The sequence below is a fragment of the Eurypyga helias genome, unplaced genomic scaffold (assembly GCF_000690775.1).
Source record: "Eurypyga helias isolate BGI_N326 unplaced genomic scaffold, ASM69077v1 scaffold36776, whole genome shotgun sequence".
Lineage (NCBI taxonomy): Eukaryota > Metazoa > Chordata > Aves > Eurypygiformes > Eurypygidae > Eurypyga > Eurypyga helias.
The window spans coordinates 1-72,089 of NW_010257890.1; the positions used below are offsets into that span (position 1 = coordinate 1).

The 72,089-nt window shown below is 41.9% G+C and overlaps 1 protein-coding gene across 1 annotated transcript; it reads right to left on the reverse strand.

The window, feature by feature from the left end:
- Positions 1–414: 414 nt before the first annotated feature.
- FBXO11 (F-box protein 11) lies at positions 415–38,399 on the reverse strand. Its single transcript, XM_010154188.1, has 22 exons — positions 38,277–38,399; positions 38,072–38,153; positions 31,347–31,491; positions 29,895–30,024; positions 28,736–28,819; positions 28,521–28,653; positions 23,488–23,594; positions 23,278–23,389; positions 18,104–18,210; positions 17,881–18,018; positions 9,418–9,635; positions 9,012–9,097; positions 8,836–8,930; positions 6,919–7,041; positions 6,723–6,808; positions 6,299–6,375; positions 6,056–6,199; positions 4,765–4,875; positions 3,528–3,635; positions 2,311–2,419; positions 1,873–1,971; positions 415–1,788 (listed from the first exon to the last, which is right to left on the reverse strand). Exons 1-22 carry the CDS (start codon positions 38,382–38,384, stop codon positions 1,659–1,661), a joined length of 2,532 nt encoding a protein of 843 aa, XP_010152490.1. The 5' UTR covers positions 38,385–38,399; the 3' UTR covers positions 415–1,658.
- Positions 38,400–72,089: the final 33,690 nt, after the last annotated feature.

Here is a 72,089-nt window from a genome sequence, read left to right on the forward strand (position 1 = left end):
GAAGGAGTTTGAGAAAGCGACCGTCGCCCTGAGAGTATTTAGGTAAGGCCGCGGCTCGCGGGTTGCACGTTGTGCCGCCTCCGTTCGGAGTCCGGGCCGTGGCTTTGCTCGTGGGCAGAGGGGGCAGTCTGACACAGGCGGGAGGGAGGGAAGGCCTCGGGCCCCACTAGGGGAGGGCGGTAGTTTAAGCCTCGGGCCAACGCATGGGGCAAGAGCTCGGGGCGGGCAGTGAGCCGAGCCAAATGGAAGGACGCCCAGAGGAGCCCAGTGCCGATGTCGCCGTTCCCCTTAGGTACCTGTGCCGGGTGGTGGACGGCGCCACCGACGACGCCCGTGCTGTCCAGAAACTTACCGCGATGATCGACCGTCTCTGAGGACGCAGGTGCTTTGTCAGAAAGGCGGTATCAGACAACGTTATGCTCTAATAAACTTTATTTTTTAAAAATGACCATTTTTCCATTGTCTTTCCTAGGAAATTAAACCCTTTAATTCTTACCTACCTTCTACATAATGGTTATTGAGTACTCCACAATATATTAAGTCTAGATGTTATGGTACATGCATACACTTTCAGGCTGTTGATTACCCACTGTCACCAATACACATAAATGGAAAAAAAGCTATGAAACTGTAGAGGGCTGTAGATATACTTGTCTCAGCTTCATCAGAGCAGGAAACTGCTGCGATTTCCAGCAGGTTACGTTAAGTAATGTCCAGACTGTTCAAAAAAAACTATGAACAGAGTAAAGTACAAGACTGTTTTGAGGAGACTTTCTACCGTGTACTTGAAAACCTGGTAACATCTCACTGACGAACTCGGGCGGGGGGTACTTTGTCTGATAGTGCATCCGAGGCTAGGAAGTCTCGTTAAAACACTCGCTTTCCGTTTCGCTTTCGGCCGGGTGGTTTGAGTACAGGCTATTGCTGGGGCCGGGGAAGGAGATTATTCTAACTTCAGAGGAGACCAGAAAAATTGCTGGATATAATTTAAGATTAGTGTTTTCTCTTTCATAGAAAGAACGTACATACTGGGACATGAGTACAGTTACAGCAAGTCTAGGTGTGCTAACAAAACAGGACACATTCAAGTACAATAAGAGTTGGGGTTTTTTTTTTTTGCTTGAAATTAGAAACAAACTACATGAGATTAAAGCATTAAAATCATATTTCTCAATCTGAATAAATGTTAAAAAATCAAAAGAAATGCAGAAGTGCTAGCTCACTTTTTTTTTTTGTCTTTACCATGTTACAAAAGCAATTGGTACCCATGTCCATAAAGGCAGCAACAAAGAATGCTGCTTGTCTACAGAATAGTACTACTGCAAATCGGACTGCGTTTCAATGCTACTCGTAAAAACACCAGCCTTCAGAAGTTGGTATCTGTACAAAATTGCAGTTTATTTGTCTTCACTTCTGTCCCTTCAGAGTCTCTGTTTACACAGTAATGCTAGAACGCCCAGTTCTGTTATCCTGAGTCAACATATTGCCACTTTCTTTTTTGGTAGGTTGAGCTCCATAGTGTCAACACCTCACACATCCGCTTTAGCACAGTCTCTTTCTGCAGAAATGGGCAAGTATAACTTCCTCCAAAAAAAAAAAAAAAAGGGGGTTTAACAGTTATGGTATTAGAATGGCAGGGCTTTATTTCTGAAAGAAACTCAGTTGTGCTGTAATGTATTGGATTCTATAGGCGGAGCAGAGTCATATAGTGTATCTGTGTCGTGCGTAGGCTCTCCCGCAAGCGTACAGGGGTTCGACAGCGTTCCAGCACCACAGTCACAGAAAAACCTAGGGGGAGAGAGAGAGAGAGCCCTTGAGCTTCCGCTCCCCTCGCGCTGTCGGAAGCGCTCGACAGGCTCCCCCGACACGTACCTATCGTGCCTGATGAACTCCACGTCGTGTCCTTGATGGCACTTCTTGATGCAGTTCACGCAGATGGCGTTGCGGTCTGTGGTGTTACAGGTGTGACACCTGCAGGGAAGTGGGGGGCGTTAGGCCGAGCGGAGACGGGGGGCATGGCCCTCGAAGGCCGTGCACGGGCCTGAGCAACTCGAGGGCCGTGCGCAAGCTGGGGCAGGCTGTTGGCCGCTCGTTCAGACAAGGCCGTCCTGTGCAACCCCTCGGGCTCAGGCGCACAGTGCCGGCACGTTCTCCTCAAGCCCACGGGAAATTCGAGGCACTGGGAACCGGCTGAACCAGAGGACACGTTCGTGTGTCAAGGGGCACGGGGCAGCCGTTTTCAGGGCCTCGCTAGAGGAGAGACGGCGCCAATTTGCAACCCTTGCTGTGGGGAGGGAAAGAACTGGTTACCTGTAGAAGTCGTGCATCGGGTAGCTGGTGTAGCTGGATATCTTGTACAGGCACTGGCCTCTGCTGACAGCTTTTTCTATGGCGTCTTGATTGTTCATGATCTTGTTATCTGGTGGGGGAAGGGAGAAAGCCAAGAACTAATCACACCTGACTCGGGGTGCTCGAGCAGACTGCCCCCCCCCACCCTCTTTAAGAGCCAAGCCCGCTAGAACAGCTGGCTCCATGCCTGCGCTTCAGCCTGGCGTTTCAGCGTACGGAAGCCTCGGTGCTGGTTACCGGGCAGAGGCCCAGCCGGTGCGGCGCATTGCCTGAAACACCCACCCGGCCTTCGTTCAAGTCCCTGCCACCAACGAAGGTTAGAGAAACCAGCCTGCCTGCCAGGCTCGGGCCTTCTGCTGGGGGGTCTGAAACCCCAATGCTCGTGCTCAAAAAGGTGGCTCCTGCCAGCACAAGGGAAGCGGGAACTAGCCGCCTCCAGCGTTGAGACGCTGTGCCCGAGGCATGGCGAATGCCATAATCCCCAATTCCTGCTCACCCCCTGCATCGCCTGCCAAGCCTCGGAGCGCACCTCAACCCCGTTCTGCCTGCGCCCCGCAGCACCGCAGCCCGCACACCCGGGAGCCGGTGACGTGGTGCAAGGAACGACAGGCTGGAAAGCGCTGCCGGGTGGGTGAAACCCCCGCAAACGGCAGCACCTGCTTCCCGCAGTAACCTCCCGGAGCTGCCTGGCCTTCCAACCAACCCTCTCCTCCCCGAGGATCGTGTCTCACACACACTTCCCACCACACGTGGGAATCATGTTCCCATACAGCAACTGCTGCCGTTTTCTGAAAAAAACTGATTTGGGACTGAATATTCCTGTTTTCTGATCCGCCAAGCCATGGTTCTTCACCGGGCACTTCAGGTAGGTGACAAGAGACTTTCCGCTGTGCTGACTCAGAACTGGAATTTGAGATGGGCCGAGGACCAGAAACCAGTTCAGAAATAGTTCTGAGACAGAGGAGCTAATGACAGAGTTTCCCACCATATCACGTTACCCTTGAAAGCGTCTGGCTGTCTAAGGAACCTCCCATCGCTCGGCTTAGTTACAACTCACCTTCAGGTGGTACCAAACCTGAGCCAAACCCGGAAAAAACCAGGTACGACAAACCCCCAAAGCAGCACCCAACCAAAACACGCGCAGAGGGAAGGAGCAGCCGAGAAGGGCGCGGGCTCACCTTTCATAGTGACATTGACACCGGACGCTAGAAATAAACCTCCGAAGCGGTTGTTGAAAATCTGATTGCCTTCTAATGTTGCGGTCGCGTGGTTGGTTATTTCAATGCCTTTGTTGGGTCGGGGAAAGAGAGAGAAGAGAGGGAAAGGTAAATCCCGAGTGATGGTGCGTTTGAACCCCCGTCATGAACTGCAGACTGGTAATTTTTTTTTTTTTTTTAAACCGTCATAAACTCGGGGGAAAAAGGAAAACGATGCTGCAATCTGCCACACAACCGGTCCCACTGCGGCTGTTGAGCCCTGTCAAGGAGCTGGAGCTGGCCTGCAGGCCTGCTGGTAGCAACAGGACACCGCGAGGTTATCTGGCAGCAGGACGGTGCTGCCATCAGGTGCTGCCAAGGGGGACACGATTTTTGGATGCTTAAAGCTGTCGTCTTCACGCACGTTTGAGAGTTCTTGTGCACATACCGTACCCTTTTTACAGTATCTTTCAAAAAAGAGAGTTCTCAAGTTGGGCACCTAAAATTCCTTTCTTTAAATCTCAGCTTTTATGAGTAACCCCGTGTCTTCCAAGTCACTCATCCAGGACTGCTCTTGACAGCAACCTATCCTTCCCCCCCACCCCTCCAACATCACCTTTAGAGGCTCTTCCCAGAACACCTGCTTCTTCTGAAAAGACAGACGGGAGACAGCTCAAGAAGGCAGTTTTGGTTGGAATGGAATGAAGGCAAAACGTACGGAACGGCGATCATTAAACAGTACATGGCACAAAAATCCCCATTAAACGTCCTTTCTCCCTCCGGGAGTCAGAAATGCTCACTTCAATAGTTTTACAAGTTGGTGGAGTGAGAAAAAGTTAAACTTGAGGTGCGACTCAAATCTCTCAACTGTGTATTTGCTCTGTTTCCTCGGTTTTAAGGCAGCGATCTAACACGCAAACCAGCATCCAGCACAGCAGCTATAAATCCGTCCCAGACAACTTCATCAATTACTTCTAGAATGGAAAAATGAAAAAGCATTTCACTGAAAAACGAGGGTGTTTTTCAGCATGCTACTAATTCCAGAGACTGCTGTAAAGATATCCTGGCTACAATTCCCAATGCTCAGGTGAATACACTGACGGACATCCCAACCTCTGTCAAAACGTCTCAATGCTGCGGGGTAAAGAAACTCCGTCAGCCTTGTGAAGAGCTGACGCGAAGCTCCAGCGCTTCGAAACTGGGTTTAAATGGCACAAACCTGCGGCAAATCCATCAAATATTCGGTTTTTCCTTAGCACGGGGTGGCTGTTGGTGCTGATCAGGACACCGGCTTGAGCGTTCCTGAAGATATCGTTCTCTTCCAGAAGACCTAGGGCAGACCAGCGCAGACGACACTTCAGCCCCTCGCCGACATCTCCTGACCGGTAACCATTCGTCCTGCTAAACCCGTCCCTTTGGGGAGCGCCCACCAACAGTACCCAAGCTGCCACAGAAGTTTAAAGTCATCCTCAGCGTAGAGTTGTGTGTTTTTTCAGCGCACAGCACAGGAACTGGGGCCGTAGGCACCGTCACAGAAAAGTCCACTCTACTCTTGGGGAAGCACTAAGGCTTTTCACTTCCCAAAATCTTCTTCCGTTTTTCCTAACTTCCTTTGGTTCCTGTCTCCTAAAACAAGCAGCCTGCCCAAGCAAAGCCTAACTGGCGTTTGCGACTGCAGGAGAGGATTCCTTTAACACGCTTAACCTCAAGCTCGTTTGCAGCAAGTGATTATCCACCAAACATGGGGAGGTGCTATGCCAGCAGGACACCAACAGCTGGGGGTTTGAGAGGAGGACCACTTCTAAATTTATGAGTACACAAGAGATTCAAAGAATCATGGAATCAGAATGGTTTGGGTTGGAAGGGCCCTTACCATCCAGTTCCAACCCCCCTGCCATGGGCAGGGACCCCTTCCACTAGACCAGGTTGCTCAAAGCCTCTTCCAGCCTGGCCTTGAACGCTTCCAGGGATGGGGCATCCACAGCTTCTCTGGGCAGCCTGTTCCAGTGCCTCACCACCCTCTCTGGGAAGAACTTCTTCCTGATATCCAATCTCAACCTCCCCACTTTCAGTTTAAACCCACCACCCCCTGTCCTGTCACTACAGATACACCTTCCTTCAGGGTCTGCCTGTTTTTCTCCCCCAAGTCTTTGCCACCGGCAGAGCCTGAACTGTTTGGGCGCAGGATTTCGGGTGCATGACTTGAATCCAACACTGCCTTTCAGTCAAGTGGCAAAGCCTACAAAGCAGATGGGATAAAAGGACTGTCCTAAGCAGCAATCTAACAGTCATCTTGGATGAGATTAATTACTCCTCTGCCTCCCATGGATTTCAGAATTACTGATGTAATTAAGGCTAAAAAGCATCAGTGTATGTTGGTTATTAACTATTTTATTAGTTCGGAAGACAAGAGCTGGGTTTCTAAAGAGCACTTTAAAAAGGACAGTGCTTCACCTGAAATTAAACTTACCCACAATATTCACTGTATGCCAGTAAGGGAAAAAACCTACCTCTTCCTCCGTTAAATATACAGATGCCTCCATCTCTTCCATCATGGATTTTATTTCTTCTTAGTGTAGGATTACTGTCTGTTTTAATCCATACGCCAGCCATTGCATTATCAAAGATTTCATTGTCTTCTATAAACCCAAGCCCTGAAATTGAAGGAAGGGTGGAAAGAAACAAAATCAAAAAGGATCAGAGATAACATTGCAGAACATAAACTGTGGATAAACGCGAGAAGGCAAACCCACCGGAATTGTAGACAAGAATACCACCGTTCTGACCACCCCAGATCTTGTTGCGTCTAATTTTAGGGTTGCTTCCAGTTCTAGAGAGAAATGTAAGCGAAGAAGGCGTTTAGAGCAGTTTACTGTCTCCCAAGGCCAAACGTCCAGCAGTGCCCCTGCAGAAGTGCCCAACAGACCTCACTGCTTGCAAATCTCACGGGGACACGGTTACTTCCAGACATGCAAACATACTTCAGCTTTACAGACTTCAAGGGACACACATTCTAGTCAACAGCCAGGCTGTACCAGTGAGAGCTTTCTTGCAAGTGGAAGCGGTATTCAGACATCACTGGGTTTCAAAACCAGTTATTTTTAGAAACAAAACAAGAAAGGAACGAGCACAAAACGAGCTGCGGCTGCTCCGACACAAAATCAGAACACATTTTACCTTATCTGAACCCCTGAGTACATGTGATTATAGATGTCGTTGTCTTCTAACACGCCGTGTCCATTGTCATAAAAATAAACCCCAACCTAACGCATCAAGAGTTACATTATTAGTTCCAGAGTAATAAAGTATAAAACCATAGAACTTTCTTCTTCATGTCCCCCTCCCCGGCCTTGCGACCGCAGCGAAAACTCACCTGCTTCCCACTGTGTATTCTGTTTCTCCTCAGGACTGGAGTGCTCCCTGTTGTCACCCAGACTCCAGCCAAAGTATTGCTGTAAACCTCGTTTTCCTCGATCACGCCTTGTCCTTTTTCATGCTAAATACAAGACAATTTAAGAGTTGAGAAACCCTGCTACCTGCTAACGCTGTTTTGTCTGGCTGCACCCATCCCTCCCCAACACCTTTTATGGTAGCAAAGTCATTCTTCTCTATCCCAGTACATATTTCCCCCACACCTCTTGGTTTGAAGTAAGAATACATCATGATCCTGAGTGTTTGCCGTGAAATGAAGACCACTCTGCAGGCAAATCATTGTATTTCGAGGCTCTGCAGTAGTTTTTGCAAACCTCTGCTTGGCGGAAGAGGTACCTCCCCGGTGCCAGGCAGTCGGATAAAGGCTGTAGCACCTGGCACGTCAACCTACACCCAGCCCTGTCCACCACACTGACCAAAAACTGGCACGGCCTCTTCAGGGAACTATTTACCCCATGTCTGCGCTTAAAAGTAAAGGGACAGCAGCCTTGGTCAGGGTAAGCTGTTCCGGTTCAGTTTACAGAGCGAACGGATGGAGCTGCACACTCGCAGCAGGAGTGGAGCATTTTTGGCAGCAAGATAGGCAAGCACTTCCCAAACCCCGGCACTGCTTGAGGGAGCCTGACAGCTCTTTCAGCTCCATTAGCAGAGCCCTTGTGCACGCTGGAGATTTGCTTTATTCCTCCCTTTTACAATGCACAGGCATACAGCAATTGCAATGTCTATCATCCTGAAGGCAAAAGAAACGATATTTATGGAGGTCAGTGGTAAACACATCACACGCCAAAAAAACAGAACAGATTCCCTTTTTTTTTTTTTTTTTTTTTAAATAATGATAACTACTGTGCAAACTGAGCCTGCAACAAGCTTTTATCCAAGAAATGGTCATCTATCCCATTTTAAATTTTTTACTCTGGAATAGAAATAATTTACTGACATTCTTAACAGCCTTCATCCTTTAAATATCAGCACCAGCTTGAGTCTACTGCAATTAACCTCGTTTATAATGTAAGAAATTCAGTCACTGTAGGTACAGTCTAATGTTTCACATAGCGCACCCTTTTCCAAGGTTTATGGAAAGAGCAAACAGGTCAGCATGCCTGTCCGCAGGCTGTGCTAGGTTCAGCCAGGAGAGAGTTAACTCTCTTTACCGTGGCTGCTGGGAAGCTGTTCCTGGATGCAGAGAGCAGCACTGATGAGTTCTCAGCTGACGCTGGGGAGTGCATGCACTGAATTCAAGGTCTTTCTTCGGATCCTGCAGCTGCATTCCCAGCTCTCGCTGTCTCGCTACAGGCAGGGCTGGGACACACAGTTCAGGCACCTGGCCCAAACTGACCAAGGGAGTGTTTCATTCCATAGTACGTCATGCTGGGGGCAGAGGCGAGGAGGGGGTCCGGTCGCCATTACTCTCTCCCTTACTCTCTCTTGTTCGCTCCCGTACACTTGCTAATCCTCACCCTGACTCCTGCGTTAGCTGGCTCGTTCGTGAGGGAGTTGGCGGGTTTGCTTAGTTTTCCCGGGCTGCTATCGCTGATGGGGTTTGCTTGAAGTCTGCTGTGGCAGCGCTCAGGCTGTGGCCCTCGGGTTCTCTGGGTCTGACTCTCACTACTCAGTATTTTGTTCTGCATTGGTCAGTGGGTGGTGAGGAATTGTATCATATTGTATCATATGTTTTATTTACTATTGTTTTAATTATTTATTAGTAATAGTACTTGTATATATTGATTTAGATTTAATTAGTAAATAGCTCTTATCTCAATTTTACGAGCTTCCTTATTTCTTTTTTTCTCCATTTGTGAAAGCGGCTTCGTGGTATTTTGCTAGCCAGAGTTAAACCACGACAGCAGGTCATACTTACTACGTAAATTCCACCGTGTTGACCATCATGAATCTTGTTGTGTCGAACTATGGGACAGCTGTTTGTTCGAATCTGGATTCCTGCTAATGCGTTACCTGTTAACAAAAACGTTATTTAATGCAACTTACATAGTCATTTTTCTCAGCGTTCAAGTTGTAAAAAGCAAACTGGCTTACCGTAAATGTCGTTTCCTTCAATAAGGCCTCTTCCGTCACCGAAGATATAAACACCACCTTGATTCCCATTAAAAATTGCGTTGCCCCTAAGAAACAAAAGTGGCCATATTACAACGCCATTATAACCCACTGTGCCATGCCGTACGGTGTTTGTAGCGCCTGGGACCGTGCAACGCTCAGGTGTAAAATACAGGATTCTTGCACTTCGGCTTTTTGAGAAACACACACCTCCGAGTACACACACAGACTGAGAATGCAGTTCAGCAGAACACCGGCAGCGATTTCATTCTTACATCTCCAGGAGTATTCACAGTTCATTACAAATAAATGAAATAAACCTGCACTTTCCCCATCCCCCTCCAATCTCCCCTTCTCAGCAGTAAAGTGACAATGAGGAAAATGGTACCTTATTGTTGGGTCGCTGTTTGAGGTAATCCAAACACCTGCAAAATTGTTTGCATAGATTTTGTTCTCTATGAATTGTCCTCTTCCTTTTTCATGAACATAGATCCCTCCAGTCTGGCCGTGATGGATTTCACACCGAACCACCGTAGGATTGGCATAGGCTTTCACTTCAAAACCCGCTATCCTGTTTCTGTGTATGTTGCAGCTTTCAAAATAACCCTTAGAGCACAAAACATGCAGTTTCCTGTAAAAGGTCTTTTTTTCAAACGCAGGCTATTCCGTTCCCTCCCTCCCCTCTAAATACAACCCTCATTTAAAAGGAAACAGTACCCAAACTGACACTGTATCAGTACTTCTACAGCTAATTAAGACAGCTACTGCCACTATAGATTGTTTTTCTCCCCAAAACATAAAATACTGTTTCAAAGACGCTGTGTTTGCATTGCTACTTATTACTACACATGGAATGCCAAGAAAAAATGGCACCTCTGGATACAGCATTGAATATCAGGTTTCCTTAGCGGCTCCCATGGATCAGACTCCTCAAGAAGGCCATAAAGCCCACCGGTCCCATATGAAAAGGACAGTGGTATGGAGAAGGCTACCTACTTATTTTCAGGCCCGGAACCATGTACATTTGGTAAGAATATGATTTATTTGGGAAGAAGTGTCCTAAATTTCTTTGAAATAACTGGTCATAATACGTATGTATGAATGTGGGAGAGGAGTAATTGGTCTGAGTAGCCAACTGGTAAACGCCACTCCCCCCTCCCCTGTTTTCCAACAGCACACACTTCCACTGAGACACTGCACTAGCAGCAGCGGGCCTACAACAAAACCGCATTCAAACAAAAGCTTTATCAGCACTGTAGCTATGGAAAAAAGACAGAATCAAAAGACATTCCACAAAGCCATCCCAGGCACGCTGCTTCCGCTGTGCCAACGAGCACTGGCGTAACAGCACAACGAGCTGCTCCACCAGAAATTCACCTGCCCAGTGAGTTGTCCAATTCTAGTTCATCCCAGGGCCGTGCAAAGCAACCACGTCAGTCCTTCCCCAGCACTTTTTATGACACAGTTTTAGAACATTAAAATACTAACATACTAAAACATACTAAAATTCAACCTAGTCTTTGAGGTGAACTTTTAATGGTGTTATATGCCCATTTTGAACAACTGAAAGAGAGGGAGCATCTCTTATTGGAGACAGTAGACAATCGCCAAGCAACATGTTTTAATTCATGGATGGCTCGGATGCAAACTCTTGGAAGCTCTAACCCAGAGTATCCAGTAGGCAGCTGCAAGTGGGCCAAACTAAAACCAGAGCACGCGACATTCAGGGCAGCACCTGCCGCTGACAAACCACCACAACTGCGCCGTCCCTCACGTCCAAGAGCACATGGTTGAATGGTAACGTGAACTAATCTTCGTTTATTCTTTCCTCCTGGCTGCCTCTGTGCTCTGCACAGCCATGGATAGTATAAACTACCCATGTGACTCCAGCTTTAGTTTTAGCAGTATCAGCCCTCATCAGTCAAAAGATGACCTGTTCAATGAACTGGTAACAGGTAGACAGGTACAACATCTTACCTGAAAGGAAAGGGGCCCAACTTTCTCTGAGCTGACACCCTCACTGGCACCTCATCCAAGAACTGTTTCACTGTTGTGTTACTTAAGTAAGTCTTAATCTTCTTAATGGGCTATATAACTTCAATTAAAACACTACATGTTCTGATATCTTTTTAATTATTTCACACAACTTCCCTTAGAGTCCCAAGTATGCGGCAACTACAGCAACACGATGAAGGGAAGCTTCATCACTGCCCTTTCAGATGCCAGGTAAAGGTGCAAACAAGAGTCGTTACTGTGCAGTCAGTGAGATCTTCAGGAAGCTCTGTTATTCAACAGTAAGGGAATTTTGGTACAAAATGCTTTTAATTCTTGAAGGCAATACCATACACTGTGTAGCTTGTTTGGAAATGAATGGAAGTGAAAGAGAAGGCTCCTTCATCTCTGCCTGTGTCCCACTGGATATACTAACACGCAGTTTCAGAGAGGAACAGAAGAGGTACCAGTAGATTAATTGAACTCTGCCCACTACACCCTAGAAGACCATAACATCGCTTGACAGCAGAGAACGTGTCATTTCTTCAAAAAGTAGAAAATGGAACCTTCAAAATAACTGCTCTTCTACTGCCTCGTAAAAAGTAGGACCGCTGATTCAGAAGAAACCGAGAATTTGCTGTAAGCCTCTGAAGGAAGCGTGCTCCTCAAAGGGGATAGAAGAAAACAATAATCGACATCTCAGATTCCCTTATAAGGCTGACTGCTGGGTCAGAAAGTCAAGGCTTTCTGCTAGGTAAGATCCCACAGCATTTTATAAAGAGAAACTGCACGAGACAGTCAAGTCCGCCCCAAGCAGAGTCAGCTGAAGCTGAACTGCTGACGTCGAGCTGGCGCAGTGAAACCCAGGGCATTTCTGCACTTGCCGAGCCCCTGCCTGAACACCACCTGTGTGCCCAATTACCAAACCAAACTCCGTAAAACCGACCCGATTGCTTTGCAGAAACGCGTTCTTCTACAGTTCCGAGCCACCCCCTCATTCCCAGACTGCCCACTCCCCATACCCTTCTCCCTTGAGACCAACAACTTGTTTGGCCCATGTTCACCCCCTAGGAAGAAGGGCTAACCTTATCCCAAGGCCTATAGGATGCCCGCAGGCAGTCCCCGATAGCTATTCTAGAACAAGCCACCAACAGCACTCCCCTTCGAAAGGCACTGCTGTGCCTCGGAACCACATCCTCCCAAAGCCACCTTCAAGGGACGAGCTTCTGAATCCCAAGAAATCACATATGGGTTCAGACAACACTTGCTTCTTGGAAAGTTAACAAGGAAATGGTGTCTCTAAGTATGGAGTTAGATGATCTATTGTGCACTAGTCCTGTTCTGCACCCCAAGCCAGTAAAAACCCTGAGTAATGCCAGCTCCAGGTGTAACCAGTACCACCACCAGACACGGCCTGTTCCTTTCGTACACCGCTGTCCAGCAGCACACACGGGCTGCTCAACCTGCAGCTCCTAAGCTCCGTCCAGCTGCTGGGCAGCTCAAGCCCAGATCCTTCATGGACACTCTGCCAGGTGGCTATTAAGGTCAGGCAGGTCAGCCACTCCTCTGCACAGAGGGACCGCAAGGGTTGTATTGCCTCCCTCTCCTTCTAAGAATGATTTTCAAGCATGCTGGGTATTCTACTTGTGTTCTGCCACGGTTTCTGGTTACAATCCATCAGCTCGCAGCACAAGAACCTGGAGGACGCAGCACCTGGCAGTGCCAGGATTGCTTAGCAAGAAAAAAAGTGATTACTAGGGAAAAGCAAATAAGGGATGCATGTGGAAAAAATAAAACCCCACAATCTTACACAAAAACACCAAGTGTGGAGACTCCAAATACCTTAGCAGCAACCTTCTGCTTGAAAAATCCTAAAGGCTAGAAGGTAGCTCTCTACACCAAATGTACCTACAACACCAGGCAAACCATTAGCTGTGGGCACCAGATGACGGCTACAGTGCTGGCAGGAGTGGGCAAGAACACGCCGCTGCATCCTGCTAAGATCTGAGCAGAGAAGGCAATCGCCAACGGACAACTCCATGGTAACGGTCATGTTGGCGTTCCCCAGAGTGCAGAAAAAGGTGATGGGATGAAAAGTTGGGTTCCTGCACAGGCCGGCAAGCTTGGAAGACTTTTTACATCAAGATTACCTCGGTCATTGAACTTGGGTTTGGTGGTTTGGGTTTTTTTCTTTCTTTCTGCTTTTTATCTAGTCTAATGAATACCGCTTTGAAATACATTAGGGTTAAAACTTGTAACTGATGGGGTTTTGTTCACTGCTTTTCTTCTCAGAGGAATTTTTTCCCCACGTATTTCTAAAAGGGCTTTTTTTCTTTCTGTCTCAGATCACAACATTACAGAAACACAGAGGTATTTCATGTATTGTTTGAACAATACAGGTTATTTTTTTAAAAGAAGAGACCTGTACAATGTTTACACATCCTAAATACTTACTGACACTTGCATTCCCAACAGGGTAACAAAACACAAAAACACATGAGACCAAGATGGAAAGAAATGAAGTGCTAAGGAGTATCTGACCCTGTATCAACTTAATTAAATAGGAGTATTAAGTGTGACAGACAGCATCAAAAAAAGCATTTAAAAAAATCTGCCTCCCAAAGCCTGGAATGGTCTTTACTTGAGAGCTGGTGGATTTTATAAAAATCCAAATGCAGCATAAAGAAAACCACATTCAAGATGCAAAACAAACCCCTTATTTTTAGTGCGCAGGAAAAATTTGCTGTTGCAGCAAAAGGCCAACTGAGTTTTTTATGCAGTCTGTACAGAAACTGGCATAAGCTTCATTTGTATTTTTTGGACTTTATATATACACTTCTTGAAAACTATCTGATTTGTATTATTTAGAACACTGAGCTGCCAACCAGTCACAATCATCCCGCTCAGACGCACGCTGCTACCCTTTACTGTCATCCAAAAGAAAAAAAGCAGCAGTGCTACATTTCTCAGTTGGGAGCAACAAAAATACAGACTGTTACACCTCGATATCAGCTTTAAACTATAAAAACCATGCTTTTTCTTGCAGTAAATTGGAACTTAACTGCTGTTTGCATACAACTACTAAATGCAATTTATGGCAAATGTCTGGTAACTCGCCTGAGGCAACTGGCAAGAGAGGTCAGCGTACGGCACTGAGGGCTGCCAACGCCGAGCTGCATTCTTCATGCCTGCTTGCTGAACACTTGGCACAAGCACCAAGGCAAACGTCAGAATGCAGCCAGCTTAGAAATAGGAGGTTAAGTTTCTACAAGTATCAAAACACAAAGAACAGTCTGAGAGCACGAAACTGAAAAACAAAGCACTCTTGAACCTTTTAGAGCCAGCGCTCCAGCACAGAAACCCACGGGAAAAGAACGTGTAAGGTAGGAATTCAGCACTGGAATGTACTTATCCCACTTCAGCCACAAGCAAGGTAAAAAAAAAAAAAACATATCCAAAAATAGCAGAAGGGAAGGAAGAGAGTGAACACAGAAAATCCATGGATTTGTTTAGGTATGTGGGATTTGTATGCGAAAGATACCATGTCACTGAGAGTGTGAATATTGCCAGTGATGTCATTTCATCAACTGTCTCACCGGCATGATGCGGAACGGAGGACACTACCCAAAGCGGACGTCGAGATGGAAAGCGGGAGGGGGGAGAAATCTTTCAAAGGAGTTTATGACTAAGAAGCATTTCAATAATATTTGCAGCTGAGGTAAGTATTATTCACATGTTCTCTTTAATGTGCCAGGGTTTCCTTTCAACAAGAAAACTGTATTTCTATTCCATTTTGCTTGTGATACCGCACCGATCACAGCACTGGAACAGGCACTGCTCTGGTAAGAAAACAAATCAAATACACTTTTATTTAAAATTAATCAAGTTAATTCAGCCTGGCTTTTTAATCTTCTTAATATTTCAATACTCTTGTGTTTAATATTTCTGTTTCAGTAGTTAAAGGAGAAGCAGCTCCTAGCCAGACTCTGCAATTAACCCTCAAGCCTCCATCTCCCCTCCAGGAGTTAGGGAAGCACTCTCCTTTACCAGCTTCTCTCCAGCTGACGTCACTTCACTACAGGTTACTGAGCCTGCTTAAGTCTTGGAGGGATGTATGGATATACGTATCCACTGAGGCGGATTAGGAGTGCTTATACAATATGTTAATACAGCTTAGACAAGGCAGTGGCAGTATCCAAACAATGAGATAATACAAAACAAAGACATAACATCTTAAGTTTTCCACCACTCTTTGCAAGATGGCTGAACAACTACAGACACAGAATCTAGAGAATATAAAATGATGTAAGGAAATCCATCAGAAGACTGCTAGAAGGGCAATCTTGCCCAGCACAGGACAAATATGCTCCTTAGGATGTAACTGAGAGAGTGGAGAAGAGGCACCTAACAGAGCAGAATCCCACCACGTTTGACCTTCCGTTGGTAAGCAGATGTTACGCCAAGAGCAAAACCAGCAGCGCTCCGTGACCTCTTTAGCTTCGACTGAGACCAGGAAACTGCAAATCCGACAGCCACAACTAGCACTGCATTGCTCCTTTACTCCTACCTCCCAGCGACTTGGGTGGAAAGGAGAAAGGCCTCACCGGTTTCTATCCACAGTGGATTTTCTGTTAATACTATTTCCAACACCCATCAAGAGCCTGACCAGATGTGGGTTAGAACTAAAGCAACAGAACAAGTACTTACAAGGGAAGGAAGATACTCTATCAAAGGGAAAAATAATCCACACTAAGTGACCTTAAAGTCACCCAATCAGGGATCAGAATACAGACCTTCAAAAACTAGCTCCTTCTCCTCTCCCTCCTACCCATGATAAAACTACATGGGTGTTAATTCTGCAAGCTTGCTACATTGTGCATCAGCTATAACTGCATTAATCATTCATCAAAATTATGGAAATTTTTTTCCCCAAAGAAATGTCTTATTATGAGAGAATTATTTTATTCAATAGGCATCTGAGACTTGCTCAACAGTCCCCCAACACATAACACACAGCGTAGAGGATCCTCACGTAGTAGTTCAGTAGGAAAATGAAGGCAATTTACTACCTGATTTAATAAACATTTTATTTAGGAATAAGATTACTTTAAAAAGGGCAACCATAGTTTCCTTGGAGTAAGCACTGAGTCAGTCTAAGTCAGAAATTAATGCTTACTGTAGTTAGAACATACTAAATTTGGGGGGTGGGGGTGTGTGTGTGACAGCAAGATGAAATACATGAGAGAAAGGGAAGGAAGAGTGGTTCCAAAGGTCAGAAGACAAGTGAGAAAACTGAACTGAGAAAACAGAGGTCCAGTCTATACCCAAGCTATATCTGCAAAAGCGTGACTTGGGACTCATCTTTCCCAGCTAGGCAAAGTCATTGGTACCTATCACTTGCTTTTTCACAAGTATTTTCCACAAGTACTATTTACCTTTCTCAGGGACTAAGGAAGATCTATCTACCAGCAAGACCACTACTTGGATGGTAAGGGACATTTACTTAGAAGAACATCCGTGGCTGTAAAGTACCAGGTCTAATGAGGGTCCTCCTGCCAAACAACAGGCCTAGCACGTATTTAGCCGTAGCTGGGCAAGACACATGTCAGGTCGTGAGGCTAGGAACAAAGCGGATGGAGGGAACACGCACTAGTATCCCACAGAACACAGAACACCCACTGGTTTGGCTGACCTCATTCTTCAGCAACGTTCTGGAATCAGGTCTGTTACAGAGAGGCTTTCGTTACAGCAGCAGCACAGCACTGGAGAAGAAGTTCCTATTTACCTACAGCACCTTTAAAAACACAGGTCCCAAAGCAACCGACTACCTGGTTTATTATGCCCTGTTACCAAAGTTACAGGCAACCTGTGTCCTGCAGTATCCAATGCCTACGGCAAGATAACCAAATTCTGTGGTATCCTTATGAAGGCAAGAAGGAATCTGAAATCACGTTGATTTTGAATCTGAAATCACTCCATCTGACACTGAGCAGCACTGACTTCAGCACCCCATGTTTAGCTGACATTTAGTTGACCACACTCTGATCACATTTTGTACTTCTTTTTACGTGTGTAATTTTAAGAGCAACTAGAAGAAACCTTTTGCCAGCTGGGGGGGGAGGAACTGGGACCCTGTCATTCAAGTTGGAAAAACAATGGTTTGGCCCTGTTCGGAAGTCTGTTTGTTTACTAAAACAAATCAGCAAATAATCATCTTTCATTTCAGTGGGAAAAGCCCATTCTGTTTATTTCCAGGGCTATGCAAACTCATTACCGTTACTTTACATGTAGATGGAAGTTATCACCTTCCTCCCACAGAAACGTTTTTATGAAAGGACTGAATCCTAAAATGAAATTCTGTGTTAAAATTCCACAACTAACTCCATGCTAGAAAAGTCCTCTTCCCAGAAAAGTTGGACATACCCTGTTTCAGAAACTTAACATTAAGTTAAGACTTAACTGATTAAGTCTCCCCAGAGCATTATATTTAATTTTAAAATCTTCCAGCACCTTATTTTTAATTCTGTTTCAAAGGAAAAAGAATGAAGCAATAGTGTAAATGTAAGCCTACCATTTACATCCCATTTCAAGAGGTACTTTTTCACTGCAACATAATTCAATGTAACGGGCTGCCAATCAACTGCAAAAAAGCTTGCTTAAACCTCTTTCAGCTAAAATTGTCTTGAAAGCGCTGCTGCCCACTGAAGGGCAAGAGAAGAACAGTAGGCATATTTTAAAATATCTGTTTGCATGTAAAAAGCATGGTTTTTTAAACACATCTTCAATGACAGGCAAAATTTGAAGACATTAGGTATGCAGCATCTATATTTCTTTATTCAGAAGCAAACATATACATTACCATGCCATGGTCAAAAGTGAAAACACCAACATCACGTCCATGGTGAATGTGGTTCCGTCTGATAATGGGATTTCCATGGTTTTTAACCCAAATCCCTGCTAACGCATTATTGGAGATCTCATTGTCCTCATATATTCCCTGGGAAATAAAAATGGAAATTAAGACAGGAATAAAGAACAGTATACAATTTTATCAAAGCAAAGAGATTGATATCGAAGGATACCTGCGCGTGGTCTGTAATGTAAAGCCCAACGTTTTCACAGTCGCTGATGTTGCAGTGTTTAATAGTAGGACAAGCTCCCTGGCCACTAACACATACTGCAGAGCCAACTGGAAGAAAACAGTACAGTTACCATAGCTTCAAAGCATAGTGTATTTATAAATAGTCTGGCAGTGCTCTTGCAAGAAAAGTTAGCGTGGACTGATATTTAAAAAAATATTTGGAGTGCAGAGTGCCAAAGTACTGCAAGCCACGGGCAGAAAAACACTAACGTCATCGTTCTGCAGATGCAAAAAACGAGGTAGGAGTTGCTTTAGTATCTCTCTGCTGAGGTCATGCAGCTGTGTATGACTGCCAGAACAGACAACAGTTTATAGAATAGTTCATGTTTATGAAAGCTCTCGTTTATTTCCCTGTGTTAGGCCCACTGTATACTGACTGTTCTCTGCAGACAAAGGACAAGAGAAATATAATAAAATTCTGTGGTAATTACTGCCTTATTTTATTTCTCTTTAAATTTCATAAGCCAGTGCTTCAAAGAGCCCAAACCAATAATAATTTTGGAGCATGCAAAGACACACTGTCTAACTGAAGATGAGCAGGAGACAAACAGCACGACGCTGAGTACAGAACTACACACCAGCAGCCAACAGGTCTCTTCCCAGCTGAATTACAGAGCTCCTTGCTGGATTTCAGCTACCACACCACCACCCAGAAAGCCAACTCTCAGGCAGCTACGACCTCAGACTACTCAGGACTTGAGCAGATCAGCTCGACTCCCTGAATTCCCCGAAGGATGAAAACATGAAATTGTGCAGCCACCAAAAATCAACAGCAGATTCACAGTGATTTCAGGAAGGTAAGATCTCATCTCAGGGTACGTGGCTTACGTAACGCTCACCTTACCTGCAATTAAGCATCACTAAAAAAGCAAGCCGGTACATGCCCTGTTACTAAGCCTTCACATTACCTTCCAGCACAGCACCACAAAGACTATACTTTAATAATTCATGGACTCATTTACAGAGGGTTTTTTTTTTTTTTAATCCTAAAGAAATTATTTTGATTGTCTATTCTGACCTTATGAATAATACAGACTATAATAATACCCTGAATTAATTCCTGCTTCAATTCTAGTAGCAGGAACTTCAGCATGCATATCTTTTAAAAACACATTTAATTCCGATTCGAGTATTTCTAACAACTGAGAAACCGCCATGAAGCCCATTAGCTGGTTACAGAGTTGTTACTCTGCTCATTTCCACTTTTAACGTCTCATCTGAATTCCTCCAGCTCCAGCACCCAGTTCCTGGTTCCCTTTACACCACTGTACGCCATACCCAACACATGCACGCGCTTAGTGCGAGCCATTCAGCCTTCTCCTCGGTAAGGTAAAAAACAGTGGTCTGTGTGTTTTTCATTATAACTGATTTTTTTCTACTTTATCTTTTAGGACTTTTCATTGAATGGTTTCTAAATTTTCAACATGTTGCTATGGAAACCAGGAAAAAGCACTTTATTCTGAAGCAGGACCAAGCAGAGGCGTAATACAGCCCCTCTACTTCTGCTCAACACTCCCACAGGTGTAACTAAGGATCACGTTAGTGCTTTTGGCCACCCAACTACACGAGGGCTCCTATTCAACTGTTTACCCACAGGGACGCTTCTAAGTTTTTCCCAGGAATCCAGCTTCCCAGGATAGAGGTTTATCACTTAAACCTAGGAACCAAAGCAAGAGGTGTGTGTCTAACTTTGCACTTGTCCACGCTACTGTGAATACTGTCCGAGAGCCCACTTCCAAGAACCATACTGTGAATACTGTCCGAGAGCCCATCCTCATTATCGATATCATCCTAAGTCTTCACTGTCCACAACACCAATATGCATTTTATTTCTTCTCTGCAAGCTATTGATAAAGTGGCTTGAATTCAAGAAGTCATCCTTGACAGAGCCACAAAAAAAGCCATTCATAGTCACCCTACAAGTTGTTTTTCATCTATTTAATGTGTGCTTTGGCAATTCTGTAAAATCCTACTGGTTTAAGGCACTGCAGGGTGAAGTTAACTATTTTTTCAAGAATCTGTGTAATTATGCCAGGACCACCACCACCTTTTAGCCAAAGGAATTAATCAAAAATGCTGACAGTGTGATGCAACCATTACAACTTTCTGTAAATACACATTCATTTTCTTCAATAATAAATTTAAAATTCTTGATTGACCAAACCTCCGCATTTCCTATCTCGTTATTCTACCCAGGACCAACAGGCAGTACTACTTCCCATTCTCCAGCCTGTTCAGTCTCCCTGTCCCCTCCTCCCCAGGGAAATACACCACCCCATCCAGGTTTCAAGTTCCTGTCAACACATAATAGGAGACCACAAGATTTCTTGGCCAGCTCTTTTTCAACTCCTGCATGATTTTAGAATGTCTATTTTTATAGCTGTTTAACCTCAGCCACGGTTACTGTCAAGAGTGGAAGGTACTTCATTAGCCCTCTAGGGTATGAGCACATTTATCATTCCTGCCTATTCTCATTAAATATGGAGCAAAACTTACACAACACTTTGCCACTCAAATTCTTCTGTATCTATGATGGATCAGCATCGCTGCTAAAACTCCCTTTGTTCCCCAAATTAAGATGCAATCACTGCCTCTTCCAGAGAGATTTTATATCTTGTCATGTTTCACAAGTGGTTTGGGGTTTTTTTGGGGGAGAGGGTGAGAGGGGGTATTTTGCTGGGATGTTTGCATTTTGGAGGGGGGTTGTGTGTGTTTCCCAGTGTTTTCTGCAATTCCTGGTTTCCTTCTTTATATTAACTGTTAATAACTTCTCATCTATTGTATTTCATAATTGCTATCCCTCCCCCTTGCTGTACCTCTTTTGGTGATACTGAGGAACTGTGGATTTTTGGGAACCCACTGTGATGTGCTACAGGCACACCTCTATCACGTTTTGCTGAGCAATCTTTATTCTGATGCACTTCACTGGACTTCTTTACTGATTCTGTGAGACTGGTCCTTTTAGAGTACCAAGCACATGTATTACCAGTTTAGGCTTTATTTTGTTTACTCAGAATAGAGTGATTGCACACACTTAAGCAACATTTATAAAAAATAAGGCATGCTGCCATCCCCTTCTTGTATTAGTCCTCACCTGGATGGATAAATCAGGTTTCCTCTACAATGGATGCAATAGAACCTCTAGACTCAGGATCTTGCCTTTTATACTTTATTTTAAAATATTTCAAAGATACTTTGGACTGGCAGCAAGAGACCCCCAGCTTAAATCACTGGCACTTACACAGCTCCCACCTTTACATAATACATACATGAGGAACTTCACATGTGACATAATGTAGAAATACGCTTTAATGCAATTAGGAAATCTACACAAAGGGTATCAAGCATGTGGAAAGAGGATTTTGAATGCTTATGGATCAATATTTTGGAGATGTCATTGACTTGGAAACAGTAAATGCCTTTCCTGGCAGACTGCCATTCTTCCTCCCTTTTACATACTCTCAGGACTTCTGAGTAGGTTATAGTACGGCTTCACAGGATTAAAGGAGTCAATACAAATTAATAATCGATAAGTGATGATAGTACACTCTACAGTCTCCAAAATCGACCAGAAATTTTAACTTTAGAGAAGCAACAATACAATGCAGCAAAACTTCAACAATTCACACTACTGAAAGGGCAAAAGTCCAAAATTCTCAGAAACAGTCTTCCATTATGAAAAGTGGTCATGAAAAAATTATCAAAGCTTAATTTTAATAAACAATTTCCACAAAAACATCAAGACCTACTAGCTTATCTATAAACACATTTCGATATGAAGCCATGCAGCTCTTCAAACTACTTTTATAACCGACTGAATGTGCTCCAAGAAACGAATCTAATTCCTCTCATTTGTTATCAGGGTCCCCAACACTGACACACAGAAACTTGCAGAACATATTTTCTTCAACCACTTCAATTTCCCAGAATGTAGCATTAAACAAAGAACACATGATACTGAGAGCAGCTAGCTGTCCTTTGTTCCTCTTTTTTTCATTTTTAACACTTCTACATATTGGCTGATACGTCTCCAATAAAACAGATGGCGATGCAAAGCGCGGAGCTGCCTTGACCAAAAGGGAAGTAGTGTTCCATAGCCCAAAACCTCCAAGAAGGAGCCTATCTTCCTCTACAAAGTGCAGACAAGGGTCCTTCCACCATTACAATTCCCTGCAGAATTCCTTCCTCCATAGTCTGTAGCAAAGAAGTGTAGTCTTTATACCTAGTTGAAGATCTCCTTGTTTCCTCGCCTTCACGATGAACCACCTTTATGCTCAGCCTGCTGTGTAGATCCATTCAAATTCACTAGCTGAACTTAGGTATAGGAAGTCATACTGCCATTTCCATGCAAAGACTCCATGCCTGAATTCTCCTGTACCTCTTCTTTCTGACTCCAACTCGTTTTCACCAGCTTGTGTTCAAACACATTACACTTGCCATGTGTTGTGTCTAGTCATTGCGAACTGCCACGTCTTCCTGCCAATGACTGTGAACTGCCATCTGACTCCATGCTTCCACTGTCCCTGATCCTTTCTTTCCTGAACCCAGACTACCAATGTTTCCCAATTCAGGCCCTATAGATTCCTCATTATCTCTGATGGTGAAATGAGCCTTTAACTTTCCACACAATGACTTCCTTCTGCCTGTAGGGCTAGGAACTCATAGTTTGAGCACATCAAATCATTCCACTCTTGACCAGAAAGTGAACTTAGCTCAGCAGCTACAGCTAATGCCTGTTTTAATTCCATCAATCCCAATGCTGCGTATTGCAATTAACCTAATGCAAAGTCTCATGTATGCCCCTCTCAAATGACCTCTCCTGCCAGCTACAACTATAGATACCAAAACCAGGTAAGTTTCTATAAACTGTCACTTTTCAGGTTTTAAACTAACAAGTCCAAACTGATCCAAACAGAAGACCAAGTATGCATTAATACAAAGGTCTTGGGCACAAAGTAAGAATGCCATTTCAAGGCAAGTAAGGCTTGCAGAGCTGTATTAAACACCTGCATCAAAAAATGAAATATGCCAATAGTGATCATACTCAATTTGTACCTGGTTAGTTTAGTAACTTTAAGCAGTGTGTTAATTTCAAACAATAAAAAGCCCACTAACCCGTACAAGTACTTCGAATAATGCAGTGATCTATAATTGGACTGCAGTTCACGGTAATCTCTAAGCAGTGGTGTGCATTGTGGTGCTGAGCAGATTTGTCATCAGGGTTGAACTGAAAAAGGAAGACAACACAGAAATGTAGTATGTATTTAATCACTCAGGTACTAAAATTCAATTATTAAAAGCTCTGCCCAAGTTTGAGAGTCTTACCCTGATTGTCATATATCCAACATAGGCATCTTCAGAACCCTCCATAAAAACGAAGGTGGAATCTCTAGTGTTTTCTATTATAACTTTATCTGCTACTTTTCCAGGTGCTGTAAAAAAAGAAGTTTATTAGGTCTTAAGTTTATGCCAGTGGGAAAAAAAAAAAAAAATCCTCAAAAGGCTTAGAGAAAACTGTTCAAAGCAACAATCGTAAATGAACACTATTTGGCTAGTAAATAGTCTGGCACATAAATAGTCTTCATGTCAGAAGAATCTTAAAAAAAGAAAATTTCAAAGACAATGAAGAAAGTAGTCTTTACCTAAAACAACCTTGTACCAATTTAATATGCAGTACCATGACAAAAATCTTCTCTTGTCAAGAGCTAGCTTTTGATTACTACTTATTCAGAACCGAATTAGAAGTTTATACATGGATTCCAGTGTAGAGACACTGTAATTCTGTTACTAAGTACGATTTATTTTGGAATTCTAAACCCTTTTATTAAAGCTAAATACATACATTCCATCACTAATTTGAATCAATTTAAGCAACGGCTTAGTAATCTGTTCATGACCTATGAGTGACCTCCCACTTCTCAAATGTAAGATTCAGAGTTTTAAATGGATATCCTCATTACTCTTTCGAGGAAAATCTTATAAAATTAGACTGAGCTACGCTTCTGAAAGTATGTACAGATTTCAAAACTGTCTGTCTGCAAATTCCCATAAGCTGCAATTTGATTTCCTGTGTTAACAGGAAGGCTGTGCTCTATTATCTACCCTTAATCCATGGAAGGAGATGTTTACATTGGAATGGCAGCAGCCAGCAGAGGGAGCACACATTAAAAGAGTCTTACACTGGTATGAATTCAGCGATAATCACAAGCAGGACAGTGTGTCCGATTCAAAACTGCACCTTAATTAGGCTTATCAGAAGTAGTCTTCCTCAAAACACAAAATGTAAATATGGAAGATTCACATGTTATAGCAGATAATCTGGTAACAATTTCAAAGCTATTTCAAACCATTCCCAACTCCAGACACAAACGTGAGCAGATATTTGCCCTAGATTCTGTATGTGATTGAAGAGTCTATGCAGAGGATTTCTCACGAGCAGATCTTTCTTTCTGTTGTGTGTTGACACTAGTGCAGACAAGTGGTATGTCCTGTTCTTTATCACTCAGGCAGAAAGGTGCCAGTCAGAATGAAGCAACATTTACATCATCTTGTTCTCACTATCTAAAAGCCAGATCTCTGCTGTCATTATTGCAGAGCTGCAAATATTTTAAGGTAGCCTAGCTCTTCTTCATACCACTACTTACACCTAGTACTAGATAACAACTACAAGAGGCTTTGATGAGGACGTATGTCACCATACCAGGCCACAGAAAAAATACGCTGTAGCACTTCTATATAATTAACTGATCTTCTGCCGCGGTGCAAACGCACTGGCATACATGATACATCAGTACACTTCAGCGTCTGAGAAAGAATGGCACCATGGTACTGCGGGTGAACCAAAACCAGAAAAATACCTGGAGCCCTTAGCGGGAAATAGAAAGAACCAGAGATCGAGATCAGATTTGTGTCCCCCTCTTAGGAGGGCAAGGAAAAAATGCACTTCACATTGGATGCTCTGAGCCCCTACCAAACCAAGAGCAGGGAGGCTTGTGGAAATGTGCTTGGTGGAGGTGTCTGCCATGCTCTTGGATGATCTTCTCTACAGACACCTCCTTCCTCTCAGCACAACACCTGCTTTACAGGTCTCAGTTTGGGAGGTTCCTGAATGCCCATTATGGAACATATCAGTTAGTAGGACCACTGCATTTAGATCCCCCCCGCCCCTCAGGAGATGGCTGAAGGGGGAAGGGGACGTGCTCAAGCACTGGCTTCATTCCAAATTCATTAAACAAATCCTACTGAATCTCTGCAAAAGAATCATTCAGAGAAATATCTCTATATCAGCTTTTGACTTAGACCAGTTTAGAAGAGAAAAGCCAATATAAAAAAAAAGGGCCACTAATTTTATAATCAAGCAACACATAGCTCCCAAGATAAAGAATTAGAAATTAACTGGATATTGCCTCAAAGTTCTTTTACTCCTCAAAATGAATAAAACAATTTCACTTTTCAGTGCACTGATAGAAATATTACCAGATTCTGCAAGAAATAATTGTGACCCCGTTTAATCGTATCTGGCAAAAAACGGCAAAGGCCCTTTTAGATCTTGCAGTTTGCAAAACCTACAGCGAAGAACACAGCTCTAAACTAGTCTGAAGCATAATTTTCAATTCAAAGATGCAGAATGGGTACTTAAAGAAGAGTTCAGGCCTGTGAAAGTTCTGACACTCAAAAATCAAAAAATATCCAATTATGACAGCCTTTACATTTTAGATTTTTCTACCCTCAAAATTATTATAATTCTTCATTTTACTAATATTTTTTCTTGATGGGAAAATCCTTTGATAAATAATATGCAAGTGAAAAAAAGGATTAAGCCAAATGGAAAGCAGAGGGAAAAAATAAAAGCTGTTTCTCCTAAAATACAGGAAAACACATTCAGTGAAGATTCTCCAATCAGGACACATGCCTACACAACTGCAGAAACTCAGCTATTAAGACAAGAGGCTTCGTGTCTTGACGAGCACTCAGCAGAAGGCTTGTATTCCTGCAGTAATTCAACACTCTCCCCAAACCTGGAAAACAGAATTCTTTTAAGATATTCATCGATATTTCTGTCCATTGAACCAGGTGCATCAACTTCTCACAGGACCTCTACTCTTGCTTCTCACTGGACAGTTCAGGTTAAGCCACAACACTAGGAACACCTCCAAAGGCTTCCTTCGGAACCTGACTCCTGGATTTAAGGAAAGAAATAAATAACCCCAAAATCAAACAGAACAACAAACCTGGAATATCAGGCATTATCTCTGTAAGTATATTTTGCTTATATGAGAAAGCAGAAAGTTCTTGAAAGCTCAAGGTATGTAAAGCTGCTTCTCTAGTGACGCTGTGCTTCTTCAGAAGTTAGCAGAAGAAACTATTAAAGAAATTTGAGTAGAACTGCAGAGAGATTTGGTGCTGCCTTAATCCTGCCATTCTGAAAAGCATGCCAGACTGAACAGAGAAGAGGTAGTTCTCCAAGGCTTAGTGGTTCACTTTAATTTGTTTTCTTTTCCAGACAAATGAAAATTGACTCCCTCTACAATGTCACTGACCATTCAGTGGAGAAAGTCTGAGGAAGTGAAGAGCTAGCAGTGCCAGAAACTGAAATATAAATACATCTAGCATTTCTGGATTCCTCTTGGGAGGTTTTGTTTCCCAAGACAGCTCTTCTGTTACAAAAATACACAACGCAGATTCTTCGCTTTTAAAGAGCTGTAGTTAAGATAACTGTTTTTTCTGAATAACTCTAATTCCAGTGGAAGGGAAAGCAGAGGCTCTTTCAAAACTTAAAAGGAGCCAGAGAACATGAGAAGTTTGAGCAGGTATTGAAGATGTCATTTCAAGTTTTGTGAAGTAATGGAGGAATTTTATATCTTAGGGCAGCACTGGATCCAGTTTCTTCTGGATTTGAAGACTTCACAAATATGACTTGCCCTGTTTGTACTGGCATCTATTACTGTCATTCCCTATCCAAAACAGAAGCCAGGGTATTTTGTTATTTGTCTGAGGCCATGTCTGTACTAGCAACCACTGCAGCATAACAGGAGTGGTACTGCAGAGTGAAACGGTGTTGGGGATCTGACACCCGCACCATAGGCACTGCAGGACGGGAAGGGTCGAAGAGACCTAACTTTGGCCTAGTCCTAGCCTGGTGCCTCTGACTGAATGCACACAGACTATCAAAGTGCAGTAGTATTCCAGGAACACGTCTGTCTCATCCAAAAGGAATCCAGTTCGTGCTCCAAAACCTCTCGGCAACACAAACCAAAGCACTGCAAGCGGGGATGTTCAGGGTGTCAGCTTCAGAAACGGAGTCACGAGCTGACAAACGACCGTACTGACACAGCTGCATCTTGCAGATCTGCAGGGACAAGTTTTACAACTAACACTGGAACAATCTGACTGCACTGGTGAAAATCATTCTCGCTGCCAAGGCTGCAAAACCCAGGCAAGAAGTGCCAGAATAGGTTCACTCAAGAACAGAACAGTTGGTATGTAGTTGGTATAAGGTATCTGAAGACAGGGACTTTTTCCCAAAACCAAACCAAAACACCCAAACCTGCCTCTTCCTCAAAAAAACCCAACCCAGCCACCCACTCCAGACAGACAGTAACTCAGAAAAAGAAGGCAGCAGGGAATTCACCTCTGGGTCACCACCGGAGCAAGAGGTCCGAGACCTCTTAACTCAGATCTCTCCCAGACATTAAGACAGTCTAAATTCTTACCGCTCTGTCGTACTACTGGGGATCAGCATGCTCACAGTAGAGACAGGAAAAACAAACTGCTCCACAAGTGCCACAGTCTGAAGCCAGGTGTATTACCTTGTATTAACTTCCTAAACCTTTTCCTATTCTGAAAGTCTTATTTCCTTTTGCAAAATGCTTTTCCTTTAGAGGAACAGTTGGGAGGCAAACAGAGAAAGAACCTCCAGTCTCAGATTCTTTCTGCTGGATGCTCTCATTTCCTTCACAGAGATGGAATTACGATGCTGAAGAAAATGGGACAGATACTAATTTGGGCTTGATCCCACTGCTGGGTTCTACTCTGGAGATTGGTTATATATAAACAAATTCACTAAGAACCACCTGAAAATTTCAACTGCACTCACATATCTGAATATACCTTCGACAAATTCAATTTTTTCCTCCTAATTAAATAAAAAGATAAATAAGTTATTCCAAGAACTAACAAGCAGGTAACAGTACCTCCGCCTGAAGCATCAGCTACTTTTAAGTTAGTGACACTTGTACAGAAAATACTTCTTTACCAGGCTGACGAAGGAAGATGGGCATTTATACTGGGTATTTTATACAACAGAATTTCTTTGTAATTAAGGTGGTAATTAACACAAAGTATTTCTGTTTAAATACCTGCACCGATCATGGTGATTGGAGATTCTATATATATCCATTCATCAGTATATATTCCAGAATGAACAAAGATAAGTCCATCAAAATGAGCTTCTTGAACTCCACCAAGAGCATCCTCAATAGTATCATAATACTAGAAGAAAAGGGACAAATTTAGAGAGAAATATCCATGCAAAGACATATCAATATTCCTAAGAATTGCTTTAGAGACATACCAACATATTTTCTCTTCCTTTGTATCTTGCAGGATTACTGTAGAAGTGTTCAGCAAAACCTGGCTTTACATGTGCTCCTTTGTACTGAAACAAAGAAAATAGCTTATGATAAGCTTGCAGATCGGTGGGTCTGAACACACAGACAAGAGACCTACTAATCCTCTAATCAGCAAGTGATCTGCTGCTCTCAGTTTGTTCCAGGAACTAAGGACCACATTCTGACCTCCCGTATTAGGCACCCAGTTTGAACTGGCAACACCAAAAGAAGTCTGAGCCTAAGAGAGTGATCGACTAAACCAAGAGGCTAACTTACTCACACTGCCAGCAGCCTCTCTAGTGACTGCAAACCTCCTTGTACCTTATCCACTCCACAACAGACGTTCTTATTTCCATCTTCCGATTTGCTAGCAGCTTGCCACAATACAAACTGCATTTATATAGTGAGGAATAGAATCCTGTACCTTCACGTTTGATTGAGTACTGAACAAAGCAGCCAAGTATTTGTCCTCAACAGGCTTCCAAATTTCATGAACCAATTACATGCAGCATCGTATAGTACACTCGCCTTGATAGTTATTTCCCTTACTCATGTTTTGCAAATATCATGCTCAACCCTTCCTACAATACCTCTGACACTTTGGATTAGAGAGGTTCAGTCACATCCCTTACAGGTAACTTATTAGCTCCAGTCATGTCAGCTCTAAGTCACCATTTAAGCCCAGGTGACATTATCAATATATTGTTTGGTTTACTAGAGCAAGATGCATACAAACCTGATAGGCAGCATGCACACTGGTTTAATAATATATGACAATATATTTGAAGTTTATTTGTGAGCCACGGACCATGACAATCTCTTCCACAGAATTTCAGTGATGCAAAACGTGAGGGAAAACCCAAGAGAGAAGAGTTGGATGCTCGAGCACTCCACTTTACCAAGACTTCTCTCCTTAAAGTGTGCCTCAGAACAGGAAATAGCTTCAGATACCCTCTCACTGCATAACATGATGCAGGGATTACTCCCCACCTCCCCAGTTCCATCACCTTATCTAAAGCCTAAACCCAAAATAATTACTGCTGTCCCCCACATTTCAGAAGTTGGTGTTTTTACTTTCATAAATCATACATAAATTGGAATATAAATGAATGCTGCTGTTACCAGTTGCTGAAAGCTTTCTTTCCAGGGATTTGGATGTTCATATTCTTCTGGATTAATCTGATAAAATTTACCAGGTTCAGGATGCATCATTGGACGAGTGTACTCAAATACTTCCATATACAATCTTTTCCTGAGCAGAAGTGTCAAGCAGAAAAGAAAATTAATGTATTTCTGATTACTCTTCCATTTCAAACTAACACACCAAATGTTAAAAACTGGGTTTTTTCCAACAGCATTTGCCAGTCTGTGACAGTGAATTTGACCAAGATCAGTACCAACCCCTTTAAAACACTTCCAAAACAATTTTTCTGTTGGACTGACTTCTGTGTTTTTCTAAGAAATTTTTTGACATGTGTTTCACGAACCAGGCGAGAGAGTTCTCAATATGCCATTTCCACAAAGAAATTTAAGCAGTTAGTTACGCTGTTTGTGGAATCAGAATCTAATTGTATACTAACTACAACACTGCTTCAACACTTAGGAAAAGCTAGTAGCATAAAAATAATAAAACTTAGGACAAAGCGTGTCACCACCTCTTCCTCACCTTGCCAAAAAACAGCTGAAAAAATGCATTCACAGAGAACAAATGATGCACTGTATTTCAAAGAGTTCATCAGTGGACAGATTACAGTGGCTTAAAAAGAAGAAAATAACACACGAAGCACACAACAATTGGATTCTTTTGATTAGTGCCAGAATACAAATAATTGCGGTGTCTGAGCATGCTGATATTAAGCTCAGACTTACAAGATGCCACTGATTCTCAGAACTTGCACTTCATCTGACAAGACATCCCCAAAACTGTCCTCAGGACAGAAAAAAAAGAAAGCACTTTTGTGATGTTATATTAAAATTCTATTATTTTTCTTTTAGTCTTGTTATTTAAAAAAAACCAGCTTCAGAAATATATGTTTTTTCCCTTATAGAATAATGCAAATTTAGATCCCATTTATCCAAGCTCTCAATAACCCAGGGGCAGGGTGGACTCACATGGGGGAAAACAGCCTGAGCATCCAACCATTTAACAAAACAGAACAAAAATCAAACCAACCAAACAAAACAATGTAAGTAACACTAGATAAAACTCGCATGTAACATGAAGGAATGTGTTTCTTCTTTTGCATAAAGGAACACAACCCATACAGAAGGGTGAAAAAGCCTGAAGAGGGGAAGAAGGAAAGGAGTGCCTACTAAAGGAATACCTCACTAGTTTTTAAACCAGCCATTATTTAACTAGTATCTACACTACTAGAGAATCAAAAGTTTCACTGTTTAACGCATAATCAGGTATTCATAAGTAACAAATGATGCTTAAATAAAGCAGACATATTAAAATACAATTGGTTTTAATTCAACTAATTGCAACCAACATTTCAATTTTTCTGTTGTACTGGCATCTTGTGCAGCACATCTAATATTCTGCATGATAATGAGGAATAGCTTTTCACTTACCACAAAATTGGATCATTAGCCAGCTCACTGAAGCGTTTACACACACAAGCAGCTCTACAGAGATCCTGCTCCAGCAGGTAGGAGAAGATCTTTAGAACCACTTCATCTGGCAACTTCTCCTGAAGATATTGTTCTGCAGGTGCTGCTATTAAACAGTAATCTGTTACTGACATATTTAACCAGCCCAAATTCTGACCAAAACACATCACCAATTTGCCATTGGAAATGGGATTTTTACATTGTCGGGGGAACATATACCAGCAGCCCATACGGTGAGCATGGCTGGGCATCACCAAAGCACTTCTGTTTTGTTTTTTAAAGCACATCACATCTAAATGTAAAGGGGAAAAAAACAACAACAACAAAAAAAAAAGGGGTTAACTCTGGAGTCAGGTAGAAGTTACACACTTCAGGCCCTCTTTCAAAACTTTTTAGTTCACCCTTTCTACTGGAGGAACCAACCCGCATACCACTGCGGACGTTAAGTAGGGTACTGTGCATGTTCCAGATATACTGGCTCCTACTGCTATTAGCTTCACTGTGGTTCAATTAACCCACATTATCCATATAATAGTAATAATCCAGTCCCAAAGCCAAAATCCCTGAAAATGTTTTCAAACACACAAGATTTTACTCAGAAATAGTCACTGCCTGGAAAAACTACCAGTAAACTTCATTATGGGAGAACAAGGAACACATTAGGAAAAGGGACGTCTGGGATGCAGGAAACCAGTAGCCAGCAGTAATTCCAAAGCCTCCTCCTTCCACTTACCCCCATTTATGCTCTTTCTTTTAAAACGAAAGATCTAAGCCAGAAGCAGCGTTAGCTTTGGCAGATGTCGTACTTCTTGAGAGAGTGGCATTCCCATACCACTGTGTGGAGACCCGAGTGCCCAAGAGCAGGGCTTTAGCAAAGCGCACTCGCACACTCTGCACCTAACAGCTCGTGCGGGAAAAACCCCCTCTGCCGTCTGCGTTCCCAGGAGACGCTCCTGCGGCAGGTATCCTCACAGCAGGGCAGCCCTGTTCCCACAGGTTGTCTTTCAAGCCTCTCTCAGGCAGGGGGGTACGGAGCAGGTCCCGAAGTTTAGAGGATTTGTACGCCAGGCACTAAAAGCTCCTGCTACGTTCATAATGCAGCTACAGCCATGTAATGCTCCTCGCATTATTCATTTTTCCTAGAACATCTGAAGCTAGGGAGCAAGAGGATTGTGAGTTTGGCTACCACAGGAAGACTACTGAAGTGACCCTGAGTCAGATGACCTACTAAATTTGAGGGAATAACATTCTGAAAAATAGTTTCTATGCGAGATTCCACATTTAAAAACATAAATAAATTTGAAAAAAAAAAAAAAAAAAGTCCTAAGTCTTTCCCTGGGAAAAGCAGCACAAATAATTATGGTATTTCCAGCCAGAAGAGAGATGATATGAACTGTGAGGACCAGAACTGCTTTTACAAAGACACTAACTGGTCTAGAGCCCACACCACCAGAACCTGTGCACCAGGAGAGAACTGGTTACAGCTGTTCTCCAGGGCATCACGCCTATACCTGCGCTCCAACCAGCTGTTAGAGATTCTGAAGTATTACAGACTTTGCAGTGACGTTCCCTGATCCTGTTCTTTGTTGCACCATTGTGCGAGTGTCACCTCGGTGATTCACAAACGCTCGTTTCCTCGAAGATGCTGGGAGGGCATTTATCCAGCTGACTGATGGCTGCTCTCAACAGTAACACGGCTGTCATAAGCTACAGGTGCATGCCACTTTAATCCAACAGAATTCTATGCTGTGTAAAAGGGATGAGTCTCACCATTCCACATGCCCATAGCTATTTGCTCCCAAAGTATCCTCTCGATTGGCCTCCTCCAAACTATTTTTTTTTTTTAATGGATCAGCTAAGCTACAGAAGCTACATGGGCACAATGAAGGAGACGGGAATGAATGTCCAGAAGTTGGCCAAGACAGCCCTTTAGCAGCATTATTATTGCCAGACTAAAAAGTTATTTTTATTAAAAAAACCCTCACCAACCCCTCAAAGAAACAAAGAACATATCCCCACCCGCCAAAAGAAAAAAAAAAAAACAACCCACAACAACCCACCAAAAAAACCCAACAAAACACTACACTAAAAAAAAAAAACAACCCCACATACACTTACAAGCCAGGCTGAAGCCAGTAAGTTAACAAAACCTTAACAAGTGAGTAGTCTGGAAAGGTCTTATGCCCAAGAGACACTTGGGGAGCCCAAAGTCCAGGGAACATAAGGTGAGCGTGGCTGGGCATCACCAAAAAATGTTATGTACACAATCAATGCTGGCTTTTAAAAAGGTCTTTTCCACTGGAGGTATAAAGGTTGTTTCCTGTGTCCAACAGGCTGCAGCAACTCATTCTACAGTCCTAATTACCCTTGAAATGCATCACAGGATAATCGGACATTGCTTCCGAATCCATCTTTTTCTGGTAGCTTTCCAGTTAGATGTGGAGATACAGGCTTCTACTGTCTTACAAGCTGAAATGCAACGCTGTGGATGCAAGGCTGTGAATCCTCACAAGCCTTCCACGACCTGTCTTCGCCTTTTAACACAGAAATCCCTGCAGCATACAGTCTGGTCTTCTTCCCAAGACAATCAGTCACTTCCCTAAACAACCTGCAGAATTCTTTCTTCCTTTAAATTTAGATAATCTTAGGATCTTGATTCATTTTTCTGTTGAAGAGGGAAGTTCACTAGTGTAGTGCCTCCCATTGCTCCAAAGTTCATACTAAGATTTTCCTTCCTCGGCCCTATCTGAAAATTAAAACTGAAATCCAGATGTATTTCCTTACTGCAACGGGCAGGGAGCAACTTTGAAACTGTCCAAAAGAACTTCTTGCAATTTAAACAAAAACAACAACAACAAAAAGGAGCCACAATAAACCCCATCACCACCCACAATTTTTCAGGTTGTGTTTACTTGGAAACTCAGGCACTGCTTGCAGAATGAAGATGATTTTACAGGTGTTTGCTATCCTCACCCACCTTTATCCAAAATCCTGTAGAAGCGAGAGATTTAATTTAAATTGCCCTTCTGCTCAATTAAGAAGGGGTTGATTTAAGATTTCTCCACTCAAATCACTGATATACTGATTACTAGGTGGAATTCTCCAGTGTAATTTGAAAAAGCTAATTCACTTCTTAATGTGAAGACTTAAACATCCTCTGGGCCCAAGAGAACTCTGTGCTTTTGTTTTAGAAATTCACACTTCACATTCCAGGTAGCCTTCAGCAATCAGTCAAGGGAAGGATGCATTCAGTATGTTCTTCCTCCCAGGTTACAGAATAGAAAAAGTTTTAGAGGTTTGTCTGGCCACCAAATCAGAAACATTGGTGCGCTGCTACTCCTGACAGGCTTATGCCAATTGCCAAAGGGAAGGTTAAGTACAAAAGGCATGTTCTTATTAAAAAAAACAGACAGTTTTCCAAAGAAGTGTTAAAAATAGACAAGAATAAAAACAAAAACAAAGCGCAAGAAGTCATCACCAATCATTACCTTTTCCTTAACCTAAGTTGACAGTTGAACTATTCGTGATGTTAATAAAGTGCTAATATATTCGACAACTGGCAATTAGAAACACAGCTGGTTATGTCATTCTGTTTCCACAGGATACGCACGAAACTAATTCAGTTTCAATTTTGATCATTTAGTAGAGAGAAACTAGTTTAGTAATACCAAGACAAAGGGTAAGCTGCCTGAAAGTGAATTACCTTCATTGTACAAAGACTGAGAACACCATCCCATGAACCCCAAATTGTAAATTATGTCTTGTATGGACCTTTTTTTGTCCATTTTAGTGGAGAAGATGGAGACAAATAGCTTTTGTTCCATAAAGAGGGATTTCAGAAGAATACTTTCTTGTTAAGAAGTAGAAATAGGTCAGAAAATATTATTGCAAGAATATTGCATGCTCTATCTTACAAATCAATAGGAAAAGTCAAAAATAAATTTAAGAATGCAGTAAGTTCTGTGAAATATGAGCTGTGCATGTCCCTGATGTATGGAACAATTAACGAGTGATCCAGTAACCTCAGAGTCTCAGTATCTACTGCAACTCTGAAGTTCAGTGAAAAGAAAGAAATTACTTGTCTCTGAAGCCTTTCAAAGGTGATTAAAAATCAGCAAGAACTGCCCACTATAAAAGAGATAAGCAAATGCGTATCTTAAATTGAGAGAGGTAAAAACCTACGCTGTAGTAAACAAGGAGTATGTCAAACTGTTGAAACCCTGGGCTAAAATGACACAATGAGACAAGTGGTACTGAAGACTGAAACATCCTGGTAAGCAGAAGCATGCATCTACAGTTGAGGTAACATAAGGAAACAGAATACACTGAATTTAAATCTTTCCGTAAATCAAGAAATATTATATCAGTGTATGACACAAATATTTGCTTCAATAAGCTCTAGAAGCTCTATATGTTTTCTACAGATGTCAGACAAAAGCTGAATTTGTAGGTTCACCAGTCACATTTGTGACATAAGCACAGCTCCTTCATACCTTTTTCTTATCTCAATTTTTGGTTCCTTCGGGAGTTTTTTTTGTATCCTACTTAAAAGAATGTAAGTGAAAAATTATTTACATATTTCCTATAATGTGATGCTTTTTCATCAAGATTCTTGTTTATTTGTTAACCTCTGTCTCAGGATTGAAGAACCCACTGTCCACTGCAGAGACCACTGGAGGAGAGGGTTGCAAATAACAGAAAAATAACATGTCAATATTTCAAAACTCTCATCTGTTCTTGACAGTATCTGAGACTGCCTTTTTTTTTCTTTTACAATTTGAAATAGCAACTCTCAGCAGCACTAATTCTGCAATCAGTATCAAAATAAGGAGTAGTCTCCTGTTTTTTCAACTACTAGCTCCACTCCAATGGGAAATTCTAATTGACTGGCATTTCTCCTTTTCATCTCCAGCAAGTTTTGCTCAACTCAGAATCCATACACGAAGGAATGGTTCTCCACCAAGACATCTTCCTATGTTTCTAGTCCCACACCTTAATTTCATCTACTGTTCCGAAATAAAGAGCTGTATGTTCTGATGAAAGCATACAATCTCCACTGATGACAACTGAGAAAGTCTCATGCTTACAACTCAAGTCACAACAGCTATCATTATGTATGCTAAGAAAAAACAGGGATGGAAATGTCACCACAAGCAATACTTGTACAAATGTAGAGAAATCTCTCAAAAACTCAATGGAGAAAATAAAATCACCATCATCCATAGCGGGAAAGAGATTACTACAAAATGGTTTGAGAAGGATCTGACGCCCTCTTGTCAGACTGAGACACGTCTGAATATAATCTTAAAGAGTACAATTATAAAATCATTTGTTACCAATTCCTTTGGTAATTCCATGATAGAGAAGCTTCCACAATCCCCATACTTTCCCCACACGAGCTAAGAATGTAACAAAAGGAACGCGCAGCAAAAGCATGGAGAATTCCTTTGGATATCAGTGCCATTCATGCTGTAATTTGTACCGCAGGACTTGTGTGAAGTTACATACCTTCACTAAAGCAAGGAAGCAGGTAAAAGCATAATAAAGCGAATGACCTTGAAGAAAAACTGGCGAGAGAAACTGAGTCTATGACAAGACGACTTTGCACAAGGCTTCAGATATCAAATCAGGAAATGAAACTGGAAGTAGACTGACACAGGTTGATATTTAGTTGGTTCTGGCTATTTCAAGAATTTAACTCTGAGGTTAAATGATTCTTAAACAGTGGCTGAAATTAAAACAGTTCAAAGGCAGTGGGTGTGGGGGGAAGAGGGTAGTAATAAAACAGAAGAGGAAGAGACACAGGGCTTAAAAGATAAAATCTACACGGTGGAGAAGGTGAGAAGCTGGCAAGACCAAAATTCAACAAGGCAATGAAAATGGACCAATGCCTTATGCCAGCTGCTCAGTTTCAATTCAAAATGTTAAGGGAAACAAGGACTAAAAAACAAAAACCAAAACCTCCAAGAAATGCAACAGAAACCACATCAACAGGAGTTGGCAAGCACCTGTGTTAATTTTCCAGGGAAAAGTGACATCAGATCTCCTGGAACTAAAGAGTATGTCAGGAAACAAAAAGGGGTAGAAGCAGAGAGACTGAAAAATGACGTAGAAAAAAGAACTAACAGGATGTGTGCCTATATATGTGCATGCACACAAATAAAACACAGTTCTGTACACATGTATTGCATGTGTTTATTATATAATGTACAGATAAGTATGTAGGTATGTGTGTGGTTTTTATTTAAACACACACAAATGCTCCCCCTCTCTCCACAATGAGGTGCTACCACGACATATCAAAACTACCTCTAAACAATGCATCAACATGAGGATCAGTAAATAAGCCTAGTCAGAGTGCTGCACCCTTGCCACTTCTAGCAGCAGCTTGGGTACAACTACACAGCACTCTTGAGGAGAATAAAAAAAACCAAAACAAAGCCAAAAAACCTCAAACCAACATATCTGCACTGAAGCAGGCACACTAAAGGACCAGATTCAAAGAATTGGATTTAAATAATGCTTCCAAAATTTGAAGTTCAGAACAAGTTTGTAGTTGTTTTTTCACTAATGTGTCTTAGTTGGAGAACATAGGAAAAAATAAGTTTGGGGTTGGTGTGTGTGGGCCTGTGTGTGTGAAGTCGAAGTGTCTCCCCCAACCCCCTTTTTGTACAAAAAGTTCTTACCTGATAAATCCTGGGATTTTCCAGATACTCTAGCACGTTTAGCTCGGTGACCGAAGTTCTCAGTAGCTGAAGTGGAGGCACCCTTTAACGCAATAAATAAGAATTAGTTCAGTCATCAGGTAACTTATGAAAAGTACTAATTGGCTTCCTATTCTTGACACAGCAAGGTTTACTTCACAATTAAAAGCAACCAGACACAAGTTACCTCCATACTGCTCTTTGTAGGGCAAGCTGTTCTTTTAGGTAGAAGAGTTTTTCTGCGAAGTTGGTATGGACTATTTTGTGCGCCAGGACCCGATTCTTCTGCAACCATATCTGCAGGTACATCATCATCTGTCAACAAAAAAAGAAATTAGCTGATTAGAATTTTAGTTTTGTTTTCTATCAGAAAAACACTATAGGATTTTTCAGACAAATATATCCAAGTCACAAAGGTAGGGAGGACCTGCTGGAGCACAGAGAACTTCCAGGGAAAAAATCACAGTATTTTACACAGCATACATAAAATTACATGAGAAAGTACACATGAACTAACTTATGTTCTCCATTTGCACACAGCAACTATACTAAAGGCTGTTTAAAAAAACCCCAACCAACCACAAACCCACCCCAACAAAAATCCAAAACCCTAGGCTTTCAGTTTCTCTGCAAACATATAATTCACTGTACTAATTCTATCACCTCATGAGCTCAAATTTTTCACTTAACACTATCAGCATAACAAGGAACACTGGAGCTTCAATTATTAACCAGATGTTATCAAGAAATCCTTTTGTAAACACAGCATTTAGTACAAAATTCGAGGCAGGATTCTCCCCAAACATTTCAGGAATAGCCTAGGCCAGCATACAAATCCTTCTGTAAAATGGAGGCAACTTTAAATACACACATTCTGTTTGCCTAAATTATACCTGGAAAACTAAAGAGCATATTCTCTCCCTTCCCTTTAAAATAACAAAGGCAGAAAGTGTGAGAACAATTTTTTAAAGTTTTTGATGAATTAAGTTTCAATTTTCCATATTCATATATTTATGGAACATATTTAATACAAGCAAGGAATAATTACTTATCACTGCATACCCCACAACTTGCATCACGTTAACAGAGTTGTAAGAATTTAAAAAAAGCCAGACCAAAAATCATCTAGAAAATAATTTAAAGCCCAGCTCCATTTAAGTAACAGGTATACTTTCTGCAGGTGATTAACTGTGAGAAAAGAATTTTGGACTTCCTTTTCATTTTATCTGCTTTATCATTTTTAAACTGGGTAAAACGTGATGTAAAAGTGACAGCCAGAAAAGCTATGCTGTACAGCAACCAGGTTTCCTGAATATATTAGGGTGAAGAGACTGACACAACAAACCCCCAACAACACCCAAAACAAACCATAAACCCCCCCTACCCCTCAAATATTAAACCAGTCTGTTTAAAACACAAAGAAAGCCAATTTAAAAGTTCTAAAGATTCCCATCCATTTCAAAATCTTAATCTCATGATCTTCCCAAGGGTTTTTTTGGTTTTTGATATGTTACAAAACACTGCATTTACGCAGGATTATGCACGCCATCACAGTGCAAGGTGCCACATCAGTGACAGCTGACCAACAAAATTCTGAAGCAGAAGCTAATGCAGTGTCCTCCTGCTCTTTTCTGATCCCAATCTTTTCCTTTACCTTAGCAGATATTTATAAACTGCAAACCTCACCACCACGTATCACAAACAGATCACAACGCTGCCAGGACATCCAAACAGAGGCCAGAAGCTGGTAAAAAGATGAAGTTAGCTGGTGTACATGCAGAGCTTCACGCAGTCAGCTCAGGGCAATCTAAAAAATTGTCACCAGCTCAATAACCCACCCAAAAACTAACCCTGTAAGAAGGACCCCCATGATCAGCCTTCTGCCAGCCCAGCTCGCCACAAACACAGGGAGGGGACAAGACCACATGGCTGGGAAGAACCACCAACCCCTTTTGCAGCAGCAGTGGTTTTTAAGGACAGAAGTGAACTTTCAAACTTCTACCAAAAACACACCACTTTTTGAAAGAGAGCACCCTCCACAACTTCAACTGGAAGCCTGCTCTCTCTCCCCCTCCCTACCTGCTACTTACACAGCACACCTCACTAGCATCTGAGCACCTCTCCACCTCTGAAGGGTCAGTATTTCTGCATTACACCAAGAGCCTGAAGGACATGGATGGATGAACTGCAGTGCGTTTTCCTGCAAAAGAGCGTCAGGCCCAGTGTTGGCATCAATAGCCTGTGGGAGGTTACTGACCCCACAGCACACCCGTTGCACTCTCATGATCCAGTCGCCTCATTTTACCTGGTTCTTTCCATCTCTGATGGAAAATACCCTGCCAAGTTAACAAGGTATCAGCGGGCAGAAGAGAGAAGCTGCTATGGGAAGGTTCCCAGCCTTCCCTGGTAGGCCAGAGCGGAGAAGGAGGTGCAGGTCTGAAGTGAGCCCCACCAGGTGGGATCCAGCAGGTATCGCCAGCAGCACGGCTCTCCCAGCAAAACACCCAAAGGTACTCAAACACCGCCGCACCCCTTATTTCTGCTTAAGACCTGATACAGTAATTATGATTTCGGTTGCAATATCCCCCAGAAGCATGCTATGCAGGAATTTTGAGTGCCTTAAGTCCATTCCCTCATTTTGAACTGGTGACACCAAATGACTGAGGATGGCAGGGTTTTTCCTCTGTTCTTTTTAGTCAATACAGTAGTTTAAAACTGCCAGATGGAACACAGCAAAACTGTAATAAGAAAACAGAGGGGAAAAAAGGAAAAAAAGAATTCCAAGCACAGCATTTCATCACCCTTGATAGGTGATGAAAAGGGCAGAGACAAACCCCAAACCAGGTCCTTAGATGGAAGCCCATGGAGGCCAGTAAGGACAAAACAAATTACTGCTGGAAAAAGAAGGCAGCAGCCTGTGGGGGAAAAGAGAAGTAAAGGTCAGTTTGGCTGAAACACTGAAGGACTGGCTAAGCAGAAAAGAAATGAATACATTTTCTTGCAGCGGATTTCAGAAGAGGGCAGGAGTCCTGCTCAAAGATCCCTTTTCTAGCACAGATGACATCCAGGGATATGCACATGCTCACTCAGATTCACAGCAGGCATCAGAACAATTAAGATCTTCCTTTTTTGCCATCCGAGCGGCAAGGAAGATGAGAGAAGGGCACCAGGGGAAGGCAGGAACCCATGCAGTGCGTGGGAAGCAGAGGGTGCATCCAGGGCTCACGCATGCCATGGCACCCTTTGCTGCTGAATGCCAGCTTGGAGGCACCAGTGCACATGGAACATATCCTGAGAGCAGCTCACAGAGAGGAGAGGGCTTCAGGAACCAAGAACCTCCTGCCTGGCCCTACTGCTAACCTGCTGCCTGCACTCAGTTAATACACTGGCTACAGAACACGGACAGAGTGCAGCAAGTCGGAGGACCCGTTTCTTACCAGCAGTGTTTGCCACATTCCTGAGGGGCTGGCCAGCTTCTGCCTAGATTTCCAACATGTCAGGAACAATAACAACTGATAATATTTTTCCAATGAAGCCTGTGTAGTTATGGCCAGCAAAACACTATCAGGCAAGCTCAGTCTTGAGCGATCTGGTACAGAAGTAGGCTCGGTGCTTGTCTCCAGCCTTCCAAGCGCTCCGCTGTCAGCTCTGGACAGACTAAACCAGCCACAGTGCTGGCTTTCAGATAAATGCTTCTCAGAAAGTAGTGTTTCCTGAAGACTGCACGCTACCCTTCTCTGGGCGAGCAACACGACAACACTCGTTGGGAACTCCCAGAGCTGTGTTTTGAAAACCCACCTCTAAAAAGAGAAAAACACACACTCGCTTAACAGAAATATGTCTGCGTTAAAGCAGAAAAATCCATTTTAAAACACAGAGCCTCAGTGCCTCCAAAATATTTTGAAGAACCCTATTTTAAAGCATAACAGTACCAGCTACTGAATCTAACAACATAAATAAAAGGCATTATAAGCACGTTCGTTGATGGTAGAACTATAAGTGTCAACAAATTTGGGGGAGCATGTGTGTAATATTAACCTCCTCATACAGACACATAGACACATGCTGAAATGACTGCCAGATGACGTCAGAGTTCCCTCAAAATACACTCTTATCAGGAAAAAAAGAAAAAGGGGGCAGTTCCAGGGGAGGAAGCTCATATACTGAGTAGGGCTTAACCACTTAGTTTTAACACTGCAATTTCACATTTTTGGTGCTGTTTTTCCATTTCTTCTCAAAAAAGAAAATGAGGGGGATGAACAGGAGAGAAGACACAAAACAAACCAAAAAATTTGTATTCCAGAGAGATAAAATGCTGGGGGTGACAGGTATTTCCTAACAGAAAAAAACATTGAAATAGTTCCTGCAGACTGAAGGAGGAAAATGATGAGAAACATAACCAATTAGTTTTTAAATAGAGAAATCCATATCAAACTGGGAGTAGGTCCTAGAAGAACAATAAAATAAACCCATATTGAAGCTATTTGAATGAAGTAATAATTCATCTTGCCTATCAAATACATTTGAACAGTAACAAGAGTACATCATACAGTGTCTTAAGCAGAACTGACGAAATAATAAACTACTAAAAAAACCCAAAAAATCCCAACACCGCCCATCTTCATAATTAGAAGAAATCAAGAAATGCAATTAAATTATGAACTGATACAGCTCAACTGCTTTGGGTAGAGTGAATCTTGCCATATATTTGGGAAAACATGGATAAAGCATTCTGCCAACCTGCAGGATGACAGCTCCGACTACCTCACTGCTGGACCAGTTGGAAATCACAACGGAGATGAAAAGATGACACAGGTTCAAGGGAATAGAAAAGGAAGGTACACTCAAGAGAGCAGCAAAAGCAAAATAACTTACAGAACAGAAATACAAGGCAGATATAATAACTGCAAAAACATGAACATCTCCGTAAGAAACTGTCAACACAAAAAACAAGGAGAACACACCCACCCACCATTTTTCTTTAAGTGGAAAAATCTCTGGGAACGAGCAGTTAAATAAATGTTATCAGTGGTGTGGCTGACACTCATCCTGTGTCCTTGCAAACACTCCCAACAAGTGGCTGACACTTCAAAGCAGATAGAGTAGCAAAAACTGAAAGATATACTCAGTATAGAAGTGGTACCTTCTACTCCCTATCTCAGAGCAGGAAAGTTTCTCACACCAGTAGAAGCTTTTCCCATTGATTCAGGACAGCATTTAAGGGTTTAAGATATGGACGGCAGGTTGGTTTTGATACCTCTCGAAAGAAAATGTTCTATGTATCTGAATATCTTTCCAAAGAGAAAGCCACTAGCTGGGAATACCACACCATCAAAAAAACCAAAACACCACAACCACCCAGACCCCCCAAAACAAACCCACACCACAAAATAAACAACACCAAAAAAACCCCCCAGAAAAACAACAAAAAACCCCACCCCAAACCCCCCAAAACAAACAAACAACAAAAAAACCCCAAAATAATCAACAAAAAGCCCAACCTTGAGAAAGATGACATGCAAAGTTCACTGATCCCAGATCTAACGTGTCCTAAAGGCAAGAGCACTTCGGTGGCCTTTCACTGTCAAGTTCCACTTCTCCAAAGCAGACTTCAAAACACCAAACCAAACAAAAAAACCAACCCCAACAGAGCCAGGAGGCATGTAAACCGCAGGTCCCCTAATTTTATTTTTCATGTTAAAAAAAAAAAGATATTAAAATAAGAAGTAACTGCACACTCATCTACTAGTGACAGAGAGACTTTCATAAATACTGTAATATGTTTTGATTATCGTTATGGAAAGAAAGCCTGCAGTATTTTCCAAGCAATATCCAAAGCAGCTTGACTCACATAGAGATAAAATCTGAGAATTGGTATTTTCGTAAGGTTCTGACAGCACAGGTCAAGAAGAAGGACTAATCTCAGACAGGAGTCAACGCTGTTTGGAACTGGAAGAGACCCAGAGACAGATCTCCACTCAGGGCAGCAGGCTTTCAGTTTGGAACGGGGACAGCCCTAACATTAAAAATGCACGCTTTCTTAAAGACTACAGAAAGAACAGGTTTACTGAACACCATATGGAATAAAGAGATTCTGCCTTCTGGGAAGCAGCAACTAGACACAATAACCATTACTGACTGCTAGAGTATTGTAAATACCCATACAATTTCTTACTGATAATAAACCAGAGATTTATAACAATATGCAAGCTTGCTGTAATTTGCAACAGTTTATTCAATAAACAAAAAGTATGTGGAATACATAGAATTCTTCCTGTACGGAAACTATTTCTTAAATTGAGAAAGAGAACTTACTTTAAGCTTAAAAGCCTCAGTACTTGTACAGAGCAAAAATAAAACATACACACCAGATGACATCACACCCCCACCCCAAGGATCAAAAGCACCTTTTTGGAATTTACATTTTGAGCTTTTAAACATCGATACCCAAATGAGACAGCTTATTACTCACTGGAAATAGGTCGTGCAGTCACGATAGCCTAAGAATAGATCAGATGCTCAACTCTATCTGTATTTGCTCAAGAGCTCATGTTAGTTTTACAACACATTTATTTCCTACAAGGAGGAAATAACTACTTTAATATCTACACAGAATTTCTGAAGGCTCAGATTTATTCTTTATGTTATCCTTAGGATGTAATGGAAATTGCCTTTCATCGAAGAATCTAGCCCTTTCTCTTCCTCAGCCCACTGCGAAGAACACTACAGCAGTCCTTCAAATCAGATGGGAAGGCAAGCACTCCCTCCAAGGTCTGTTGGGTCAACTAGCACCTACAAAGTGCTGCGTACTGAAATACAGCTTACGCACAGGGCAAAACCTTCAGTTCTTAGAGCTGGCACAAAGCAGAGAGAAAGTGAGACAACGAGGAAAAGTAAGGTGGCTGTGTGCCCCAAACTTGTCCCCAACCAAATTTCTTTAGAAATCATCAACTATCACAAACAGCTACTCATATCTCTGAACCTTGCTCACTAGGGACCTGGCAATCTAAGACCATCCAGCACAAAACCGGTATGTGAACACTAGTTAAAAACACCCTCCAGGTACTATGAAGAATATTTTCCTTTTCAGAAGCCAGGAGCAGAAAGCAACATCTAGGATTTGATGAAAAAATTCTAGTTTCTTTCCATCACCCTCCCTGAAAGATATTTAATTCAAACCCCCCACACACACACAAACCAAAAAAACCCATTAACCTGGAAATTTTTATTAGACATACAGAGTAACTGTGCAAGTTCCTGCGTATCTGAGCTACTTGTTAGATAACTCATTTTAGAGAGTGAAGAAAAATGCTCTTTCATAGAACAAGCAGCTCTAATAAGCAGCACCAGCAGGTTTCAACCAACAGCACTGACAAACCAGAATAAGGAGACAGATTTTTTTCCTTTAGTATTTTTTAAAATTATACTGTTTTCCCAAACTGATGATAACTGTACTACAGCATCATCTATAACATTTACCAAACTAATAAACAAACCTCCAGGTGGCTGCTTTGCAAGTATTCTATTAAAAGAACTTCCCTTCCTCCTAAATAGGCAGCTTTACTGTGCTCTGACAAGCTTTCATTGAGAAGGGACAAGGATCCCTTTCTGGGTGCATTCCTCGTTAATAAAGCAATACTTTCTAAGCTGTGGCCTTGCTGCATGGTTCCTTGATGCTGCAGTGAAAAAGCTGACCAAGTAGATTTTAAAAATTCAGGAATATACATCGTGCTTAAGAGCCTTTCCTCACTGCATTTCTCAGGGACACTAAAGGAAATACACTGGATTATTACAAGCTGCCTTTTTCCCCCCATTTCTGTTTTGACTACTGACTCGAGTTACCAACTAGGACCAATTTAATTAAAATTTCTACCTGGTCATATCACTTTGTTAAAGCAGTCAAGTTACCAGTCTCCAAGGTCATCCCCCTCCTTGGCTAAAATACATCAACTTTTATCTCGTGAGGAAAGCACAGCCAGCGACAACAATAAAAGCACAAGGAAAGAGGTTTGGGTATTCCTGGTTTATTCTGCACCGCAGTTGCCCTGAAAGATGTTCCTGATCAACCATCACATGTTACTTCCAAGGCAGTATTCCAAGGTGCCTGCACACAAGCGAGAATACAGCCCCATAACCTGACCCTTGGGGCTACTGTGATGGCAAAAAGCACAAAACAAAAAAAACCCCAACACCACACCCTTCTTCCTCCCTACAACAATCCCACCTTAGCAGGAGATGGTATCTCAGGCAGGCAGAAGTGACAGATTCTCCAACAGCAACACCGAAGCGACCAGAACATGTGCACTTGGATGGCACGGAGGGATTGTTGAACCAAGAAGTTCAGAACACTTAAGAACACCAAAAAAAAAAAAAAAAAGCCCAACAGAAAACTCACTTCCCCAAACTAATGCCATCAGTAAAACAGCTGCCCGCTGATAGGGTGAAAAACAGTCTTCAAAACCTATGTAGGTGGAAGAGGGCAGACTCCGGCTGCTGTCAGCAGGGACAATGAAGAATGTTCGTTTTCTGGAGTGGCCATGAAGGCCAACCAGTACACCCATCTTCTCCAACAGCCTGGCTCAGGCTAGATTCTTCTGAGAAAAAGGTCATAGCGAGCACATGTAAAATAAATATGAGATATCTGCAAGGACAGATTACTTCTCATAAGCAGAATGTAGCTGAGCTATGAAGCAGAAAGCTCACATTCTTTAATTGAAGTCTGAACAGACTTGATACCCATAAACTCCAAAAAGAATGAATTAACAAGTTTGTAAATTCCTGGTTTTATTAACTTCCGGTGGCAATTATTTCCAACCTAATCTCATCCTGCATGAGTAACTGCCTTTAGCACTCCTGGAACTAAAGAAGGAGCATGACACTCTTCATTTTTTCATTTGAGTTTTTGTTATCTTTGAAAAAAACGGGGGAAACCACACAGTGTAGCAATGAGTAAATCCAGTGAGAATGAAGAGATTTCACTTGACGCATCTCCATTTTACGCTTCAAATTTTCTGTGGCCCATAACTGACCCACGTGCAGCCATTTTCTGTGATGTATGGGACGCCAAGAGAAACCTTGCTCAGAGAAACATGGCTCCCCTTGAAAGGGCAGGAAATTTGTGTGCAATAAAACAATCCACATAGCTACAAGTCTCATTATGACTAAACACTATTGCAACTATTCAAGCGTAACTCCCATGAACCAAACAATCTCAGGGCACAATCACTTCGCCAAATTTTCAGGAAATGAAAGCCTCCCACAGATTTCTCTGCCACAGCACTGTTGTAACAGAGGCAGAATAAAATTTTTATATCTCCTGCTACTAAGAGTAGTAGCAGATTTGGAGACACTTGCCATGCAAAGCCATCTGCCTTGTATGGACCCTGCATCAGAAGTGACTGGCACCTATCAATACATTGGCCCAGCTGGAACCTGGTTATGTCAAGGAGCAGTTTTGATATACTAAACTAGGAACTCCCTAAGGTTCTCCAGAATTAAAAGAGAGTCTCTAAAATGCCTAGCATGACAAGGAAAGGCAGTCACAGATATGTCTTGCAATGGGGGGAAAAAAAAAAAAACACAACAAACAAAAACACCACAAAGAAAAAGGGCAACCAAGATGAAAGGCCAAACAGTTCTTCCTGTGGGCTGGGGGGCAAGGGGGATACAGTCAGGATTATTTCCTCCTAAGCAAGAGGAAGAAGTATATTAACAGTACTTTAACGCTTACTGAGTTTGGATGTCATTCTTCCCTCTCTTTATTCTACTATTATATCAGAGGAGGAGAAAAAAAAACAATAATCAAGAACTAGGAACCACTAAAGTAAGCACTTTATATGACCGAATCTAACTGTAGGAAACAAAGGGTGCCCAAGAACACCTCAGTTTGATTCCTGACTCTTTACAGATCCCAGGTAGCACTTTGACACAGCCTTCAGAAACAGTACAAGCCAACAGACTATGAAGTGCCACTTTCTGGAGAAATCCCTGCTGCTACAGATGGACAAATACGCCGCACCAAGCCAAGCTTCTAAGTCACATTCAGCTGCAAGGACAATCTATACCAACCATTAGAAGCAGAGGGACATCAAACAGTCTAGATGCAAAAAGCTGGACATCGTAACTTTGACAGATAGCTGGGAGGAAAAAGCCACCTTTAGCTAATGCTACTCACAGTTTTGGATATCCAATGGCAAAAAAAATAACTGTGTGAACTGCAAAAGGTAAAATACGACTTCTGCTCTCTCTTTTGGTGATTTCTTCTAACTTACTATTACAATGATATTAAACATACACACTACTTTCTCCTGCCCAAGTACTAAAATCAACACACAAGTATTTAAAATGTTACAGTTGAAGTGAATCCCCTCCAAAAAAACCAACCAAACCCATGAAATGTCACCATATGAACAACGTGGCTAGCAACAGTATGCTGAAAACCTAAATACGACTACAGACTAGGGAGGAAAAAAAGAATATATCATGAGATCCCCCCATATAACTGTTCTTTTTTTCACTGAGAAGACAGACCCCCTATTACAGTATACAGTTATTTTAAACCTGACTTTCAGCAAGGCTATTCAATGATAATTATGCCAGAAACACATACACACAAGAAAAGAAAGCAAGCATTTATTATCCTTGGATCAGGCAAAAGTATGTTGTATCCAATATACTTCGTAATAAGGCAGAACATTACAAGACCAACTGTGGCATGGTTTGCATGCACCAAGTCAGACTTATCTGATCATTACTTACTCTGAAAACTTCTCAAAATGACTGCTCCTGTTATTCTATTACTTGAATTACAAACTCCAAAGTGCCTGACAAGAGCAGGAAAGCATGGCTCTGTTTAGCTTCAGGGAAATGACTGTGAGAAAATAGTGTGTGGAGCCATAGTAAAGCCAAGCATCGTCAGGGCGCAGGAAGAAAACGCTTTGTTACTCATGACTTATTTGCCAGCACGTATGTTATTAAAATGGGTTAAGGAAATGGTCAAACTGTAACACACCCGTGTGGTAGGCCACTTCTGATTCAAATCTAAATTTCTTAAGAGCTACCATAAAAATAAAAAAACCACTACAACACCAAAAATACTGGAGCACTAGGGGCCAACAGCCTACCTAGACCCCAGCTGCTTTGAGTAAGAAAGGAAAGCAAGCCCTGTTAGGGAGAACAACTACCCATATTCGAACCTTCTACTTGGGGAGATAAGGCGAAATAGGTTTTCTACCAAGTTTTACAATACAAGTACACTATATAAATACAAACTGGAAGAACATGACTGCTTTCCACTGCCAACATGTTACAAAACAAACATCAGGAAAGCTGGAAACAAGGTTTTGTATTATACGTTCAGGGAAATTGCAACACAGGGAGGACACTCGGTTCTTCCTTGCCCTGTACAGTAAGGATCTCCTAAACACCCCCATCCACCAGTTATTGCCCTTGGGCTTCTAGAGGGGAAAAAGAAACAAACTATATCCGCATTTTTTATTAGAAAACCAAATGGCATGGTTTTGATATATTACTCCAAGCTTCTACCTTTGTTGTTTGCTTTCTCTCCTTCCAAACAGAACTTTTTTTTAAACTGGTTATTTTTAAAGCCACATACGTTTTTTCAGCCTAAACACGCTGTGTAAATTCTATGCACGTTAGTTACCCAGCCCAAACCGACCAACCAACCCACAGCGCTCACCTAGTTTTAACTTTCCCATTTTCAGCTGCAATGGCATGCTGTCAGATGCGGACTGATGGTGCACTTTTACCATTAAAAGCAGTATCATGCATGAAATGCCATATCAATGAACTTCTAAATGCTTTTTCTATGTAGCTATTAAATTTCTATTAGTGTTTTTTAGTAACACTCTCATCTCACACTATGAGTAGCCCTTACACATGGGTTTATGTATGTAAGTGTACTCAAACTTCAGAAAAAACTACATTTTTAATACATAATACAACTCATTCTGACACAGGAACTCAGTTCTCAGTAAAATTTCAAAAACTAAAACACTAGCAGCTGCAACTACTAAGGTGTATGTGTGGGTGGATGGGGGGGGGGGGAATCAGTGTTATTTGGCTGTTAATTATGTCTTTTGGCAACTAATTACACTAATTGCAGATACTTTTTTTTTCCTGAGAATTTCTGAAGTAAAATGTAATGGCAGCTTAATTTAAGAGTTTTCAAATTGAGATGTGTTTGCAGTGCAGGTTCTCAAGTTTAAAACTCTGCAGATGATGCCCTGTATCTTGATGAACTATTTTCAACTACTAACAACTTCATTTAAAAAAAAAAAAAATTAAATCTAGCTTATTTTTTCAGCATCTCTCACCTGTTTTTCTCATCACCCCAATTTGGCTGAAGCTGTTATACTAAGCAATGTGAAAACACTATCTAAAAAAACCCCACCACCTTTTAGAGATGCTTGCCCTTTGCATTTCAAGTTTATTCTTAACAAAATTAAGAGATAATAAAGTTCAAGTAGGCAGCATAAAATTGGTTACCTGAGAGCAAGCTAAGGCACAAAACAGAGAGGAACTGTGTACTTCAGGCAATATGAAAAATCACTAGAAGTGCTGAAAGTTTTCAACAGGGTTGGTTTTCCTCCCTCCACCGCCTTTTACATCCAGTCTTTGTGTATATCTACAGCAGAACCTTGAACTTTTGCTTTTCTTAAACAGGTCCTCCCCATGCACCTAACCTCGCATTTTGTCCAACAGTTCTACATATTCACCCATTTTAAGACCAGACAGAATTACTTTTTGTCTTTTATTCCATATCCCTTTTGAAGTCCTGCCTGTGTTGTGAGCCGTTAAAATACAGATTGAAACAACCATCAAAAACAACCCTGATGCTAAAAGGCCACAAGAACCTAAAGAGGTTTTATGAGGAATAGGAAGTGTTCTTTATCACCTTGGGGGGGGGGGAAATCAGGTTATCTAGAAAACTGACCATCTGAATATGCAACTTCTCCTTTTGTGTCTGCACAGTTCCATCACTATCTGCCTCACGTATTTCCCTCAGGCATATACACAAAGCAGGGTATTTAGACACCAAGATACTGATCTGGAGTCAGTGGACAAAACACAAGAGAAAAAATGATTCATTAAACTCCTTTTCTGATTATTTTATCTACGTTTCCTTCCCCCCCCCCCCCCCCCTCCCCGAGAAAGGACAGGAAAAACAAAAAGGAAAAAGATTGAGTATTAGAAGACACCAAGATTCCTCATGGCAGCTACCCCATGGGGAGGTTCCCCGTGCATCCCATGACTACTGCTGACTCCCCTTCACCCCCTAATACCCAAGAAGCCTGCACAGTTTGATCTTGTCCCTTCTAGTACTTCGTAGCCTTGATTAAACGCTGAACACATACATACAGAAGAGAAATGCAGCTGTTTGCATAGCTGTGGAGGCATCCTTTTGCAGACAGTTCTGAAATATATACAAACATACAAGTTAAAGATTACAGGTGTACAGCCCTGGAATAGTTCCAAATACACTGACCCACCAGAAAAGATAAACACCTCTCATTTAGCCAAACTCATTTCACTTAGTACGTCAACAGGCTAGGTCAGTCGCAATACCTCGGTTGAGGAGGGCTGACACTTCATAGTATTAATTGACTGTGCCTTCTAGGTCACCTGACTACATCCTTAAAAGGTTGCAGGAATCAAGAGTATAAACATTAAGAAGGAACATCATATTACAAACAAGACAGATGGCTAACAAACTTTAAGATAAGTTCTGTATGACAAATAATCTTATAGATAATTATCTCCTCTGGAGAACAAACTGCTCAAATACTATTTAAAATAAAAAACAAAGACTTCTTTGGCCCAAAGCACCGAGAAAGTTCACTTAGCTTACAGTTCTACACAAATAAGGTGAGAAAGCATTTACACACTGGAAGGACATTCTAAAAAAAAATAAAAAAATAAAAAAATAAACCCAACACCCAAACATTTCCATCTGAACATAAGGAGACTTACTTCTTTGACTCTGAGTAACTGAGCACTGGCCCAGGTTACCTGGAGAGTTTCTGGAGTCTCCAAGCTCTGTGAGCCCCTTCCAAGGCAGACGTGGCTTTGCTAATATAGCTTATTTGAGTTAAAACAAGATAATCAGCTAAAGATCAGCTCAAAAGGCTGTTCCATCCATTTTTGAAGGATGACCTCAGTTAGGAGCCCAGACTCCCCACACGGTCAGCAAAAGGAGAAGGTACCATGAGGGAACGACTGCTTCACTGCTGGACTCCAGCACACTCATCAGGCAGGTAACAGCTCTCCCACTCCTGCTGATTCTTTACCCTCTAGATTTCTAACGCACAGCCTCACTAGTACGCTGAAGCTCCAACCCAACTGCTTTTACCCAAGGAACGCTTTATTATAAAAACACAGATTTGTAGTACATTAGCATCTCAAAAACCTCAGCCCATTTTCACTCTCAATACTCCACACCCCCAAAAATCCCAGACATGGTGACATTAGGATAGGAAGGCAGACCACAGTATTTTCAACCCTACAGATCTAAAACTACAGAGCTTTACATAGCTTACACTCCTACATAAACATGGATACTTTCTACACTGGCAAGTGTTACTGTCACGCAATCGAAGAATGTGTATCAAAATACATTCTGTCAGCAAGAAACCTGTTATGAAGGAATAAGAATAATATTTCAGTTTAAATCATAATCTCCTCAGCACAGTAATTTAAAAATTTGATTAAAAGTACTAAAATGTAACTTGTTAAAGTGTTCTGCAGTTACAGAAACTCCTTCTGCTTCTCTTAAGATTTCCACAACATATACATTACCTCATTCCTTCACGACTGTTACACATCATTTCATTTCATCATCTTCCTGGTCCAGAGGTTTGAGGGGAAAGAACACCACTACCAGGCATTTTGACCAGGAGGTAGGTTGTAAAACATCATGGGGTACTTCTACACACTTAACCAGGCCAGTGAAACATCACCAAGCCTTTACAAACACACCGCTTCTTTAATAACAAACAGCTAAAGGGCTAGCAACAGGTGAGGTATTTGTAACAAAAAGCTATTTTATAGCAGCAACCTTCACACAAAATTGAATGCTGAGGAGTAACTGATCAAAAACATTGCTTTCAATTTCTTTAATTATATTTACAGAAAAAAAAAATACAGAAGAGGTCAATCTCAAAGGCAAGATGCTTTAAACCGGAGGACTCAAGCTGCTCCACCCCCACCTTCCCCTGCTAAAGACTCTTCCAAAAGCTAAGGAGATACTGGTGTTTACCCTAGAAGGTGGACATGAAGACAGCCACATGGAAATAGAGAAACCGCTGCCTGTGTCGTCGCACTCACACTGCTCAAACCCGGTTACAAGAAAAACACAAGCTTTGATTACAGATGCATAGGAGCAGATTTATTCCCTACTGCTGGAGTCGAGAGAGATGGAGTCCAAGACACCCAAGAGATGCTCCTTAAGAGAATGAAGATTTCAGAACGAAGCGCTAGGCTGGAAACAGAACAGCACTAACCTCCCACCTCTGTTCAGAAGTAAAGCCCTCTCGGGCACAGTGGCCCGAGCTGAGGCTGACTGTCCCTCCACGCACACAGGCAGGAACGGAGCCCGGGCTGTGCAGGCTGAGCTCTCCCATGGCTCAGGAAGGATGGGCCTCCAGCAGAGGTAACTGCAGCAAGCTCCGCTCCCTTCGCTCGCCTCCTGTCCCCATCTCGTGCTCTTCCAGTCACTCTGTGCCAGGATGGATGGCATACTTGGCTTACAAGTACCACCCACTTAAGGGTGATCTTCAAAATAATATCATTACCCATCCCCTATCTTTCATTGGGAAAGAAATACTTCCACTACTACTATACACCACCTTGGTACAAATCTGTAAATACCCTCCAGGTACAAAAAGAGATAATTCATTCTTTTTCCATATTATTGTTTTAGGCTCTTGATATTTAAAAAAAATAAAATTTAAATTGGCTACTGTGCCAATTCATGGTTTCAAGGATCTTTGCAACTGTAAATTGAAGTGTGCTAGAACACATGCTGCCTGAACACACTGAAAAACTCACCTGCTAGACAAGATCACACCAGCTAGAAAACAAGAGTAATAATATATTCAGCCTCCTACACCTTCACTCTAAATTACAGTCAATTTGCTAAAAGTGAAGCCACACGCAATCACTCTCCCTTACAAAGTACATTCTCAAACTAACGAATCTACAGGCTGCACTGAGAGGGTTATATAACATCTCCAAGTTGAATTTATTTTCCTGGCCCTATTTTCTGTCAGTCTTTGTACTCACCGGCTTAGTTTCAGTTTCCTTCATCAAGTCATCCTGTCAGAGTTTTACCTGTTCTGAACTCACCAATCTGAGACACCTGTACACTACTCAGTTGTCCCACTGTTACTAATTTGCAGCAACACCTGGAGACACAGCCAAGTTAGTCACTTAAAACACTTAGAACAGGAAGGAAAACCCAAACTTAGCCTGAAGAGCTCGTGGACATGGTTGCATCAAGACCAGAACAGCAGAAAGCAAGACACAAGAAGCCATCATGTTGAGTTTGCGTACGGTAAGGCTTAATGCCTGTGTATTGACTGTGCAGTGGGCTGGGCAAACATCGTTCATGTCTGTCCCTGCTGCCTTGCTCACGGCCCGCTCTTCTCCTAGCTGGCCTTCTGGGGTGATGGCCACATAGTTTAAGAACTTTGCCCTCAAAGACTTGCTTGAAACTGATGAAACCAAGAACTAAGTAACTCGAGAAGCTGTCTCGAGATACTCTACCCCATTCATACACACATAAATGATTATTGTCTTCCAAAAGAAGGCAGGAAGGGTTTTATAAGCAGCGATGTCTTTTACTCTTTCAACTGCTGCTTCTTTCAGAAGCCTATAGAGCAGGGATAGAGTAAGTATTTTCTATAAACTCCTTTGAACTCAAATACCACAGAGGAGTATCTAGCAAACTACAGTTTAGAATATTTAATCTGAATTACCTTATGCTAATGGTTAGGAAATCAATTCAGTAGCAAGAGTCCTGGATTTCATTAACCACATTTATCCCATATTTTTCTCTCCTGAACTTGCAAACTATAGTCACGCTCGTTACTGTGCAGGTGAAGTTTTGATAGGATGGCCATCTTTCTCCTCCACCCCAAGGATGTCCCATCCCTGGCTGTCTTCGAGGCCAGGCTGGATGAGGCTTTGAGCAACCTGGTCTAGTGGAAGGTGTCCCTGCCCATGGCAGGTGGGTTGGAACTGGATGGTCTGTGAGGTCCCTTCCAACCCAAACCCTTCTGTGATTCTATGAAGATAAAAGAATCTCAATGCCATACAACCATGCGTGTTTCAGAAACATGCCATCCCCAAAAGGTCTTTGGGCAGCAGTTAAACCTGTGAAGAAAATACACAGCCCAGGGCTCCTCTATGCTCCCAAGTCAAGGGCTGGGCCAGTGGGCGTTATTTAATCCCTGTGGAACCTAAGGTTTCCAGCCAGCAAGGCCAGAAGGCAGGCTACTTTGACAGATTACACCTTAAAGAATCCTGTCATTGTAGAGTAACTGGCTGACGATATTTTTTTTTACCCCTCTAGATGTCAGAGCGCATGCCACCACTGATGACTAACAAGTGAGGAGCACAAAGAAATTTTAGTGTGTCAGTCAAACCACGATGGAAAAACCATGAAGCCTGACATCAGATCAGGCTGCTATCTTTGAAGTGTAATACTTAACAGCCAGTGAATTATTTCATGTCAGTGCTGTGTGGATTTCTGATACTGACACAAAACGAGAAGCAGGCCAGAGCCTGAACTATGACGGAATGAATCTTTATTTCCAGTTGATAGGCACAATGGACACTAGTAACAGACAAATGTACTGTACTACGTACAGTGATATTCTGGGAAAATATTAGGGTAGTTGGAAGTGTCCAGTTATAACCAGAAATGAAGAAGTAAACAAAACTGAGACATCACCATAGAGATTTATTTCCATTAACAGACACCTCTCAGATAAGTATAAAAAAGTATTTCCAGAGAAAAAAATACTCCACTTTGTATCTCAAGTCTCTCAGAAGGACTTACAGGAGGTTCTGTCTTTGGTGGACAAGAGTTCGAGACCTCTGTCACAAAATAAGAGCTACGCATGTGTGCACGCAGATATTAGGTCATAGAAAAAGAGAACCCTAAATATTAAGAAGAGTCAGAGCGCCCTTCATTCTGCTCCTGTCCTTTCACCTTTCCTCCATAGTTTGATCCTGGAGAACTGCAATGCTTCAGGGAACACCAGTCAATGCCAACAATTCAGCCCTAATCCAGTACTAACCATCGTTTCTGGAGACAAAAGGTGTTTATTGACCATCTAGCATCTTTACCTCGAAGACAGCCCCTCCAGAGTGCAGAACAGGAAAAGTTTACATGCAAAGCACTTACAGCCTGATGATACTACCTTTTACACAGCCACTCCATATGCCACATCTGCCTTTCTGGCAGACCACGGCCAAGTATGGAGTTGAGCCCTCAGTACAATGCACCACAGGAAGTTTCAAATCCTACACATGCGGAATGTACAGGGCACTGTCCATTTGGAAGTATAAAGAGCCCTCATTACGCAACTACATGCGTCCAGTGTGTTGTGTCATATTTGAAATGCAAGCACAGCCACAGGCAGGTTCAGTATTGCTGAATACTCAAAAGAATCCTTCATGAGTTGGTCTTAAATCACAAGCATTCAAAACATTTTTAGCAAGTAAAATACATTTTGTGCACTCAAAGTATGCCACATTGGTCACGAACAGAGTTAAATCCAGCCTACTAAATAAGTGGATGTTCTCCTCCACTGAACTAAAATATACAATACTTGTCAACTATTAATTATACTCCATCCAGAACAGCATCCTTAGATCTCTGTTCATTGTTTGTTTTTCCACCAGCAAAACTAGAACATTCTAAGTGTTCAATATGTATCAAGGATGTTTTACAAGTGCATTGAGCTTTGCTGTGTTTCGCCCTGTGCTTTGGTTGAGCACATGGAATATTAGCCATCTTTGCTATATTCGTGCTCAACATAGCCACAAAAATTGTCTTAAGATGTATTCTAAACAACTGTCAGATTAAATTCTTGACGTGTTTATTCTCAAACTATGGCTAATTTAAACAAACTGTTCATATTCTATAAATTGAACAGAAACATTTTATACTAAAAATGCCAGTATATTTGTTGAAGTAATTTGTTCACACACAGTTTTTAGGACTATTTTACATAGAATACAGGGTTTTAAGAATTTTTTTAAAAATATTAACTTCCAGCATGCATCATGTCTCACCATTCTGAATTTAATCCAGAAGTTTTCTACAGTAAATCTTTACTCTTTTTTCTCCACGTGTATCAATAACCATTGTATATCCAGATTCTATAAATATGATATTTGGGTTAGCTTTCTGGGGTTTACTTGACTATTTTTCGCTTGTTTTCAACTTCATAACTAGTATATTGTTAGGAACAAGTTTTTCTTCTAAGAACTTACTACCTCTGTTGATGAGGGATGGCTACTATTTACCATGAACCCATACATCCTGTTCCAGAAGACTCTTCATTTTTTGCAACATGAAAAACAAAGAATTCCACCACCATCTCACCCCTTCCACATTTTCTGCACCATTTGCTTATTTTCTCCTCAAACCCTAACAGAAAGCTGTGACAAGGAAGCTACCCTTTGTTTTAGAAATGTGAAATACTCTTTCCATCTTATTTTTTAAATAATTTACTAGTACAAGTTTATTAACACAGGTAAGGTTAGATAATGCAAAGCTGCTGTAAAATCTGAGGTTTCAGTGTTTTGGACTACAAATTTCACGAGCAGAAAACGTCACGGAAGGCAGCAAAGGAAGATTCCAAATCTATGAATCTGTACACAATGTGACCAGTCACAGCGGCTGTGGCTGGTTCCCAAATATTTCAAAAAGTTCAAGTCATAAGCACAAATAAAAGGATGAAGCCTCCACAGCACAATTCTCCAGTATATGCTAGCTCTTTAAACATGACTTGCTTTTATAATCATTTAGACAAAGAAATAAACACACTCCAGAATACAGCCACCCGTTTCCAAGATTCTCTCCCTTCAATTCTTTCTCCTGGAAACTTGATGCATTTATCCTTCACCCACCCATCAGTAACAACAATTTAAAATACTACTAAGATCTTCTCTGCCTTTTCCTCTTCATCCAATTGTGTTTGCATCTCTGTCCCCGACTAGGATGCACCCAAGCACTGAGTCACCTCCACTTGTTAACTGCAGAGCAGACTTCTCCAAGCAAGACACAGATTCCTACATTTGGTCATTCAGTTTTGCAGAATAAACAAGGGTGCAGGACAAGGCACCTGCCCCGAGTCAGGGAACTTACCTGCACTTAATTCTCCTCTTCTCCTATCATCTTTAATTGCAAAATTATAAACCTCTCCCTCTTTGCAGCCACCAACGTGTCTTTGTAGGCACAGCTGCAAACAGATATCAGAAGTCTTTTTTTCAGCAGAAAAATTATCTGCCTCACTTGCACGGAGTATTCAAAGCTTTGAGTTTGCAAATATCCTCATGTCCTTGTCCTATCACTTGTTACTATAGAATCACATGCAGTCAAATGCAACAGTATGGGGGAGAATATGAAACAGGAGGGGCACCAACCAAGCAAGCAACCCAACACAGTCAAGGGAATCCATCATCAATACAAGTGCTCTCCACTGAGGAGCAAGTAAGGCCTAAGTTCTCGTGCAAGACTAATACCAGATGTAGTAAGTTGGAGACAGAAACAAAAAAACCAAATACCCCCCAACCAACCAAAAATACCAATCAGTAACCATTCAGAGTTTAGGTTATAATTAAAAAAAAATTATACTGGACCTCTACACCTACTGAATTTAAAGACAAAGTTATGTTAGGAAGAGGGAGGGGAGAAAAACCAGAACAGAACAACCAAACACCACCATGCTTTCCTTTGTTCAGTGCACTCTACAATTCTCCTGAATGGGGGATGGAAGGAGGTTTACTTACTAAAAACTTACAAAACCCTAGTTTCTAGTAACTTCTCCTGTAGTTGCAGCTGAAGAAACTGCTATTCATACCTTCTTCCCAACACCAATGCTCCCATCCCCAAAGAGGGAGCCGTGCTGGTGCTGCGTAACAGCTATATGTCATACTAATACCTTCAGAGTACAGACTAGATTTACTGCCAGGCAGTAAACTGCAGAATACATATAATTAAGCATACAAAAACCCAGTATTATGCTAACAAGTCCTTAAGAGCAGAAGTTAGGTAAAAGACTAGAACGATCTTGCACTGCAGCACACCCTTCTATATTCCAAGGGTGAGAACCACGTACACTATATATGCTGTGCCAACTATTAGAAAATGTCAACATTCCTGCAAACAAGTGAGGAGCTGTGAGATAACGTAATGGGCTTTGAGAAATTTGTTATTCACGTTTCACACTCAAGAGCTAGTGCTCTCAGACTTAAGTAAAAGAAGTTGTGCACATCTGGAAAACAAAAATCCAGTTTGGCTACTTCACCTTAGATTTTTAGGCAAAAGAAAAAAGCTTTTTTAAAATATGCCTAGAAAGCAAACAGGAAAGGAGAGAAGCCTTCCTTTAATGAGAAGTAATAGAGTGTGGATGAAGATCTGCAAACCTTCAGCTATGACAGTGTTGGGGATGGGCGGGGGGGAGGCGGAAATCATACAAAGGGAAAACTTCTAGAACCACATGGCAACAAAACTGCCAATAACACAAGTGCCAAAACAAAAAAATATCTGCTTTGGTGCCCTTAGTTGACAAATACAGAGCTGCAGACATCTTGAATAAAGAGCAGCTCAAAATAAATTTTCATCTTCTGTAAACCTTACTGGGAACTAGTTGCTCACTGTAAATACAGAAGAGTTCTAGATCCCCAACAAAGAAGAGACAAGATAAAAAGAAGGGGAGGAAAAAGTCCTATCACATGCTCCCACTCAATACCACAACTGACACTGGAGACCAATGCATACTAAAATGCAAGTTACAAACCATTAAAACAAAACAAAAAAATCATACCAGACCTCCACAGCCACCCTCCCACAACGTGACAGCCTCAGACAAGACAGCATGGTTGCCAACACAAAGCTGTCTCTAATGCATCTATTGGAAGCACGGAGCCAGAGTAAGTATCAAAATCAAGGATAACTAAGTCATGGACTTTACTATCTCAAAAATACAGACAATATTAGACAAATCCTTTACCAGAAATAATTACACTGGAAGTAATTTTCAAAGTGCCACTGAACTTCATTCTGCCAGTATAAATGAGTACAACAGTTTGTCAGTGCCCTTTCTGGTACTTACAATTGTAACATTTTATTCCAAGTAATTTTTTTTTTTTTAAATTAACTATATTTTTCAGAGTGAAAAGTACAGAGAACTACACATAATTTCCTAGAAATCTGAAGCAATTATTGAAGACAAATGCTCCCACCACATCTGAAAGCAAAAAATAGTTCCCTCATCAAAAATTTGCTTTCACCTACCAAATGACACAAATTGGTAGGACAGCTCTACACAAAATTTTAATTCCAGACTGTTCCCCGAGCTACATGTAGCAATGAGATGCTTCGGACATGTCCCATTGCATGTTTCTAAGACTCCAACCTTAACAGCCTGGGGGCTCTACCAATTATTTCTAAGCACTGGAAAGGCTCAATCAACACAAACAGATTCCGAGACCAAACCAGCATCTCACACCAGCAGAAAGTCAGTAACTGCATGCTGCGCATATATTCCCTTCAGTCATCTCTGGATGTGCTTGGAAAGTGCGAAGAAGTGGCACAAGCACATAATATGCCAGCTATGATCATCTTTATAGGAGTCCTTTAAGGGCAGCCAGCACCTGGTTTAAGTTAGAGCAGAGCACCAGCTGCACCACTCCAGATTATGATTGAGGACTAAGAATCCGTTACTCGAGTCACGCTCTTTCCTACCCTCTACCCCCAATGTACCAGCTGGCTGCATGGGATGGACCAGTAGTAGCAGTTAGTTATGCAACAGCCAACGTTAAATGCTGTCCTGGGTTCCCAGCGGCTTCCTGAAACCCACAGACTATCAAGTCATTCCTGGTCTTGAAAAATCAAAAATGCCAACCAAACACACACAAAAGAGAGGGAACAGTGCCCTCTATTCCGATAAAAATATTCAAAACATTTCAAATTAAAAGCCATATATTGTTTGACTGCCAAGTGCAGTGTTTTCTCCAACTACTTATTTTCCCAGCAATGACCTTTCATAAACCCACCTAGCCTTAGATAGACCCACCTCAGAAAAAGTGATGCTGTGTTTCTGTCTCCCTCTGTGTTTGCATGATCCATACCATTAAGAGTTCCCTCGTCCTTACTCAGGAGCCTGTAATATAAAGTTTCTAAGGAACTAGTGCACAATCTCCATGTCTGAATATTCCACATGATCCTTTTTGTACGTTGTCTCTCAACGTATTTCCTTCAGTATTTGTGCTTTCACAATGTCACGCTGCATTTTATTAAGAATGTGTAATTTTCTTGTGCCATATGTAAGGTTCAGTGCACCCACAGGCACACCTATGGCTTCACAACTGTCACGTTACTCTTGTAATCTCAAAACCGCAAGAAATAGTCTATACGGACACAGAATACAAGTTATACGGACGTAATTTATTCTCACAGAAATGCCCACTGTTCCTCTTGGGATTTTTTAAGTTAATTGCACAAACAGTGAAGGCAACCCCTACTCAGTTCCTCACCCCCAAATAAGGGCTCTGACTGACATGCAGTGGCAAATTTAAAAAAAAAAAAAAAGAGCCTGCCAGCTGAAGCAAGCCTCAACCCTGCCAGCTGCCCCTTAGAATGCAAGTTGTTGCCCCAATGACAGATGGCTGTACAGCTCACGTGGCAATTCAAGAGTGGCTCCAGTTTTCAGCCTAGCATAATTAAGCCATCCAACTGCAGTTCCCATTTACCTTAATATGCTGCCCTGTAAGATTAAGGCACCATCGCAACCATATTTGAGCCGTTTGGCCATCTTTGCCTCGAACAGGCATTGGCTGGGAACACAGGACAAATGACAACCAAGAGCAACAACTCCCGGTTCAACCATCCAATTTTTATCCTGGGACAAGCCAAGTCCAGAAAGAAGAGGGGTACTGTACCAAGAGAGACTGTACAGTTTGAAACTAGACTACCAACCACAGGAAGAACATCATGTTCAGATGTGGTTCCATGATAAAGTTAAAGCAATTCAAAGTACAAAGCTGCCAGAAAGGAGAGTACAGACCTTTCCCACCAGGTCCTTCACACAAGACAGTGATTGTACAGGTGCACTGTCACTAAAACCAACAAAGGAAGGAAGAAGCAAAGCACCACGGAGAAAATCCCTTTTGGTGGCCATCTGCAATTACACTGCTTAAACTAATGGTGAAACTGCACCCAGAGACCTCCCTGGTGACTTTGGGTAAGTTACATCATTTCTTCACACTTTCGTTTCCCACTGCTGATGTCAGAACAATGGTACCTCACTACATCCCAGGTGTGCAACGAGGACAGCTACAGACACCAGAGTACTGCCAGACAAATATCCAAATTAGGGAAATAAAGGGGATCCTTTACCAGTTAGAATCACTGTAAGAAACAGCGCAGACATCTCCCCACGTGTACTGCAACCCCAACGCAAGGTTTCAGGCAGTAGGGAAGGACTGAGGTTGGGTGCACTGATTAGTATCATTTTACATCACTGAAAGCATGAACAGCTCTTCCCCAAGTAAACTCTTAGCATATACAAAACCAAGGATTTCTGAAGAGATCAGTGAGTCAGGAACCTCCTGGACCAGACACTGTCCCTTAGCCTCACTGCACCCACTGCATCCCTGATACCAGAACTACTGAAAGAAGAAACAAAGAACCACTGAATTACTCCTCCCACTTTAAAGAAAAAAAGTTAAATATGCACACATGCACCTGAGTCTGTTCCTAAAGAAGAAAAGTGACAAAAAAAGGAATTCCTTATTTAATTAACACCCCTACGATCATTAAGTCTTTGTTACAGAGGCTCTCACAGAGAGAAATTTTATGTAGGTGGCGGGATTCTGCCAGCTAGGTTTGGAGAATGGGACACTAAGAATTTTTTCTCCACATAGTGAAAAATATCTGTCGGGGGCAGGAAGAGACATGCCTTGGGAGGAAATGTATCACTTACCTGTATTAATAAAAAAAGAAACAGGTTGGGTTTTTTTAACTGATCTACAAAACCAACACAAGCAGGATTTGTGGATACCAAGTTCTCAAATCTTGTTATTCTGATCTACCCCTTTCTCAAACCATATTTGGATTTCACAAACTACAGGCATTAAAATTCACTTTCTCTAATATATTAGGCCACTTCTGCAGTACTAAAGAAATCTGGGGGAAAGACAAAATATATACCCCAGAAATCTTACAAAATAAAACTCAACCAGGCTCTAGCAGTTTCCCCAGCCACCATAATGCACACACAGTATTTATATTACTGGAAAAATACAGCTTTTCTGCAAATAGGGCCCCACACACAAATGTTAAGAAAAATCATAGTGAGTGTTTAACACACAGTATACACACATAATTTTAGTGACTACATCTGCATCAAAAAAAAAAAAAGAAACTGAGGCAGACCACTTCTTCAGTTTTTCTTACTATTTAAAACTTGCTTATTCTGAAAGTGCTAATTATTTCCACCACTCAAGTGGCAGAAACAGTTGAAAATGCCTGCCTTCCCCGGCAGACTCTCCATTTGTTAACAGTGGTAGTCCAGAGGAACGCAGGAGGTCCACCTTTGCTGCTAAGGAAGAAACACTGGGGTGGCACCCAAAATATATTTAGTCCGAAAATCGCTGTGCCCAAATCACTAGGATTTCAGCATGCTCGGTGTTTCGACTAAGGTTCTTGATCTCACATGACTGTGCAACATTTCTAAATCTTACCAAAAAAAGACAAAACCTACCCCACACAAAACACCAAACCCCCACAGCATTGCCAGCTCATAGCACTCTGTGATCTTGGGTCATTAAGACGACTGAAATAAATGAAACAAACTGCAGTCAGCCTGTTGGGATTTACCCAAGAACATGGTAATGAATCCACTCTTACATCATCAGTGGATGGCAGGTATTGCTTGGTAGGCCTTTCAAATAGAGAAGTTAAAAAGCATGATTTTCCCATACACTATTTTTAACTTCCAGCATGTTAACCAGCCTAAGAGCAACCCACAGCAGAGCGCACAATCAAATCTTCAGTTTCCTGAAAACGTTATCCAGAAAAACATATGCTAAAAAAATTCATTAAGTCAATGTGAAAAATTATCTTAAACTGGATTACCACATAATATCAATATTGAAAACTTCAAATAAAATTTTGTTTAAAATTAATTTTCCATTCTTCTTTTTCCCACACTATCCATATTTTTACAAATAAGTTAACACTTCCTTTATACTTTATTTGCAGCCCAATTATGGAAAATATAGCTATGTGCTATACTGAAGCAAGAAGCCCCTAAAAGATAAAGTGCTTCTTTCAACATTAGCATGACCAATACATTTTTATTTAAAGTTACATAGTAAGGTTATTTTGTCTGTAACCAAAAATTTCACCTCTTCTTCAGCATTTAAAAAATAGGTTTAGATGAGATGGAGCTGTCAGAAAACATTATTTCCTGTTAACACTTTTAATGCTAACAAGCTCAGATGTTCAAGCGTTACGTAGACAAAATGGGAAATCCAGCATTACGTGAACATGATGACTTTATCCTTGGAACAGAGCTTCATTAGACACCCCCTGAACCTACTCAGGAATGTCTTTTTCAGTTACTTAAACCTTTTAAAACAAGGTAAAATTTGACAATGGCAAGCATCCATACTGATACTGTCAAGTTTATCAGCAGATTATTGATCACAAGCTGCTGATCAATGAGCAGCTGCAGTTAAGCAATTTGACAAGATATGAAAAGGGTCTAAACTCGTTATCAAAGGCCACCTGAAGTCATTCAGATACTATCCATTATCACAATCACACCCATTCTTCTTCTAATCATCCAGACAGCACCACTGGAGCAAAGCATTTGCCTCCTGCCTCCTCACTGATGCTCAGCTAGCCAAACTGCACAACTTGAAGGAGGTTCTCTCAACAACCATCTGAAGCATATGCCTCACAGGCTCAATTACTACAGAGTTTTGCAGAGTTAAAAATGGAGCCAGAGAGGAAGCTCCAAATGGAACTGAATAAAATGGTTCTTCTGTAATGGCAAACATGTTACTCATCTTCATATACTGCAACCACTCTAGACCTTCACTCTCCTAACTTCCAAGGTCACACAGGATAGTGCTCAGCTGTCTCCTGTCCCTATCCATGATCTCAACGTGGGCAGTTGCAGTCAATACAGGTCAGAAAGAGCAAGTGAAATTCCAGAATAAACTCTGGTTTATTTTGAATAACTGATCTTCAGTGACTAAGAAGGTGAAAGGGCAGAACCTTTCTGCCACAAAAAAAACCCAGACTGTCACAGATCTTACTATCTTCAGAGAAAGGTGAAGTGTCACATCTTGCCAAAGACAACCATCTAAACAAAGGAGGTCCTACCTCCTTCAAGCCAGAAACAGCTTCAGTAAATAGCAAACATCAATTTGAATTGTGTTTAGTAGCTGTTCAAATTAATGACCCAACAGCATTTGGGTCATCTTTCTGGTCTCTTGCCTTCCAAATAGTCAGGAAAGGCTTATTTAGCCAAAAAGCATCCATTTTGTCCTCAGCTCTTAGAAAAATCACTCAAATCAGAAGTTTTCCTATACTTCTGCAGCATAGTTTCCTCTAAAGGTATGCTGACAAACTTCCACAACTATTTATTTCTCAGAGGACTACCGCAAGTCTGCACCAAGGCCTATGTGTTCAGAAGGCTGAATTCCAAGAAAAAAGTCACACTTTTCCACTCGCTTTCCCAAGTACAAGAAGCTTAGGAACTGCAAATTCTACCCAGTACCTCCTAAAGCAACCTCTCACTGGCCAAATAAGAATGAAAAATGGGAAGGAAGCTTTTTTTATGTCATACGCACATTGGATCGGTAGTGTGCTAATTAACTAACCAGATTAACCTGTGGGAGAAGGGGAAATAAGGTAGATTCAATAGGCAGTCCTGAATTTCTCTTTAGGAGCCTCAGAAATTCCGTAAGGCATCAAAACAGGGCGGCAATATCTGACTACTTACTTAGAAGTATTTTTCCATAAGCATTTAAGTAGTATTTTAGATTTTTAATAATTATGGATGAACCTGACTGGATAGCTATGTATTTAGTATTGCAAAATCAAATTTCAAGTTTGCACTAAAGCACTAAAAAGAAGAGGGTCTTACCTTCCATGTCTTTTCAGATCAAGTTCTAGTGTCACTTGTGGCCAATGGGAATCTTTCTGCTAGCCAGGATTTCAGTGCGCTTTGAATCAGAACATCCAAAAGCATTATTGGAGTATTAGAATGATTTCAATTACCAAGCACCTTCTGAAAGAACCTGAAGCAAAACCTACTTTAAAAACAAGAAAGTAGCATACCAAGATACTGTGAGATAAACAGCTTATTTGTTGTGTTTTTAAAATGCAGTAATAAAGCTTTCCTAAGTTTTGTTAAAGAAAACCACACCTGGTAATTTTAACAGCTGACTGATTTTCAGGTTAGCATCTTTGTAGTAAGGTATGCTCTCAAAACAGCAACAACACAGGAAATTGTGGCAAAGTCCTCATCTTACTGTTGTATGATACACCCAAACTAGCTTGGGGACAGAAACTGCAGTATTGGTTCAGCCAAGGCACTCCAGCAGGTCTAACAATTCACGTGGAGAAGGGAGTGCCTTGAAAGAGCCTAATGAAAGAGGGTCAAGCTAACTCAAATTACCTTCCATTTGCCACAGGCTAAGAGCACACACATGAACAATTACTGTGAATCAGATACCACAGATCAGCTGACATATGGTAACCTGTCATCCTGCAATAACCTGTCCAAATACAAAGACAGCTTGAAATTTAGACTGGCTGTAGATCTACGAACTCACCCCGATGCAGATAGCAAGAGGCTAAACCCTCAAAACCTTTGCTTCTAGATGTGTAAGCTGAAAACAAGCAACAGAAGAGACCCACAAAGCAGAGACGAGACCCTTAAGGCAAACCGGCTGTTTCCAAACACTACAAACTGGGATTACCAGAAGGAAATAGTTACTGTAACATGACCTATTCATGCTAACCAGTCCTTTGGTATAAAAGCATGCACACAGCATGATGACCATGAGACTGCAAATTCAGCTCTTCTGCTGGTCTGGACAGCGGTTAATTAAAACAAGTGTAATAATTCCAAGTATGGTTGTTCATTTTGCCTTGTAATGGCAATTCACAGTAGGACAAAACCCAAGCTTTTGCTTCCCAACCTCTTTCCCAGGAGTGCTTGTTTCTCTATGCTGTGTTTGGGAGCTAGGAACTAGAATTCTCTGGAACATTAGGAGTACCATCCTTGCAGTGGCCTAGAATAACCCACACGTACTCTTACTCTTTATCCCCAGTATTTTCCCAGCCCAAAAGCGATGTCTGGTAAGAGGTTTAGTTCATTTTTTAAAATCAGTTTTTACAAATAATTGCAAAAACCATCAAAACCAAAACAACCCTAATCCAAACACCTAAAAACCTCAATGAAGTCAAGCAGGACCAAAAAAAAAAAAAAAAAAAAAAAAGAGGAAAATTTCTATATACTCTATCCACATTAGACTGGCACTCAAGCTATACAACTGAATCAGTTTTTTGGAACACAGAACCGGTTGTGCAAGATTAACGCTATTATTATTTCGATACTGGAATACCAGTAATATCCGGTATGTATTGGAATTACACATCTATACACTTCTGCTGAATAAACTAAGTAGAATCAAGAAAATCTAGCCGCTTACCAGAAACCAACCTTGGAGCCCCCAGCAACCACATTTCTAGGCAGAAAACAACTATGCAGCAGTTGGAGCTCCTAGAACAAAACAGCACCTGAACTCTCATAGCCAAGACCTCAGGAGGGACCTGACGAACCTGGCAACGGAGTGGAAACTGCAGGTTTGTGTTACAACGAAACCCGCTGTTTGTTGTATGTATCCTAGCACGCTTTCTAGAGTAACAGAGCCACAGCAGCACCTTTCAAGCAGCCAGGACCATCGCCAGTCACTGTGCAAGGCTCCAGCCTCACATGACAACTGATCTACGGTTACCTGTGAAGATGAGGGGCAGTCCCACTTCCTTCCTCCGCTCCCAACCATGCAACCGATGACCGCTTCTCTCACACACTCACCAAACTCTACAGTTACCCAGCAGTTGCTTAGTTCAGAGAGCTAAACCAGGGTGTTTTGGAGGCTGTTTCCGTGGTGATCTGGTTCAGGGAGCTACAAGTGCCAACCCAACGCAGGAAATAAGAACACGGGGCTAGAAGCGCAAATAACAGGACGACCCCTTCCTCTAGCAACCAGGCTCTAAAATTACTTAGTTATCTTGTCAAAATTCAATTAAGGGAAGTATCTCAGAGGAGAGCATAAAAAGTAGTCTCTACAAGCCTACTGAAATAACTGTATGTTTTACAATTATTTATTTATGGCTTGTCTGTGTCCTCCTGGCTTCTACATATGGGTGAACAACAGCATTTTAAGAACAGGCAACAGTATAACCAGCAAACCTTAGTTATTGAGAAGGACCACAATAACCCCTAGGCAAGTTCTCCTTTTAGAAGTATTCAGATTCACAGATTTTAATCACCTCAAAAAAAAAAAGCTCACTAAACTTTCTAATGGGAAGTACAGTTTGAATGATAGGAGGCTCCTCTACAGCATCTTCTTCAGTTTATAATCTACATCCAGATCTTGCTCTCCTCTTTTACAAGAATTTAGGATCCTCTTTCAAAAGTAGCAACACATTATAAAAGCATAATTTTGATAGATGTTCTGTAATTTCAATGCATGTTTTAGCTTGCTTTCTTCCCAGCTCATTTCATCAAGAACTAAACGACCCAGACCAGAATCCTAGGAGATATTCAGATAGTACAGTACCATGAACAATAATAAAAATCACCAAGTATGTGTCCCCCCCATTCAAGTGCTGAAGAGAGAAACACCACATAAGCAAGAAACACAAGTACTTAACAACCAGAAAACATAACATGATTAGGTAACGACAATCAACTGAACAAGCCTTTCATTTTCTCAATTCCTGTTAGTTCAGCCATGTTTTCATCTCTTCTTTCCTTTTACTGTCCACACACTGCAGAGTTCTGATTTACTTTTCCTACATCATCTGTTCTAATACATAAAGCTAAATATATTTCATCAGCACAATTTAGAGATCTTAGAAAAGCACACTACCTGGCTGACCAAAGAGTCCAGGGCCACCAAAGCAGTAAGAGGAGGTTTAAGCGGTGCCCCAGGTGCCCCACATTGCCACACACCTGGGGCACGCTCCCTGGACCGGTGGGTGGGCCAAACCACTTGTCCTGACTGCCACCTGGCCACCCCGATCATAGAATCAGAATGGTTTGGGTTGAAAGGGACTTCACAGACCATGGAGTTCCAACCCCCCTGCCATGAGCAGGGACACCTTCCACTAGACCAGGTTGCTCAAAGCCTCGTCCGGCCTGGCCTTGAAGTCAGCCAGGGATGGGGCATCCACAGCTTCTCTGACGACACCCTCGTGCAGGTGTGGAGTAAGCGCGCTCACTGTGCCGAACAAACACACGCACAGCAGTTACCCTGCACAGGCGCCGCAAACTTGGCGCTTGCTGGGCACACCAGCTCTACCATGCTGGCGAGGAAACCGCAAGCCTGACAGTCCCAGGCAGCTGCTGGGCTGACAAAACATTCACAGTGCTCCCATTCTAGGCATATACATTAAATCCTCCATATCCAGTAGACCTAATATTTATTGTGCTTCATGCCCTGCACACCTGCAGCAAAAGCCTGACGCACATTGGACAGCTTTGGTCTAGTCCGCGATGGTGATTCCCTCAGGAATCACCAGAGCAGGAGGAGGGCAGAGCGCACAGCCTTCCCCCAAAACAGAAAGGTATCAAACAGACCAATCCAGGAGACTTCATTACCTCTTTATTTAAACCAAAGTTTTTCTAACACAGAAACTAACGAAAAAAAAATATTTGGTATTTCTGAGAAACTATAACAGATGTTAATGGTCTTATGAATGACCAAAATATACCAAAACTGTGGGCAATGAACATTACTGTGTGTACTGCGAACAAGTACACTTGATTTTGATCTCTCCAAATCAGACAGGAAGCTTTAGCATAAATTTAGGCACTTGTCCTACATGAAGGACAACAAAGGTACCCAGACACTCCTCTGTACTCGTGATGCAGAACCAGGCTTTGGGAAACAGAAGATGTACTTGAAGTACCAAGTTTACAGATTCTAAACTTTTATCTGTAAGGTGGACTTTGGAAACTTCATTGCAGAAACAAGGAATACATGCCCATATGTAAATATACCTTTTCCCAGCCTAGGTCTCTCTTTTAAGGAATACTGAAAAGCCTGGATTAGATTTCTTTCCACCTGGAGCAACTGATTCCTGGCTTGGGGATGATCCTATAAAAACTGAAACCAATTGAGTTATTTTGATGCCAGTCTGGGCATTTGCTTCAGAATAAGAGTCATTTAATTCACTTACTGTTACAGCCCAGCACACACCAATATAAGCCTTTTGGTGCATATATTAAAAAATAAATATGTATAATCATGCACATGCTTACACACATGCACTTGAAACAGGGCCAAATGAAGACTCCTTAACTTCCCTGAGATATTTATCTCAACATTACAAAATTCAAGCTTTGTGAGCAAGAAATCTCCTGGAGCTTAGTTTCTACATGTTTGTGCCTTACACAGCCTAACCTACTCTTTCTCCCAGTACTTCAAGCCTTCATGTCCCCTATACAGACAAATGACTAATTCAATTACCTTGTGTGCTGACAGGCCAGCTGGTTGCTGCTTCTTGGCATGGGTAGAGAGGGTACACTATAAATGTCTTTCCCTCATTGTCGTCTTCCTCTGCCCAGCCAATAATTTCCACAAAACTTGAGAACTTCACACCCCTTTGTCAAATCTGATTGAAATGAGCTAACAAGTTCAGAAGTTGCAGTGACAGACGGGCTGCATGGGTGTATAAGTCTTGTTTTCGAGGTTGGGGGGAGGGAGGGAAGCAGACTTGCACGGTAGGTTTACACGCCGTATGTATTAAAAATTCCCCAACTCCAAAAGTATTCACCCAGCTTAACCCAACGTAAATCGGAGCTGCCACAGTCCCACCACACCCACAGGCACTCAGTGTTATCCCTTCCCTTGTACAGGCACTTGTGCCAAAAATCAACCTGGGGAAAAAAAAAAAAAAGGCAGTTAGCATTTGGCGCAGGCAGCTCCAGAGCCAGCTCACTGCCTCGTCACATGGACACTGCTACCACGTAAAAGGAACGCGCAGGACTCTGCCAGACACAGCTGCCATGGTGCGGCATGGTTGGTCCTGAGCAGTACACAGGATCCAATCCTAACACACTGAACACCGGGCATAAAGCTCAGAACCTCCTCAGAACCACGTCCAGTAATGTGCTGGTGTTAGAAAGAAGCACATACGCCCTAATGTAGTTAATTATTTTGAGAACAGAAACAAGAAGAAAAACGCCTGTGTAATAGCTCTGAGGTTGACAGTTGTAGCTGCATTCTGGACAAGGTTTTTGGGTTTTTTTAAATAAGCATCTAACCTTGTCTTCTTCCTAAAACTGTGGCCAAACCTACACCCTCAAGGGAAAAAAAAAAAACTAGCACTGTAAGCAAACACAGGAATATTTAAGCAGAGACATCACCCAGTCCAAATTTCCTTTTGGGTAGACCATTGTCCTAAAGAAAATTAAGGGACCCTGTATCC

Bases quoted from the DNA above. Each gene is read 5' to 3' on its own strand.
- FBXO11 (XM_010154188.1), bottom strand. From the start codon at position 38,384: ATGGTTGCAGAAGAATCGGGTCCTGGCGCACAAAATAGTCCATACCAA. The intron at 18,019-18,103 runs GTATCCTTCGAT...TTTATTTCCCAG, and splicing joins ACATTACAGACCACGCGCAG to GGAATATATGAGGACAATGA. The intron at 9,636-17,880 runs GTAATGTATATG...TTGTGCTCTAAG, and splicing joins TCACTTTTGACCATGGCATG to GGTTATTTTGAAAGCTGCAA.